Source organism: Prionailurus bengalensis, chromosome B4 (assembly GCF_016509475.1).
Source record: "Prionailurus bengalensis isolate Pbe53 chromosome B4, Fcat_Pben_1.1_paternal_pri, whole genome shotgun sequence".
In the NCBI taxonomy this organism is placed as follows: Eukaryota; Metazoa; Chordata; class Mammalia; order Carnivora; family Felidae; genus Prionailurus; species Prionailurus bengalensis.
In genome coordinates, this window is record NC_057358.1 from 42313702 (window position 1) to 42385790 (window position 72089).

The window sequence follows — 72089 nt, forward strand, 5'->3', positions numbered from 1 at the left end:
CTTAAAAAAAAATAGAGTGGAGTTAGATCCCTTCAATCCTAATGAGATGCTCAGCTAAGTGTAGGTTTCATTTTTTCTGAGGAATAGCCTACCTCTGCTCACCCTGTTCCTGAGATAGTCTTTCAGGGCTTTCAACTAGAACCTTGGTATGTTCTCTAGAGACATCTTTGGTGAGCTCTAAAATCAAGTCTTTGTCTCTTTAACATCCCTAGGCTACAAAAAGTCTGTTCTACTTTTCAGAAGTCTTTGGCTTAGTTTATAGTATCTTGACCTGGCAAGGTTCAGAATTTGCCAACTATTTTTTTAAATGTTTATTTATTTTTGAGAGAGAGAAAGACACAGATCATGAGTAGAGGAGGGGTGGAGAGAGAGGGAGACACAGAATCCGAAGCAGGCTCCAGGCTCTGCGCTGTCAGCACAGAGCCCGATGTGGGGTTCAAACTTACAAACTGTGAGATCATGACTTAAGCTGAAGTCAGAGGCTTAACCCACTGAGCCACCCAGGTGCCCCGAATTTGCCAAATGTTTTAAGGGGGAAACTGGCAATGGAGACAGACACTATTATACTCACTTTAGAGATGGAGATATTAAGGCACAGAGAGGTTAGGTTATCGGAAAAGTCACACATGTTACTTAATGGCTGAACCGGGATTCTAATTTAGAGAGTTTGGCTCAAGATATTATTATCCTTTTCCCTATCTTAACCCATTTTAAATAACAAATATTCATATATTGTTATGAATGAGTCTTTCAATGTGCTAACACCAACATACTTTTTTTCTTAAATTTATTACAGCTGGATTATCTTTACCTTCAACTTGCATTGTTTTGAATTAACAATATAATAGGGACATCCATCCCGGCCAATATTCCTCTGAAAGTGTGCAGAGATGAGTCAGAAACAATACTCAAAGTATGTTTTTTCCTTCAAAGCAGAGATGAAGGCAATTATCACTTTAGTTGGCCCTTTGTCGCTTTATTTTTAGGAACAAGATTGTAACTTTTTTTTGTTTTGTTTTATATTGTTTTGTTTGTTAGGGAGAAAAACCATAGTTATTCTTGAGCTTTTTCCGAACCTCACATCCCTAAATCTCTCAGAAACTATCGTGTACACAACTGATCTTCATTATTCATGAATTCTGTATTGGCAAATTCAATTCACTTATTGGCTAAAATGTACTTGCACACCCAAAATCAACACTCATGAGGCTTTCATGGGCATTTGTGGGCGTGCACGGAGTTGCTTGAGGCACATGTTCCCAGCTGAGGGCAAGCAAGCCAATGCTCTCCCTTCTTGATTCCACTCCCATAAAACCAAACGAATGTCCTTTCTGTGGTTTATTTAGTACAAGGGGTATTTTTGTGCGCAATTTGTGCTTTTTGCTGGTGAGGTCACTGTCTAAAACGATCCTCAAGAGCAGCGCTGAAGTGCTGTCTAGTGGTGCTCCTAAGGGCAAGAAGGCTGTGATGTGCCTACTGGAGAAAATACATGACTTTGATAAACTTCCTTCCGGCGTGAGCTGGAGTGCTGTTGGCTGTTAATGAATCTTATAATGTTAATGAACCAACTCTATATACTTAATTCAGTGTCTTTAAACAGAAAATACATAAAAAAGATATACTGATCACTTGACCAAAAATGTGACCAGAGGTTCACAGACACCTAACTCCAAATTGTCTCTAAATCAACAGTTCAGTATTCACTAATTCTGTGTTCTTAGTGACTTTACACAATATAAGTGCCACGAATAAACTACACGCTCACACAGATGTTCCGTCACCAAATTAATGATGTCACTTTCCCAACAGAAAAAAAAAAAAAATTGGATTCCAGGTAAATTTTTTTTTCTTGGAAATCTATGTCCCAGGATATAGAGTGAGTTGAAAGTTGACGTAATGTGAATTTCTCTATTATAATTAATTATCACAGTTATAATTAATTAATTGTATCAATGATAATATAGTAAATATTAATTAACACAATTAATTAATTATCTGCTATAATTGGTTAATATTAAATTAACATACAAACACGTCATGGCGTTTCCTAATAAGTACCCTGAATTCCAGAAGAAATGGGGAAGAAATGGTTTGGCAGAGGTCTAGAGTCACAAGAGGGCATCATTACTCTAGGAATAAGACTTGATACACCAAGTAATTTATAAGAAAATATTTCACCTGCATCAATTACTTTATGTTGTATCACGTAGCATTCGTAATTCTTAAAACATTAGTGGGCACATGGTAGCCACCCACTAAATATTCATTGACTCAGTGAATAATTCATGGATCCAAAAGTGTATGGAGTCAAACATATTGAACAAAGCGAAGAATTAATGTGCGTCTATGAAATTTAGATTTCCCATTTCCTGTCTCCTTAAGCGGATAGGAAATACAGCTCAACAAAACAACTGTGAGAGGAAAAAGGTGCTAATTCAGGACAAACTGGGGTCTTAGTGACCTCGTAAGAAAGGAGAGCTCCATGAGAGGACACCACGACCCTGGCGTACTTGATTTCCTTGATCCGAGCAGACAAGACTCTGTCCAAACTATCACAGCAAAATTTACTCTGGCAGGAAAGCTCGTGTAACCAAGAAAATCTAGAATATGGCGATGGTACCATCCTGCACGCATTAGTCAAATTCAAATTTTCACGTCCATTTACCAAGAGTGAGCGGAGGCACATTTTATAGCCGGGGAGGTTGATTTTTCTAAATGCCACCATGCCAGGTTCTGTAGGGGCCCACAAGAAGGAAGCTGTCAGGAAGCTGTTTTTCTATTAACTCTTAGAGTGAGACTAAAAAGCCACCATGAACAGAAGCATCGGCATCACTATCACAGACAGCTGCCAGATTTAACAATTAAAAATTCATGACACCCATTGTTTCACTGAAATCCAAATGTAACTGTGTATCCTGCGTTCTATTAACCCTACTGTCACAATAAGCTTTAAGGTGCTGCCTTAATTAGGGTAAGGAACCGAGAACAGAAGAGAGTGAAGTCATTTCATGCTACATATTAGTTAACCACTTGGGGATAGGAAAGCAGAGCACCAGAACATTCAGAATCTCAAACGGAAACAAACAACTAGTACCATTAATAATGAGCACCAGGGGTGTGTGGGTGGCATCTGAATTCCGCTCAGGACATGATCTCCCGGTTTGTGGGTTCGAGCCCTGTGTCAGGTTCTGTGCTGACAGCTCAGAGCCTGGAGCCTGTTTCAGACTCTGTGTCTCCCTCTCTCTCTGCCCCTCCCTGCTCATGCTCTGTCTCTCTTAAAAGTAAACATTTTTTTTTTAATTTTAAAAATAATGAGCCCCCAAATGAGATTATGTTCTTAGAGAATAAACGTGGTAAATTTGATTGAAATGAAAATTTCCCTGCCTAGTTTCCCCAAGCTTTGCACAACACGGCCCCACTAAAATACCTATATAATTTATGCATACATTTGGAATGTCAACATTTATTAAGAAACAATTATAAATCAGGCAGTGTCACAAATGCGGGCATACTGCAATGAACAAACAGACATTGTCCTGCCCCCGTGAATTACATATTCTAGCAAGGGAAATAAGCAATACTTCTGCAATTAAATTTTCAATTACAACTGTGAAAATTACCCACCCCCCACACCCAATACACAAAGGTACAGAGACAAAAGAGTATGTCCTAAGAACACACTGATCTATTTGAAAACTATTAGAGATGAGATGGAAATACAGAGGTAAGAAGGAAACCAAAAAAAATAATAATTATACATAAAATCCAACCAGGCTACAGTAGCTCTAAAATTAAGATCAACAAAATGGACTGTGAGAATCAGGGAATAATCTTTAAATTGAAAACTAAAGCTTTGGGCTAATTGTGTGGATAGCTATCCCCTAAAACGTCAAATGACTTTTGAAAAGGTGGACAAAATCTCCAGGGAGATGTTTTCTATTTTCCCCTCTTTTCTTACCAATCCATCCACACTCCTACTGGTTTATCCTTCAAAATCTATCTGGAATTTGAAGAGTTGAGGGTAACTCCAGCAGTCCAGATTTTGGGTGGAAGACTTCTTGTCATCTCTACCACCTTAGCCCAAGATGGCATCATCTCTCATAGGGATTATAGTTCTTATTATAGGTATAAAAGATTTCCCTGATTTGTTTTTCTCTCTCAACACTGTAGCTGGAGTGGTGTTGTGAAAAGGTAACTCACATTATAATGCTGCTCTTTGCAGAACCTCCAATGGCTTCTTGCCTAAGTCATCCTTAAAACTGTGGACAAGGTGGGGTGCCTGGGTGGCTCAGTCGGTTAAGCATCCGGCTTCGGCTCAGGTCATGATCTCACGGTTCGTGAGTTTGAGCCCCGTGTGGGGCTCTGTGCTGACAGCTCAGATCCTGGACCCTGCTTTGGATTCTGTGTCTCCCTCTCTCTCTGCCCCTCCCCTGTTCACGCTGTGTCTCTCTCTGTCTCAGAAATAAATAAACATTAAAAAAATTTTTTTCTGGGGCGCCAGGGTGGCGCAGTCAGTTAAGCGTCCGACTTCAGCCAGGTCACGATCTCGCGGTCCGTGAGTTCGAGCCCCGCGTCGGGCTCTGGGCTGATGGCTCAGAGCCTGGAGCTTGTTTCCGATTCTGTGTCTCCCTCTCTCTCTGCCCCTCCCCGTTCATGCTCTGTCTCTCTCTGTCCCAAAAATAAATAAATGTTGAAAAAAAAATTTTTAAAAAAAATTTTTTTTCTAAACTGTGGACAAGGCTTTCAGAGATCCTGCCCTCCATGACCTCTTTGAGCTCATTCGCTGCTGCTCAGCCCCTCCCTCGCCCATTCACTTCCTGCCTCTTAATCTTGCTGCTGGATTTGCTCCTGATTTGAGGCTTTCATTTGTTATTCCCTCTGCCTCTTCCCCCAGATACCTTCATGGTTTGCCTCCCCACTTCTTTCAAGTCCTATTTGCCTCCTTCTCAGCGAAGCTTTCCTTGGCCACTCTATTTAAGATCTCAACTCTCTTCTGGGAAGAATTTCCTGTCTCCTTTCCTGCTTTAATTTTTCCCCTATTATTTACCATCCTCTACTATACTACATATTTTACTTAAAATTCTAATGATGCTGCTCACTGTTTCTTCACTCACTAGAAAATATCAACCATAAAGGCAAGGACTTTTATCTGCTCTGTCAGTTCAGTATTCCCAGAGCCTAGAAGAATGCCTGTTATCCATAAATGCTTGTTGAAAGAATAAAAAACTCTCAGCTCTGTGTGTGTGCGTGCGTGTGTGTGTGTGTGTGTGTGTGCCGATATGGGTAAGAACCCATTTTGCAACACCTCTGCATGTCCTCGGCGGACTCATGAGTGGTCTGCTATCTCTTGCTCTCCGTAAAATATGGGGATAATTGCTGTCTTCCATTTTAATTAAAAAGTCCCTTTCCACGTTCTAAAGTATACCATTACCCCTCTGGGCGTGGTTTTGGACTGGTTTGTGACTAGAACTGGTTGCCCTGTCATAGGAGAAATGTTAGCATTTTCCTTCAAACCTTCCATAAGAAATTCACTCAGAATAGGAAAAAGGCAGGAGGGATGAAAGTCTTGATCACTTCATATAAACTGGAGGACATAGTTTGGAGAGAACACAGAAAAACACTGTAAAAATTAAAAACACAAAATTATCTCTTTTCTGAAATAAAGATGATACGTCAACAATAAAAACTATTGTGCAAGTTCTTAGAATTAATAAAATAAATCTTTCAATAGAAGAATAGAAATACAGAGGCAACTGGCTGAATCAGTTGGTATATAGTATGTGACTCTTGATCTCAAGGTCAAGAGTTCAAGCCCCACGTTGGGTGTGGAGCCTACTTAAATAAATAAATTTATTTATTTATTTATTTATTAAAAAGAAATTCAAATTTTTGATAAATACATTAAACATATACTCTTCACCAGTAAAGAGGAAAATGTAAATTAAGACAGCAATAAAATAACACTTTTTCTATCAGATTTGAAATATTTAAAATAAATAGTAACTTCCAGAGCTAGTGAGGTTAATAGAGATGGGGCACATTTGTATAGTGTTGGTAGGAACACAAACTGATGCCTTCTGTTTGAAAACTGCATATGGCACATCCATCATTTTAGCTAATTTATATTTTGAAAATTTATCCCCCCAAAATAAAATGTCAATAAATAATGAAATCTTTACAAGAATTCTTATTGTAGAATTGTGTCAAAGAATAATCTCAACATTCCTCCATTTTTGTTGTTATCAATAGCCTTGTGGCCAAACAGACCTGGTGCCTACCCCACAAAACAAATAATTAAAAAAATATATAATCATATTACAGTATTATGTATATATTAAATCACCATGTTGTACACCTTACAAAAGATCACATGTACAACCTAAATATAACTAATTTTTGATGTTTATTTAGATGGAGAGTGAGTGTGCACATGAGCGGGGGAGGGATAGAGAGAGAGGGAGACAGAGAATCCCAAGCAGGCTCCGTGCTATCAGCACAGAGCCTGATGTGGGGCTCGAACCCATGAACTGTTAGATCATGAGCTGAGCCAAAACCAAGAGTCAGACACTCAACCGACTGAGCCACCCAGGCGCTCACATGAGTATTATTTGTCAATCATACCTCAGTAAAGCTGGGGGAAAATGTTATGTTTCTAGGGAAAAACAAAACAAGACAAAAAAACGTAAAACTCTGGGTGGAAACCAAAGGTAACAGCTCAAAGGGTAACAAACATAATCATATTATCTGCCCATTCCTTCTAAATATTTATTTAGCGATTATATATAAATATAAATGCATAATTATACTGAAATTCAACATAAATCATCAGTCTCTGAAAAATAACACAAAGGAAACTCCTCTCTCTCCTTGGATCGTATCAACTTAACTTTTTGTTAGCCTTCTTCCCAGCTGGAATGTGAACTACATATAAGTACATTTTTATTTTATTTTATTTTATTTTATTTTATTTTATTTTATTTTATCTTATCTTATTTTATTTTATTTTATTTTATTTTATTTTATTTTATTCACTCTTAAACTTTCTTGTTTTCAAGCAGAATGACACAACAAAAAAATTCCAAATATGTTTGGCTGTTTATGCGACTAAGCCAGGGCAGACTAATGTTGAGCATACATCCAGAAAAACGCCAGGACTTACGCACCCATGCATTTTCAGTGAATAGATAAAAGCTAATATTTAGCTGAAATAATGCAGAGGAAACCCATACCGTGAAAAGTCTGACTGACGATAACCGACAGCAGAGGTCTCAATTTCCTCTTTGTATGAATATGGGAAAGAGAGGAAGAATTGGATCATTTCTAGAGGATGGTGACACTTACTAACTATATTGAACGATTTTGGCTTCAGATCAGAATCCTGTAGCACCCCTCCCCACCATGATGTGTCAAGTTCCTCTCCATTTATGAACCCTCTCCCAAAACAAAATAAAAAACTATGCTTTTTTATTTTTACCCTGAAGAGTTTATTTGTTTGAATGTTATTCTTGAACATTAATATAGAACCCGGTGCCATTCTATAGTGTTAGCGCCAGGTAAAGATGATTTCAAACTTTTAAGGAGGACATTGTAAGATATTTATATCACTAGGCTGCCAAAGAAATGAGACAGGAAGAAACTCCTTAAAAATATAATAGTAAGGGGGCACCTGGGTGGCTCAGTCAGTTAAGAATCCTACTTTGGCTCAGGTCATGATCTCCAGGTTTGTGGGTTCGAGCCCCACGCCCCATGTGGGCTCCAGGCTGACAGCTCAGAGCCTGGAGCATGCTTCAGATTCTGGTGTATCTCTCTCTGCCTCTCCCCTGCTCATGCTGTCTCTCTGTCTCTCAAAAATAAACGTTAAAAAATTGTTTTAAATAAAATAAATAAATATACATACACACACACACACACACACACACACACACACATATATAAAGTGGTAAGAACTATGGGGGAGCGGTGCCTGGGTGACTTATGACTCAGTCAGTTGAGCGACCACCTCCTGATTTTGGCTTAGGTTACAGGGTTGTGGAATCGAGCCCCGAGCTGGGCTCCACACTGAGCGTATAGCCTGCCTAAGATTCCCTCTCTCCCTGTGCCCTTCTCCCCCACTCTCGCCCCCTCTCTCTCTAAAAAATAAAAAAATAAAACAAAATAAAAAGAACCGGGTCGCCAGGGTGGCTTAGTTAAGCGTCCAGCTTCAGCTCAGGTCATGATCTCACAGTCTGTGAGTTCGAGCCCTGCACCAGGCTAGGTGCTGACAGCTCAGGGTCTGAAGCCTGCTTCCGATTCTCTCTCTCTCTCTCTCTCTCTCTCTCTCTCTTTCTGCCCCTCTTCCGCTCTCACTCAGTCTCTTTTTCTCTCTCAAAAATAAATGAACATTAAAACAAACAAACAAAAGAACTGGGAGAATTACAAGATGAAAAAAGGTCAATGTTGCCCCCCCACCGAGGTAGATATGAAAGAAGATTAATTTTCTAGATTATCAGAGGAAAAAAGATTTTAATAGAACTAATCTGGAATTATTTATTTATACTACTTATATACTAATTATACTAATTAATATATATTATATATTATATTATATAATAGAATAATTATATTATATAATATAAATAATACTAATAATATACTATTTATACTAATTAATTATTTATCTATACTATTATATCCCTATAGAAGGAGATGGATAGCATAGATATTTATGGTAATAATCTTGTTTCAGAAATATTGAAGGGAGAAAAGGACCCTTCATAAAGCCTTGTCAAGTGAAAAGAAAGTGTGAAAGCTAGGTCATGTTTCTGATGGTTATCTCAGCCATGATTTTGGTCCAGACGTTTTATTTCCTGTGACGGCCTTATGTAATTAGTAGCAGATTCAGCATCATCACAGATGTGAGCTCCTGAAACGATGACAATGAAACCATTACATTACAGAATTGTTTTAGCCGTTCCAGTTATTTCTTCTTCGTCCCTACTGGCCTATCAGGGGCTCTCCTCACAAGTAAAATGTGTGCATCTGGGAGAAATTGCAGCATTGTGCGTTTGGTAACGTTCACCTTTGAGATTATTTTTCTTAACGGATTGTGAATTTTCTAGATGTCTTATGTAAACTTGTCACTGGGTAATACAAGGGCAAAACAAACCAACACGCACACACAAATCACAACACGGTGGATTGGAAAATTGTTTCCCGTAAAACATTGAATTGTTGGGTGGAAGTTTGTTGAGACAGGACTGAAGCGTTCAGGTCTTAGCGTTAAAGACAGAAAGCAGACATGTTCGGTTTTGGAACCAAGATAATGATTCCTATTTCTCAACAATTCACCTTACTGTGCTAACACATGCTTTTATTTCTCCCTGGCCCTCTGTGCATCTTTTTACAATCTGTACCCATCAAGTCTTCAAAGCCCATTCCAATAGCCAAGGGAGCTATTGGATGTGCCGGAAACATAAGTTTATTACTAAGATTGTATTCTCCTACTAATGAAATGCCAAAGCTAAAAATAAATAGTGTATCCTCACTGTCCGAGAAAGAAAAAAAAAAAAAGAAGAAAGCATTTTTTTTTTTTTAATGTTCACAAAGTCATTGGCAATGTCAATGTCAGTGGCCTCTCCCTAAAATTTCATTTTGCACGTCCTGATTGCTTGGAACGTCTCGGGAAAGTGCTATAGTACATTGATTTTTTTCTCACGGTAGTCTTCTATGAAATGTCATTTTACGTTGTCTACCTTAATTCCTACGAAAGTACATTCTCAGGGCACCTAGGTGAATGGGCACCCGGGAAAGCAGGTGGTGTCCAAGTCCAAAGTTCTGAGACAGGGGAGCTGATGGTGTACTTCTCAGGTAAGGACAGGCAAAGAACAATGTCTCGGCTCAATCAGGCTGAAAAGGGACGCGGTCTCCCTTCCTCTACCTTTTGTTCTCCTCGCTTCCTCAACGGATTGGATACTGTCCACCCACCTTGGAGAAGGCAATCTGCTTTGCTGAGACCACTGATTCAACTTCTCATGTCACTGGGGAAAACTCTCAAAGACACGCCCAGAAATCACATTTAGCTAAATATCTGGATACTCCGTGATGCAATCAAGGTGATACATACAGTTAGCCATCACACTCACATTTGTGTGATGTGTGTTTACACTCACATTTAAGCAACACTCCTGTTTAGATTCCCCGTGCTTATGACAGCAATACCATCCTGGCAGGTGTCTCTTCTTTTCTCCTTGTCCCCTCCGGACTATTCGGAGAGCGACTTTGTTTTTTGAAATTCAAGTCAGATTATACCACTCTCTTGCTCAAAACCCTGTCATTGTTCCCCCTTTCAATGTGACAAAAGCCAGTCCTTACAATTGCCTTCAAGTCTCCACGTGATCTAGCCACCTGACTGCCTCCTCTCCCCCTCCCTCTTTCCCTCGCTCTACTCCTCTATGGCCCCTTCAGTATGATTCATATCCTACTTACTCCTGCTTAATGTAACCATTGTTAGTCCCTCTGCCTGTAATGCTGTTCCCAGTAGGTTTGCTAGGCTAATTCCACAACAGCGTTCTACCACCGATTTCAAAATCCATTGATGACTCCGGACTAAAACAGTTGTGAAAATTTGAGATTGATGCAAAGCCATGATTTTCTAATTCCGTCATTTCTTGCATATGTGTCAGCTGGCATCTTCTATAAAGAAGAGCCCCCCTGCCCTCCCCTCCCCATATTTTGAGTAACATTATGGGCTCTAGATTCCGTTTTTCATGCAGTGTTTTCTAATTCATTGTTGGCTTTTGTTGCGCTTAAGTTTCCCCCAAATGCAGCCAGTATGACTCTCTTTGAGTTGATTCTTGTCCTTTTAACTCTCTGTCAGTGTTTGAACACTGCTTTGCTTTCTGCACAAAAAAAGAGGGACTAGGCTTGCCACGTGCCTTCCCTGTGTCAGACCTACGATCAGCCTTTTCTCCAAGAATCTCTAGCTTCCTTTAGCGAGAAATGGTGCCTCAGAGCCACGATCTAAGGAGTAAGTGTTCTAGACATCCGGGTGTCGCTGGGTTTTTCTCTTTCTTTTTTTTTTTTTATAAAAATTTTTTTAACGTTTATTTATTATTGAGAGACAGAGAGACACAGAATGTGAGCAGGGGAAGGGCAGAAAGAAGGGGAGACACAGAACCCAAAGCAGGCTCCAGGCTCTGAGCTGTCAACACAGAACCTGCAGCGGGGCTCAAACTCACAAGCCGCGAGATCATGACCTGAGTTGAAGTTGGACGCTTACCCGACTGAGCCACCCAGGCGCCCCTGGATTTTTTATGTATTCTTAAAAGATCTTTATATTAATTCTTTGCTATGGTATATTTTGCAAATATTTCTCTTATTTCCTCATTTGTCTTTTGCCACTGCTTATAGTGTTTTAATACGTTATGTAGATATCTGGATTTTGACTTGTAATTAGTCATAGTTAAGTTCTCAGACTTGGGTTGTATAAAACTCCATCTGTGCATTCTTCTTGTGTCTGTGTGGCTTTAATTTTTTTTTTATATACGTAGATTTCTTCTCTATTTGGAACCTATGCTGGTATTTGACATATGGACCCAATTTCCTTATTCTCTGAATGCATAGTTAGTTGTTCCAATTTTATTTATTGAAAAGTCCCTTTTGAGATGGCACTTTTATATTTTTAAGTAGTGTGTTATTTCTGAATTTTTGTTTATTCCATTTGTGTGTCTACCTCCGTGTCCAAGCGGCAGTGTTGTAAATACAGAAGCTTTATGGGGCACCTGGGTGGCTCGGTTGCTTGAGCATCAGACTCTTGAATTCAGCTCAGGTCATGATCTCATGCTTTGTGAGATTCAGCCCCATGTGGGGCTCAGTGCTGACAGCTTGGAGCCAGCTTGGGATTCCCCCCCTCTCTCTCATTCTCTGCCCCTCCCCACCCCTCTCAAAATAAATAAATAAGTTTTTATAAATACATATACATATACATACATATATAGCCTTCATAATTTGCTTTAATATCTGAAAGGACTATTTCCCATTCATGCTTTTTCCCTCTCTACCCACTATTCTGTATGTTTTTTGAATACCATGCATATTCTAATATGCTTTTTGCAATATGAATTTCTAAGTTTTGGGTTTTTGGGTTTTTTTGTTTGTTTTTTTGCTTAAAGAAAAAAACTTTGTTATTTGTGTTGGGATTATGCTAAATTTCTATGTTAACTTAAGAAGGATTGACAAAAAAAAAAAAAAAAAAGAGGTTAGACAGGGAGAGAGCCAAAGCATAAGAGACTCTTAAAAACTGAGAACAGGGGCGCCTGGGTGGCGCAGTCAGTTGGGCGTCCGACTTCAGCCAGGTCACGATCTCGCGGTCCGTAAGTTCGAGCCCCGCGTCGGGCTCTGGGCTGATGGCTCAGAGCCTGGAGCCTGTTTCCGATTCTGTGTCTCCCTGTCTCTCTGCCCCTCCCCCGTTCATGCTCTGTCTCTCTCTGTCCCAAAAATAAATAAACGTTGAAAAAAAAAAAAAACTGAGAACAAACTGAGGGTTGATGGGGGGTGGGAGGGAGGGGAGGGTGGGTGATGGGTATTGAGGAGGGCACCTGTTGGGATGAGCACTGGGTGTTGTATGGAAACCAATTTGACAATAAACTTCATATTAAAAAAAAAAAGGATTGACATCCACAGACAAGGTATGGTTTTACATTTAATCACCTCCACTTTCAGAAGTGTGCTAAGTCCTCCTCACATTGTTTTTTGTGTATCTTGTTATGTTTATTCCCAGGATGTGTATCTTATCTGTTGCTGTCGTAAGTGGGGTTTTCTCTTCCAACTGGTTACGTCTGTATCCACATTGATTTTGTGTACTCATTTTCTATTCTACTCTCTTACTGAACTTGCTTTATTGTTTGCATCCTTGATTCTCTTAGATGTTTCAGATATATTACCATGTCATCTGCTAGTAGAGATAGTTTTGTATCTTCTTTTCCAGTTGCTATGTTTCTAGTTATTTTCCTTAAAAAAAAAATTGCATTGGCCCATACTTCCAGCATAGTACTGAATAGGAACGGAAATAAGTGAGACTTCTCACCTTGTTCTTGACCTTAGTGACAACTTCATAGCATTTCCCCACTAAGTTAGAAGCTGACTTAAGGGATAACCAGCTTATACCTTCCCAAGTGTTTTTGTTAGGAATGGATATTAAATTTTGTCAAGATCCTTGAATGCTGAAGGCAATTTATAGAGATAAATAATTTTTCTCTTTGATGAAAAATATAAAATAGAGTTTAAGGGACATTTAAAAATATAAAATGGAGTTTAAGATGCATAGAACACGACTACAACATGTCCCTAAGGAGAGGAGATAGAGACTAGGGGAGAAAAAATAGTTTCATAAATGTCTGAGAATTTTCCTAAAATAGTAAAAGTTACCTGACATATTTAGAAAGACCAGAATATCCTAGACATGATTTAAAAAAGAAATCCAACACTCAGTCATGTCATTGTGACATTGTTGAGTTCCAAAGCAAAGGGGAAGTAAAATGACAATTGCAATATGAATAAGATAAAACAAAATGAAATACCATTTCACAATCTCAAAGTGACAAAATTAAACGCCTGACAATGGTCATTGTCAGGATTTTACCAATGTGTTGGTAAAGATGTGGAGCAGTAGGAACTTATAAAACAGCTGTTGAAAGTTCAAATTTAGGGGCGCCTGGGTGGCTCAGTCGGCTAAGCAGCCGACTTCGGCTCAGGTCATGATCTTGCGGTCCGTGGGTTCGAGCCCCGCGTCGGGCTCTGTGCTGACAGCTCAGAGCCTGGAGCCTGTTTCAGATTCTGTGTCTCCCTCTCTCTGACCCTCCCCTGTTCATGCTTTGTCTCTCCCTGTCTCAAAAATAAATAAAACGTTAAAAAAAAATTAAAAAAAAAAAAGAAAGTTCAAATTTAGAACTTAGAAATAGAATTTAAAAGTGATATTTCCCAGCAAAGAAATACCCTATGACACAGAAATTCCACTTGCCGAGAAAAGGTACACATGTGAACAGATTTATACAAGAATAGAAAACAACGTCACTTGCAATAGGAAAAAAAAAAAGGGGGGGGCGCCTGGGTGGCGCAGTCGGTTAAGCGTCCGACTTCAGCCAGGTCACGATCTCGCGGTCCGTGAGTTCGAGCCCCGCGTAGGGCTCTGGGCTGATGGCTCGGAGCCTGGAGCCTGTTTCCGATTCTGTGTCTCCCTCTCTCTCTGCCCCTCCCCCGTTCATGCTCTGTCTCTCTCTGTCCCAAAAATAAATAAACGTTGAAAAAAAATTTTTTTTAAAAGAAAAAAAGGAAATAGTTCAAATATCTTTTTTGAGGAGAATTTTCTAGTTTATATTATATTCTTTTTTTTTTCATTTTTTTTCAACGTTTATTTATTTTTGGGACAGAGAGAGACACAGCACGAACGGGGGAGGGGCAGAGAGAGAGGGAGACACAGAATCGGAAACAGGCTCCAGGCTCCGAGCCATCAGCCCAGAGCCCGACGCGGGGCTCGAACTCACGGACCCCGAGATCGTGACCTGGCTGAAGTCAGACGCTTAACCGACTGCGCCACCCAGGGGCCCCAATATTCTTAAATAGCTAGATACAATATGCAGCCATGACAAAGAAGGAAATAAAACTGTATTACATACGACTATGTGTATAAATCCTTAAAACAGGCTTTTAAAATGTAGCAAATCACAGAATAATATATACAATATAATACATTTATATAAAGTTGGAAAACTGCCAAAATCCAACAATATATTATTTGGGGACGGAAAGCTATTTTAAAGCAAAGCAAAGAAATGATGAACACAAAAGTAAAATTTTTGTGTTTATCCATTTTTGAGAGACACAGGCAGAGTGTGAGTGGGGGAGGGGCAGAGCCAGAGGGAGACACAGAATCCGAAGCAGGCTCCAGGCTCGGAGCTGTCAGCACAGAGCCCGATGCGGGGCTCGAACCCATCAACTGGGAGACCATGTCCTGAGCAGAAGTTGGACACTTAACCGACTGAGCCACCCAGGTGCCCCTTGATGAACACAAAATTTAAAGTAGGGCTTTGCTCTAGAGAACTGCAGGGGGAAGAATGTGCTCAGGCAAGGACATCCAGGGAACTTCATAGGTGCACATACTTCTTAAGCAAGGTGGTCATGAAAAGGGGTTTATATAATGAAAATTCTTTAAACAGTACATGGACATTATCTATTATTTTAGGTGTACTACTTTGTAAAGGATTGTTGGATGACAAGGTCCTTGCAGTCCATTTCAACGTGTGAACATCTGGTTTGAAATGCATATTTGAGCACCAAAAGCCATAATACCTAGGAATAAACCCAACCAAAGGAGTGAAAAATCTATACACTGAAAACTATAGAAAACTTATGAAAGAAACTGAAGAAGACTCCTCCCCAAATGGAAAAACTCTCCATATTCACGAATTGGAAGAACACATACTGTTAAAATGTTGATACTATGCAAAGCCATCTACATGGTCAATGCAATCCCTATCAAAATAACACCAGCATTCTTCGTAGAGCTAGAACAAGCAATCCTAAATTTGTATGGAGCCAGAAAAGACCCCGAATAGCCAAAGCAATCTTGAAAAAGAAAACCAAAGCTGGAGGTATCACAATTCTGGACTTCAAGCTATATTACAAAGCTTTAATCATCAAGACAGTACGGTACTGGCACAAAAACAGACACCCGGATCTATGCAACAGAATAGGGAACCCAGAAATGGACCCACAAACGTATGGCCAACTAATCTTTAACAAAGCAGGAAAGAATATCCAATGGAAAAAAAGACAGCCTCTTCAGTAAATGGTGCTGCAGAAGAATGAATCTGGACCACTTTCTTAGACCATACACAAAAATAAACTCAAAATGGATGAAAGACCTAAATATAAGACAGGAAGCCATCAAAATACTAGAGGAGAAAATAGGCAACAACCTCTTTGACCTCGGCTGCAGCAACTTCTTACTTGACACATCTCCAGAGGCAAAGGAAACAAAGCAAACATGAGCTATTGGGACCTCATCATGATTAAAATCTTCTGCACAGTGAAGGAAACAATCAGCAAAACTAAGAGGCAACCAACAGAATGGGAGAAGATATTTTGCAAGTGACATATCAGATAAAGGGTTAGTATCCAAAATCTATAAAGAACTTATCAAACTCAACACTCAAAAAACAAATAATCCAGTGAAGAAATGGGCAGAAGACATGAATAGACATTTTTCCAAAGAAGATCTCCAAATGGCTGACACATGAAAAGATGCTCAACTTTGCTCATCATCGGGGAAATACAAATCAAAACCTCAATGAGATACCACCTCACACCTGTCAGAATGGCTAACATTAATAACTCAGGCAACAACAGATGTTGGCGAGGATGCGGAGAAAGAGGAACACTTTTGCACTGCTGGTGGGAATGCAAACTGGTGCGGCCACTCTGGAAAACAGTATGGAGGTTCCTCAAAAAATTAAAAATAGAACTACCCTATGACCCTGCAATTGCACTACTAGGTATTTATCCAAAGGATACAAGAATGCTGTTTCCAAGGGGCACCTATATCCCAATGTTTATAGTAGCATCATCAACAATAGCCAAAGTATGGAAGGAGCCCAAATGTCCATCGATGGATGAATGGATAAAGAAGATGTGGTATATACATCTACAATGGAATACTACTTAGTGATCAAAAAGAATGAAATCTTGCCATTTGCAACAACATGGATGGAACTAGAGGGCATTATGCTAAGCAAAATAAGTCAGAGAAAGACAAATATCATTTGACTTCACTCATGTGGAATTTATGATACAAGACAGATGAACATAAGGGATGGGAAGCAAAAATAATATAAAAACAGAGAGGGAGACAAACCATAAGAGACTTAAATATAGAGAACAAACTGAGGGTTGTTGGAGGGGTGGTAGGTGGGGGGATGGGCTAAAGGGACAAGGGGCATTGAGGAAGACAATTGCTGGGATGAGCACTGGGTATTATATGTAAGTGATGAAACACTAAATTCTATTCCTGAAATCATTATTACACTATATGTTAACTAACTTGGATATAAATTAAACATAAATAAATAATAATAAAATTTAAAAAATGAAATACATATTTGGTTAATGTTCACTCAAACACTTGGTTAGGCTCCAGCAAGAAGGTCAAATTTCTACCATTTATATGGAAATGTTTCTGAAGACATTTACTCCCTCTCTCAATTCCTTGCATTTCAGTGCTTGAGATACAACCTCAACAGAGAAAGATTTACTCTAGAAAATGTGGCCTTACATTGTCATAATGGTGCTGATCTTCCTTCCAGCTTTTAAAAAATAAGCTTATCCCTTTTTCCACAGTAAGTTCTAGTGAATGAATGCAAGCTGTAGAAACCTTCCAAAACAATTTCTACAACACAGTCTTTTCCATTGTCATCAGGTAATAAACTGTGAGTATAATTTGGCCTCTTCACATCAGAGCAGATTCCAATGGGATATTCATTCCCTTTTCTACAAATTTCATGGTCAGGAGAAAGTTCCATATAACCAAAGTGGTGAAGTATATCTTAATTTTACTTAGAAATCTATTGTGTTACAGGAAGAAACAAGATAGGTGATAAGCGAGAATGGAGTTGGGCTAAGAATGTCTTTAATTTAGTGTTCCTTAGTCTTACAGTTGTACTGTGTTCAACATTATGTACAAACACAATTCCTCTCAAGCTCCAGAACTTTGAATGACATAAGTCCTGCTCTTAAACAAACAAACAAACAAACAACAAAAATTTACTTGATGTGAAAATTTCTGAGCATCAGTTATTGCCAATGCTTCTATTATTCGGGGCATGGCCGCCATGCCTCAGCAGGGACAGTTACCACCATGGCAAACTCCAGCTTAAGTTCCAGAAATCAAGTATGTGGCACTTATCATGCGTAAACACAAATGATGACCTGGCAATTGAGAGTATTCTCCCTTCCTGGTGCACTTGGCCTTTTACCTTTTAAGACTCATGGGCAGGATTGATCTGTTATTGGATAATCAGCAGTGGTCTCTACAAAAGAATTCCTTTGCCAGAAAACAATAAATAACTGAAAAACTACATCTCCCAGAGAGAATCATTCTATAGCTCATCCAGATGCTTTTAATTACAGTTGTTGTATCTCACATTTCTGGATTTAAACCCCATTTCTTGGGGCACCTGGGTGGCTCGGTCGGTTGAGTGTCCAACTCCTGATTTCAGTTCAGGTCACGATCTCATGGTTTGGGAGTTGGAGCCCCACGTGGGGCTCCATGCTGACAGTGCAGAGCCTGCTTGGGGTTCTCTCTCCTTCTCTCTCTGCCCCTCCCTTGCTTGTGCTCTCTCTAAAAATAGATAAATAAAACCTTAAAAATAAATAAATAAATAAACCTCATTTCTTTTTTTAAAAAAATGTTTATTTATTTTGAGAGAGAGAGAGAGAGCGTGCGTGCATCACGCGAGCAGGGGAGGGACAGAGAGAAGAGAGAGAATGTGGAGCTCAAACATCACAAACCTTGAGATCATGACCTGAGCCAAAATCGAGAGTCAGATGCTTAACTGACTGAGCCACCCAGGTGCCCCCAAACCTCATTTCTTGATTCACATCTAACCCCTTCACATCTCGCTACTGGAAATATAGCTTAAGAAATTGTAAATGATATCGGATGTCAGTGGGGAAGAGAGGGAAGAGAAAATGTTTGAAAGTTCAGGGAGTATTCAAAAGCAACCCTCTCCCTTAAAGGATGTTCTTCTCTCTCTCTCAGTAGGTCAAGTTTTCTCCACTTACATGTTAGAGGAATCAGCAGTATAGCACTGTCTTTTTCCCTCAGTGCCTTCTTCAGGTTCCCTCCATGTTTGTGGGGTTTTTTTTAATGTTTATTATTTATTTTTGAGAGAGACAGGCAGAGAGAGCATGCGCAGGGGGCGGGGTGCGTGGACAGAGAGAGAGGAAGACACAGAATCCAAAGCAGGCTCCAGGCTCTGAGCTATCGGCACAGAGCCCAATGTGGGGCTCAAACCCACAAATTGTGAGATCATGACCTGAGCCAAAGTCAAACACTTAACTGACTGAGCCGCCCAGGTACCCCAGTTCTTTTTTTTTTTTTTAATTTTTATTTTTTAGACAGAGAGGGCATGCAAGCAGGGAAGAAGGGCAGAAGGAGCGAGAGAGAATCTTAAGCAGGCTGTGTGCTCAGCACGGAGCCCAACTCCAGGCTCGATCCCACGACCCTGTTATCATGACCTGAGCCAAAATTAGGAGGTGGTTACTCAACCGACTGAGTCACCCAGGCGCCCCTGGTTCCCTCAGTGTTTTACATAAGCTTTGATCCATATTTCAAGCAGGCATATGGAAGCATACAGAATGCTATTTAGACTGTCTAAAGTTCAAATTTCATATTGTTTTGTGTTTATGAACAGTTTAATGAGGGATAACTAGATATCACTGGCTTTCTACTACCAGAACTTAAAATGTCTTAAAATTTAATTTTTATTGAAATAAGAAGAAAAAGATCTCCAACAGAAAGGAAGCATATTCTTGAGCACCCATTATATTTTCACATATATGATTTTATTTAATTTTCACTCTAACCCTTGTTAACCTGCTACATGCTATTTAAAGATGGCAAAACTGAATCAGAGAAATGTCGTCTGGATACACTGAAAGTCAAAGTCAGCCAGTAGGGGTGTTGAGTTTGAACACTCTTCTATCTGCCCCAGAGCTGCTTTCACCGTGATTTGCTGCCCCAATAATGACAGTGTCACTTGATTAAAAAGCAATTGTCATTCTTTTGACAAAATGCATTGATTTCATGCCACACTTTGGAATCTTTATTTTCATATTACTGTTCATTTCATATCAATGATGTCACTTAAACACTAATTCCTTTTACCTTCTGGGAGGAAAATATTCAAATAACTTTTTCCTTGAATTCCTATCTGATCTCAGTAGGATCACTTAACACTCTGGAAGAAATAGCCAACCCAATAAACCAGCCCTGGAAACCAAGATGGAAAAGGTTTCCCAAACCACCATGGCTTTGCCTTTGGTGCTCAGATAGGTGGGTATGAAAGAAATCCACATACTGCAGAAAATCAGCATGCTGAATGTGATTGCTTTGGGCTTATTGGACCTGCCTGGTAGGCATAGAGTCAGAAAAGTAATAGTCAAGGTCGAAAGTTCTAGAACACAGCAGAAGGGAGTAGCAGACCTTTTATTACACTGAAGGATGATTTTGCCAAACCGATTGTGTGCCAATGTTAGCAAAAGAGGGAGAAGGTCCCGGCCAGACTGTGCAGATATATACATGAAGGAGGCACTATAAACTATCACCTTGGCGAATTGGGTCACCATCGGCCTTTGTAGAGTTTCCTGGTTTTATGGCATTGAAGGCCACAACCATAAGGAAGGTCTTTGCTAAAATAGCAGAAATGACTACAGAAAATATAACTCCAAAGAATGTTTACCTCAAGATGAAGGTGACCAGGTAAAAGTCAAAGAACAGAAGAAGCAAAGCATTAAGGAAGCAAGGAGGATATCACTGAGATTTCAATTATTTGCTCTGACGACAGATGTGTCTCCCTATTTGAGAAATAGTCCTAAAATCAGAGTAGTGAGGACAGAAAACCAATGCCCAGAAGGCCATAACAGATCCTAGAGGGTCTTCATGGGACGAAAAAGCCCTAATTTGCGGAAGGAACTGATTTCTCTGTTTATTTGGATATCCAAATAAATTTTTTTTTTTAATTTTTTTTTTCAATGTTTATTTATTTTTGGGACAGAGAGAGACAGAGCATGAACGGGGGAGGGGCAGAGAGAGAAGGAGACACAGAATCGGAAATAGGCTCCAGGCTCCGAGCCATCAGTCCAGAGCCTGACGCGGGGCTCGAACTCACAGACCGTGAGATCGTGACCTGGCTGAAGTCGGACGCTTAACCGACTGCGCCACCCAGGCGCCCCTAAATAAATTTTTTTTTTAATAGAACAAGAAGTTTATTACTCCCACTCGGTAGTTCCTGGGGGCTTTGATGTTAAGTCATACATAATTCGAGAAATACCAGGAATCTTCTTAATCTCAGTGACCATTTTTAACACCACCTCTACAGGGATTTCATTGCCAGGCGTTGCAGGTATACCAGTCATAAAATCACTAGTAATAAAGGTTTGAATAACCACAGATCTCTGACATGAAGGCTGCTTCTGAAGCGGGTCTCGATCAAAATGTAATGGTGTCAAAATCACTGGCATCTGGCTAATTTTCCCAGCATACCCAGACTCCCTGAGAATGTTATGCGCCTCAAAGTCAGCTTGGCGTAAAGTACTGAGCACCCCTGTTGTCAAGAAAGTGGGAGTAACATCTGTAGGAGGTTCTTTAACTGGTGGGCCAAATATATAGACAACTCTGTTAATGTTGTGACACAAGGGTCTTCAGGACCCTTGATGTTCATACATATCTGGAAGGGATACAGCTTGATTGATTATAGCCCATCAGCCATTCCCCAAATACGTGCATAAAGCAAATACGTCTCGAACAGAACTATATTTGAATTCTGAGGTAAATATACCTAATTACATTCCTTAGATCATAACACTGAAAAAGAAAGACCGTCTTTAATGGGAGAGAAACCATCTAGTATACATTTGAATCCAAAATATCGAGCCAGAAAGAACGAGTTGAATTGAACAATGAGAGAGCAAGAATTTAGAAAGTGAAATGATGTTGAGGGCAAAACAGACTATATAAAAAATGGATTTGGGTAAAATATGAAAGGAAGAGGGAATACATTCTACAGATATCCTGCACCCAGGAAATATGTAGCCCTGATGTTTATTGAGTATCTTTATGGTAAGTGCTTTCTTTAAACTTATAATTTGTGTGTAACAGCAGTTTTCAAGGGTGTTTTTTTATCATTAGTGCTTACAGTAAACAATAACAATGAAAGGAAGAAACTTTAGAGGTAAATGTTTTGAAGAAACTTCAAAACAAGCACAAGGAAGTGTGATGTTTCATCCATTAAGGTGTGACCTCACTCATGCAGGGGAATTTTATTATTTAAATTTTTTTTAATGTTTATTTATTTTTGAGAGAGAGTGAGACAGAGCGAGAGTGGGGGAGGAGCAGAGAGAGAGAGGGAGACACAGAATCCGAAGCAGGCTCCAGGCTCCGAGCTGTCAGCACAGAGCCTGATGCGGGGCTCGAACTCACAAAACATGACATGGTGACCTGAGCTGAAGTCAGATGCTTAACCGACTGAGCCACCCAAGTGCCCCCAAAATTGAATTTTAAAAATCTCTACATGATCTGTATATTGAAACTCCTTTCAGTGTGATGAGACTCAAATCTACGTGTATTATTAAGAATAAAATGCTACAATAATTGTTTTGAAAAAGCTATTAAATTTGTATATAAAGTCAAATATCAAGAATTTCATTTAAAATTATTTAACTAATAAAAATTATTTAAATAGTATTAAATAGCTATTAAAAACTTCTTTATTTGGGGGCGTCTGGGCAGCCCAGTTGGTTGAGCATCTGGCTCTTGGCTTCGGCTCAGGTCATGATCTGACAGTTTTGTGGGTTTGAGCCCCATGTCGGGCTCCCTGCTGGTGGCTCAGAGCCTGCTTGGGATTCCCTCCCTCCCTCCCTCTCTCTCTCTCTCTCTCTGCCCCTCCCCCACTCACACTTTCTCTGCCTCTCTCAGAATAAATAAATAAACTTTGATACAATGTTGTTGTTATTGTGTTTTTTTTACATTTATTTATTTTTGGGACAGAGAGAGACAGAGCATGAACGGGGGAGGGTCAGAGAGAGGGAGACACAGAATCGGAAACAGGCTCCAGGCTCTGAGCCATCAGCCCAGAGCCCGACGCGGGGCTCGAACTCACGGACCGCGAGATCGTGACCTGGCTGAAGTCGGACGCTTAACCAACTGCGCCACCCAGGCGCCCCGATACAATGTTTTTAAAAAGTTGGTTTTTAAAAAAATTTTTATGGGTCCAAATTTTGACTTTATTTCTTACATCCTAATGAAATGGAGCGTGTTCTTTAACCTCTCCATCAATGGACTCACCATTAAAACGTGATTGATAATAGGACCTCATTACTGATCTCTGTAATCACTGGATGAGATTTGTGTAAACAGCCTAACACAGGAAATGACAGAGAGTAAATAATGAATGACTAGTACGAGTAGATGGTCGCTGGGGAGGATTTGTTATACTACTGTTTCTCTTTCCTACTTGAATTACTATGATAATATCTGTCCCATCCACACTGCTGATGCTCTGTTAAATATTTGGGGAGACATTATGTAAGGGCACAAACTTGCCAACCAGTAGAGAAATAATTCCTGAAGACTTAATGCACAGCATAGAGATTATAGTCAACAACGTGGATTATAGTCAACAACTTCGAAGTTGCTAAGAGACTAGGTCTTATACTCATGGCAAAAAAAGAAATAACTATGTGATGTGTTATACGTTATATGTAAATTGTGTCTCCGTAAAAGTTTATGACTTGTTTAATTCATTTGGGAAATTACAAATGTGTAGAGCAGGTGCATTTGCCTCTGCTCTACTTCGTAAATTCAGAGAGTAGACTGTCAGAATTCAATGACTGCCCTTTAAGTCCAGGGTTTGTGGTCTTTTGATGGCAGACCGTGTAAAGGCAACTTTATTTTCTCAACTGCCTTTGGGAAAAAAAATCACTCGCTAGGAAGGAGGCAAGTATGAAATTGGGAAAAAAGGCACTAACCACTGAAATGAGAGATCTGGGTTTTAGACCTTGTTTTGCCACTCAATATCTATAGATCCCCAGCAAACAATATATCTGATTTGGGACACATATCTTATTTGTGAATGAATGTATCAAATTAGATCACTGCATCGAACTCTAACATTCTCCTCCTCCCCATTCTCTGTGCATTTGTCTTTCTCTTTACAAATAATCACAGAGCTCACAGAGCAAGGCTTCTCAAACATGAAAGGCCACTGCTGATTATAAACTGAGGGAAAAGATGATCTTTGAATTCATGATAGGAACAAGGGCAACGTTATCAACGTATCAAAGGTAAATCAATGGGGACGTTCTATTGCCAGGGGAAAGAGATTTAATGATTTTTCAGCTGCCAAAATACAGTGGGAGCTGACCAAAGCCCAAAGCAGAATCTTTGGAACCAAAGGCAGTAGCATTAAGTTGGGACGTGCCTGGATAAAAAGCAGATGAGTAACTTGTTCTTGTCCAACAAATAGATTTTGTTAGGACTTCAGTGAAAGATGCTTGCTTCCCTCTTGTGCTTTATACGCTATTTCTATGACTTAGCTCATTTCTGAGTCCTCAATAGACCTGGACCAGCCTTTTCCCAATCTGCTCCAAGCAGATCTGAATGAACCTGAGGGGGAAAGGTTAAAGCCAGTCTTAACTGAGGGCCGAGGACATGCACGCCAAGCAATTTACTAAGGAATGTGTATTCTATTCTAGTCATCATCACAGCCCCTACTTCAGATAGTTATCCTCGTCATCTCTGTTTTAAAGTTCTTTATTTTCAAATCATAAAGTAAATAGGAAAATTGATGATGAATACAAATATTTAAAAAAAAAAGAGTGCAGGGGTGCCTGGGTGGTTCAGGGGTTAAGCATCTGACCCGTGATTTGGGCTCAGGTCATGATCTCATGGTTCATGAGAGTGAGCGCTGCATGGGACTTGCACTATAGGCGAGGAACCTGCTTGGGATTCTCTCACTCCTTTTCTCTCTGCCCCTCCCCCTCTGTACAAACAGGGGAGGGGCAAGGAGAGGGAGACACAGAATCTGAGACACACTCCAGGCTCTGACCTGTCAGCACAGAGCCTGATGAGGGCTCGAACCCACGAACCATGAGATCATGACCTGAGTCGAAGTCAGACGCTTACCCGACTGAGCCACCCAGGTGCCCCAATAAATAAACATTGTTTTTTCTTTTTTTTAAAAAAAAGAAAGAGTACAGGGTGGGAGGGAGGGGAGGGTGGGTGATGGGTATTGAGGAGGGCACCTTTTGGGATGAGCACTGGGTGTTGTATGGAAACCATTTTGACAATAAATTTCATATATTGAAAAAACAAAAACAAAAACAAAAAAAACTTGTATCGGTCAAAGAGGGAGGTATAGAGCATCCTAGGCAGAAAGAAGCCATATGCAAAGGCTCTATGGTAGGAGGAAGCTGGGCATATTTAGAGAATCAAATGAGGTCTGGTGAAGAGGCAGGTGAGAGAAAGAGAGATTAGACTCAGAGGAATTAGATGTGGACAAAGAGTGAGACCAGACATACAAACAGCTACCAATAAGCAGAGTTGTGCAGAATGAACAAAATTTGTGAATCAACACATTTGGCCATTGCTAATTACTAAAAGCTTTTTAATGGGTTACTGCATTTTGCAAAGTGAAAGATCATCTTACTACTATTTTATGCACATCTATGGCAAAGGACTACATTCATATCAGTGTCACTATTTAAATTCAATCACTAAGTCTTTGAGCTAGGACTAATATATAGTTCCTGGAGAAATTTCTACACTTAACCTTCCTGTGAACAGATGAGGTGTTGAGGTAGGTAGAATGCCTTCCCTAAATATGTCCATCTTCAAAACCTGTGAGTATGGTCCTTGATAGGGCAAAAGAGAATTTGCAGATGTGATTATTTTGACATGAGATCATCCTGGGTTATGGAGGTGGGTCCAATGTAATCACAAAGGTCTTTATAAGAGGGAGGCATGAAAAAATCAGTCAGAGAAGGAGACGTGACCATGGAAATAGAGGTTGGAGTGATGCTGTCACGAACCAAAGAATATGGACAGACTTTGGAAGATAAATAAAAGGCAAGGATCATAGAGGTAGGCTGCCCAGTGCAGTAGCCCCTGGGCAACATGTGACTTTGTGCACTTGAAATGTGACTCATCCAGGGGCGCCTGGGTGGCGCAGTCGGTTAAGCGTCCGACTTCAGCTCAGGTCACGATCTCGCGGTCCGTGAGTTCGAGCCCCGCGTCAGGCTCTGGGCTGATGGCTCGGAGCCTGGAGCCTGCTTCGGATTCTGTGTCTCCCTCTCTCTCTCTGCTCCTCCCCCACTCAGGCTCTGGGCTGTTGGCTCAGAGCCTGGAGCCTGTTTCCGATTCTGTGTCTCCCTCTCTCTCTGCCCCTCCCCCACTCACGCTCTGTCTCTCTCTCTCTCTCTCTCTCTATCAAAGAATGAATAAACATTAAAAAAAACTTTTTTAAAAAGAATATTGATTTTGCCACCTCAAAATGTCCTAAGGGAGCAAAATTCCAAAATCTTATTTAACAAAATTCATGGAAAATCATATTTGATACAGAAAGAAACTTTTATTGTCGTTAAAGAGCATGGATAGGAAGGGATTAGAGAAAAGGAAAGTGTTCAAAAATATCTCGTTCTCTATTCTCCCACAGTGAAAGGGAAGTTTGTATCCTATGAAAAAATAGCAGCATAGTGACCACAGCAGTAATGTGCCAACTGCTCTGTTAAGTAATCAGTGCTCCTATACTGTAATGTCCCTGTGTTACATTTACCTAATACGGTTTTAATATTAAATTGCTATGAGGAGTCCCTGCCTGGCTCAGCCTGTGAAGCAAGCCGCTCTTGATCTCAGGGTTGTGAGTTTGAGCCCCGCATCGGGGGTAGGTGTTACTTTAAAAAATGAAATCTTTTCCAAAACATTGCCATGAAAATTCCCCTCAGGCACAATTTTTATTATTATGTTTATATCCCAGAAGGTTATCTGTGATGAAAGCCCAAGCCAAATATTGATTTTGTTTTAAACGTTTGCCATGTATCATTGAGCCAAAAATGTGTACCTGCAAGTATGTATAAAGGGAGTCAGTACCTCATGCGTTAGAGGAAGGAAAAACTAGAAGTTATTTGTGCCTGGTTTATAAATTATGGAAAAGTTTAAACAGTAGAGTTAGGAAGATAGATACCCAAATACAATGATGCATATAACACTAATTTTTAAAACACGAAAGTTTTTTAAAACATGAAAGCAGGTATGATCTTATTTGACAAAAAATGAATAAACAATCTATTATATAAACTCCACCTCTATAAGCTTGGAAAATGTCTCAAAGTATATATAAGAAATCATCAAGGAGCGCCTGGGTGGCTCAGTCGGTTAAGCGTCCGACTTCAGCTCATGGTCTCAAGGTTTGTGGGTTTGAGCCCCGCGTCGGGCTCTGTGCTGACAGCTCAGAGCGTGGAGCCTGTTTCAGATTCTGTGTCTCCCTCTCTCTCTGCCCCTCCCCCGTTCATGCTCTGTCTCTCTCTGTCCCAAAAATAAATAAACGTTGAAAAAAAAAATATTACTTTTATAATTTGGAAAAAGTGATAAAACAAAGGATCAAAACATATACATATTTTGGCTGGTAAGATGCTAATCATTAACTATTAATATTCATTAATTGCATGTTCATAAAATTATTAACACATAATTGTCAATTGACATTAGTTATTGCTGATTGATCATGATTAATAAATAATTGACTGTAGTCATTATGATTCATCATTTAATAAATCATTTAACTCAGCCATTGTATAATTTCTTTTTGTAGGTCAAAAGCCATTTGCTGATAAGACACATGTTAAACATGCATATATTTTATAATATGGACATGTATAATTTTTAAACATTCTTTAATAAATCTATATAACTGTAAAATGGAAGATGCAGAGGAAGTTGAGCAATACATTGAAACAACAAAAAGTCCCTTTGAGAACAAGGATGTTTTCTAACATGTGAAAAGCGTGTGAGTCATTGTTGTGGGAATTACCAAGTCATATATATGTTACTAACACCTCCTGACACCTGTGCATTTTAATCAATAGAGGCCAGCTGGATCTCGTTCCAAAGTATTTTTAAGGAATAGAGTGGAAAATTACTATAGGTAACTAACCATCCAGAGAAAGCTGCATTATATTTTAGTGTCTAATTGACATTGCTTCTTCTGACATTCAAATTCGTTTCTCTTATATAGGTCACATTATAAAACAAAAACTCCCAAAGAATTAGGAAGAATAGAATGAGATTACCCACTGAGTCTCGAAGGTGGCAGAAGCTGTGTTGTAACGGAAGGAACAAGGAACGGAGCTGAATTGCAAAGTAGTCATATCATGTAAGGCGTGGGGGGGTTCAGTTGGGGCAGAGGTAGGAGATTGCTTTAACAAAAGGGCTGTAAACCCACAATGCGACATATTCAGCCCAACACGAAGCCAGAATGTTCCAGCGTTGCAAGCAAATGAGGAAGAAACCCACCCGAACTATGAAAAGAAACTCACATGGAGTTATAAACGCCTCTACTATGTGCCCAGCTGTGTGCCGAGTGCAAAGATTTGGTTTTGTCCTCTTTCCCGCCGACAAGTGTGTGACAGTAAGGCTCAGAAGTAAAGCTGGGAGTGCAGAGGCGGGCCCCGCAAATGTCAGAGACAAACTGAGGCATGAGTGGGGAGGCCTGGAAGAAAGTAGCGAATGTTTTTTGTTTTTTTGTTTTGTTTTTTTTTTAAATAGGCATCACATCCAGCACGGAGCCCAGTGCGGGGCTTGAACTCACCTCCCTAAGATGGAGCCCTGAGCTGAGATCAAGAGTCGGATGCTTAACCGACTGAGCCCCCCCGGGGGGCCCCAAACAGAGAGATTTTATCCACCCAAAGAAAACAGTATTTTTAAGCCCCTGATGTTTCCCCTCGGTCAGCCCATTTCTGTTGGTAACTTACCACTATCATCATTTCCCCACTTTGTTGTTTCCTTAAGTGAGGAGACTCGTTGCCCGGTAAACTCCCTTGTCCTCCTTATGCAAGAAAGGAAACCCTGACTGAAACACAAAGCCGCAGAACAAATTAATATTATTAGGCCTTCGGGCTGAACTTCCTTAAAAAAAAAAACAAAACAGAAATGGATTCATTTTCCTTAGATCTTAGCAACAAAATAGTACTGGACTCAGAAACTGATGAGAGAAGGAGAGAGAGAGAGAGAGAGAATGAATTCATCCCAACCATCTACATCACAAGGCACAGGTAAAATTTGCAACTCTCCCTTTCTTTCATAGATCTTTTGGGGGGGGGGGGGGAAGCGGTGATAAATATGCTGAGGGGATAGGACTCTAGAAATGTCTCCACTGAAGTAAAAGAAAGGAGACAGAGACAGAATGCAAGGGGGAAAACAGGCAGTGGTTAGGAGACGCTATGTTGTACTGAGGGTTGCTGGGCTGGGTTTTGGGGAGAACTGAATCAGACTGCTGTTCCCACCCTTGCACTGTGTTGCATTGGGCAAGCCACCTCCCTTCTCTGGAACTCACTTTCCCTGTTTGTAAAATGTTTATCGGGCGGGAGGGGGAGAGGAACTATAAGAACATTGCTCACGTTTTATATGAATTGGTTTACAAAGGGCTTGGGAAATGAGACACCAGAAAGAGGAGGGCAGGAGAGAGATTAAAAACAAAACAAAACAGGGGCGCCTGGGTGGTGCAGTCGGTTAAGCGTCCGACTTCAGCCAGGTCACGATCTCGCAGTCCGTGAGTTCGAGCCCCGCGTCAGGCTCTGGGCTGATGGCTCAGAGCCTGGAGCCTGTTTCCGATTCTGTGTCTCCCTCTCTCTCTGCCCCTCCCCGGTTCATGCTCTGTCTCTCTCTGTCCCAAAAATAAATAAAAAACGTTGAAAAAAAAATTAAAAAAAAAACAAAACAGAGAGGGTGAGAGAAAGGGAAAGACAAAGATAGGAAAAGAAGACGGAAAGCCTGAGAGACTTAAGAAGGAAAAATAGCACATCTGTCTCAGTTCACGAGTCTTAAGATCAGCAATGGCTTATTCTAGTGGTTCTAAAAGCTGGTTCCCAGACCAGGAACTTGCTGGCTCCATAGCAGCTCTAATGACTTGTTAACTCTAGAAGTGAGGCCCCATCATCGGTGTTTAAACAAACTCTCCAGATGATTCTGAGGCATGCTGAAGTCCAAGAATTACTCCATATAGACAGCGCAAGTGGAAAGAGATAAGTAAGGTTGAATAAGAATGTCTTTTGTATCTTGCTTTGGGAAGATTGACCATGTTTGCATATTTCTTTCTACAGAGAAAGGACACTTCTCTTCCCAAAGGCTCTTATGGACTGTTGCTGGGGTCTCCATTCTACTGCTCAGTGTCTGTTTTATCACCAGATGTGTTGGTGAGTTCTAAAGGTCAAGTTTAATCTCCCTGGTGAATATTAAGAGTAAAATCTTTCTTCTTGCCTGTGGGTTCCCTTCTCCCCCAAAGGGCATTTCTGTTCCACTTTCTTCCCTGTTTATCTCCAGGTTATTCCTCAACTAGAACCCCAACTAGTACAGAACGGTTACCAAATTGCAGCGACCTCTGACATATTTTTCATGATAGGCATTTTTCATCTCCTTGGTGGTCTTGAGTCCTCGCCTTTGTACTTCTGTCATGAGTGTAAACTTCTCCACGGGAACCTAGCCAGAGACATGACAAACTGTGTTTTGGAGCAAGGGTAGGGAGGGTGGGCATAAGAGAAAGTGAAAGCATGTTTGTTTTCTCTGGGCCTTTGGACCTGAAGTAAAGTACATTCATCTTCATAAATCAGCAAAAACCATGAGTTGTGAATCCTTTTTTCTTTGGGTAAGTAAATCTCGGTACCTCTCCGTGTAGAAGCACAAATAGTAAAAAAAAAAGATATCATGATGATTGCTGGTACTTTTGTTACAAATACACACATGATAAACTTAATTCTTTATCAAGAATAACGAACATACACTCTGCCCCTTTCCTTACAGTGACGTATCATAGCTTTCAACTCTGTGATGAGAAAAAGTTCCAGCCATATGAGGATTTAATGGACTTCTCCTGCTACAAAGATGTATCGGGTATAATGGTCCTGAAATTTGAACATCAACATTTACATATTGACACTTTTTGGCTTCTAGATTGATTTGGGGACAAGGAGTTGGATGGTGTCCTGTTTCTCAAAAACAAAATATAAAATCTTGCCTGTACTACCAGAGAATGATGAGGAACTGATAAGACAGGTCTAGGACTTTGAAAACGTGATTAGCATTGGACAGGAAATCCTGGGGACATCATAGCAAACTTTTAGAAGAAATTTGAGGTATGTCTGAACAGAAAATCTAGAAGTGGAAGGTATTATCCCCAGGAGTGCACTTTCTTTTCATTCCTCCCTTGCTTCCCAATGAGGTGAAGAAGAAAAAATAGAGAGAGAATAGGGAATTTGGAGATATCTCAGAAATGTACTCTCTACACTCTTATATAGATAGTTTTGTTCTGAGTCTTAGCAAAATGCTACATGACGCTCCTCTGGAATTTAATTTCCTCACCATTAAATTGAGAAACACTGGACTATTTCTTTTTAATAAACTTCAAAGACTTACATTCTACAATTCTAAGAAGTTTAGCCCATCTCCACAACCAGTTTGGAGACTTTGTTGAGGGCACATTGCTTGGGCAACATGAGAGATGGTTGCTTAGATAAAACACATAACCTTCTCTCACCTTGGCATTCTAAGAATAGTTAATAAGGCTCTATATCAATAGCATAACAGAGATAGATTGTATGTATGACTGCATTTACTGGCAAGTTTAGAAAATAAGGATTATATCTCAGGGTGCCTGGGTGGCTCAGTCAGTTAAGCATCTGACTTAGGCTCAGGTCATGATCTTATGGTTCATGGATTCGAGCCCTACATCAGGCTCTGTGCTGACAGCTCAGAGCCTGGAGCCTGCTTCGGATCCTGTGTCTCCCTCTCTTCCTGTCCCTTCCCCACTCGTGTTCTGTCTCTTAAAAATAAATAAACGTTTGGGGCGCCTGGGTGGCTCAGTCGGTTAAGCGTCCGACTTCGGCTCAGGTCGTGATCTCGTGGTCTGTGAGTTCGAGCCCCGCATCGGGCTCTGTGCTGACAGCTCAGAGCCTGGAGCCTGTTTCAGATTCTGTGTCTCCCTCTCTCTGACCCTCCCCCATTCATGCTCTGTCTCTCTCTGTCTCAAAAATAAATAAACGTTAAAAAAAAATTTTTTTTTAAATAAGCGTTTAAAAAAATTTTTTTTAATTTAGAAAACAAGGGTTATGTCTCAAAAGACAAGACAATTGTTATTTGTGTTTACTGACATAGGAATTCTCTAAAGTCTTAGATAGTAGGTTGGGGAGTGGGCAAGGACAAGGGGCTCCAAGGTACCAGTCAGAAGACTGGTAATGATGAACTTCATGAGGCCAGATGAAGCTTTCTGTTTCCTTACTTAGTTGATACATGACACTCATGGAAACTTCTCTCCTCCTAGGTTCAGTCAAGAACTGTTGTCCGTTGAGCTGGATCCATTTTCAATCTAGCTGCTACTTATTTTCTACTAACACCATGTCCTGGGCATCAAGCGTAAAAAACTGCTCAAACATGGGAGCACATCTGGTTGTTATCAACACACAGGAGGAGCAGGTAGTTGGAGCACAGTCACCTCCAGTGTCAATGTAACATTCTTTCCAGGATCTATCCCTCTTTCCATACGTGTATGCACTCTTTGGTCCAAAATTACTGTTTGTTAAGTGAATGTATTAAAATGCATGCTGTTCCTACTATTTCTATAAGTCGATACCTACTCTAATTTATTGTCATCACTAGAAGAGCCTGAGGGGGAAAAAGGGGAATTTCCATGTTCAATGCCTTTCTTACTAAGACAGGGAAAAAAACGGGGGGGGGGGAGCTGACAGTTCATTTTAGAATCACTGTTGTGTTGATGAACACATCAGATGATTATGTCAGATATGCCCAAGATATGTCCGTTATCTTTAAGCTGTGATCAATAATCTTTCATGCTGGATATATAAGTAGCTTTTGCTACAAATAACAGTAGATCAGCTTTGAATGAGATATTAAGAAACTCCTTCTCTGTTAAAGATTCTCTTTTTGTTGGTTTAATTCTATGTTCCGTATATTTTTACCACAATAAAAAAAAAATTGGGGCGCCTGGGTGGCGCAGTCGGTTAAGCGTCCGACTTCAGCCAGGTCACGATCTCGCAGTCCGTGAGTTCGAGCCCCGCGTCAGGCTCTGGGCGGATGGCTCAGAGCCTGGAGCCTGTTTCCGATTCTGTGTCTCCCTCTCTCTCTGCCCCTCCCCCGTTCATGCTCTGTCTCTCTCTGTCCCAAAAATAAATAAACGTTGAAAAAAAAAAAATCAGGAGATACTCCTCCATGATCTTACGATTTCAGAGCCATTTATCTGTCACCTATAATCCACTTTACCTCTTTTAATAACAATTACCTTCAACATTTGTCCAAAATTGAAATGACTGATCTACTTTGTGTTTCTATCGTGTTGCTCCTCTAGGAATTTCTTTTCTATGCGAAACCGAAAAGGAGAGAGTTTTATATTGGACTGACAGACCAGGTGACTGAGGGTCAGTGGCAATGGGTAGATGGCACACCTTTCACCGAATCTCTGAGGTAATTTCCTTCTTACAGGACAATTTTAACACTATCTCAAGTCCCAAAGTTAGACCATTGTTGAGGGGAGTTCTCAGAACCTCCTTCCATTCCATGAGATATTTTCAGGTCAATCCTTGGTGATTTTATGTGCTAGAAGATAGTCGAAGGAAGCACGAGGATCTCGTGCTCTCTTTTCCTGAGACCATCTGAAGAATAAAGGGGAGATAACAGATGAACATGAGGAGGGACTCAGAATCGAAGACTAGTTCATCGGAAATGCAGCAGAGACAGAGTGAAATTCAGAGTCTTGTGCCCAAACTAGTAAATGATTTGAGGGTAGTGACTTGAGAAAGGAGATTTATGGAGTGAAAGCGGGGACTCCCTTGATAAGGTCTCTTTTCCCTTTGATAGTGACCTTACATCCTTAGAGCACAGCACATTGGAGTTTTCATGGGTTTGATCTCATTAATTATTTCATTTTACCTAAATTGCATCCTTCTGAGATACATCGATATTCATTTAGCATTTGAGGAAACCAAAGGCTCAGTTCTAAGAGGACAGCTGCCATGCACTGAGACTCTAGAAAGTTGCTTCTCTGCAGCACCGTAACACCACTAAAGTATGCACCTAGGTTAATACAAACTCGGTGCAGAATAAAGGGAACTAAACATAAGATGAGACACAAGCGTGAAGGAAACAAATTCATGAGCATCAGTGCTTCCCGTAACTTCTCATTATGGGTCTACAGCTGAGGAAGCTTGACAGACCAGAAAGTCAGGAATATCCAGCTGGGCTTCACCACTCGCAAACTCTAAGACTTAAGACAAGTGGTTTGGTTTTTCCGGGATTCCTTTTCTTCAATAAAATGGAGGTTTAATGCCTAACTATAATGCCTAATGGAGGTTATAATGCACAACAAAATTGTTGCGAGGGAGCACAACACAAATGCAACTGGTCTAGCATATGAGGTCACTTGGCTTCCTGTAGCTGGGATTTAATCTAATGCACTTGCTCTCTTCCAGCTTCTGGGACGAAGGGGAGCCCAACAATATAGTTACAGTGGAGGACTGTGCTACCATACGAGACTCTTCAAATCCGAGGAAAAATTGGAATGACGTGCCCTGTTTCTTCAATATGTTTCGGATTTGTGAAATGCCTGAAATAAGTGCTTTGAATAACAAAAAAATCTTCTAAGAACAGAGAGCACAACTGAAATGCATAAATACAGAGGCACAAGACCATGAACACAACACCAACACAAGAAAACTGTGCACTGCACTTTATAAGGACTACCTAGGGACTTCATAAGGACTTGTCGCTTTTGATATAAATAAACTAAGTAGTTTTGGGGCGCCTGGGTGGCTCAGTCAGTTAAGCGTCTGACTTCGGCTCAGGTCATGATCTCGAGGTTCGTGAGTTCGAGCCCCGCATCAGGTTCTGTGCTGACAGCTCAGAGCCTGGAGCCTGCTTCGGATTCTGTGTCTCCCTCTCTCTCTGCCCCTCCCCTGCTTGCACTCTGTCTCTGTCTCTCAAAAATAAATAAACATGAAAGAAAAAATTTTTTAAAAAGATTTTAAATAAAATAAGTAGTTTTGAACGATATAATTTATGATCCTGATTGACATGCATTTTTCTCTATATTAGTCTCAGGACTTCTCCCAATTTACCAAGCAATTCTCTAACAAATGCTGGGAAAAGTAAAGAAGACTCCTGCTTTGTTTGTGAATATTTATATGAACATATAGAGACATACAGCGAGTACAGAGCCCAGCAAAGAAGAGGATTTTCTTTTTCTTTTCTTTTCTTTTCTTTTACATTTTGTGTTTATTTTGTATGTCAAAGGTTAATTATATCAGAGGCTTAACTGTAATTCCAAATAACAAAGCCATATATCCATAAGCCAAAGAAGGGGGACTAAGAATCCCATTAACTAATCCATTACACTAGCTAGTTATCATTAACCCAAGAGCTGGCCCAACGCTGACAAAGCTTAGAGCCAAGTAGTTGTCACAGAGATCAACTCAATGAACCAATTTATTTTTAAGATATAGACAAACTGTTGACTTTAAAACCTCCCTCATTGGACTCACCTCTGTAGAAGCTATCCAATGCTATATTACTAAGTGGATATATATGAACTCTCCAAGAAATATACTAACGACTTTTATAAAATAGATCATAAATTTGCAATGAAGCAGAAACGCCTGTATATTTTCCTATAGGATAGCAAAACATTTCAGAATTCCAAAGGATTTATAATTTCATTAACGTCCTGAGAAAAATAGCTCTACTAGGAATAAAACTCAATATAGATATAGAAGATTTCTTTTTTTTTTAATTTAAATCCAAGTTAGTTACCATACAGTGTAATAATGATTTCAAGAATAGAATTTAATGATTCATCAGTTACATATAATATCCAATCCTCATCCCAACAAGTGTCCTCCTTAATGCCCATCACCCACTTAGCCCATCCACCCCCAATACCCCGCCAGCAACCCTCAGTTTGTTCTCTGTATTTAAGAGTCTCTTACGGTTTGACTCCTCTGTTTTTCTGTTATTTTTGCTTCCCTTCCCCTATGGTCATCTGTTTTGTTTCTTAAATGTCACATATGAGTGAAATCATATATTTGTCTTTGACTGACTTATTTCCCTTAGCATAATACTCTCTAGTTCCATCCACGCTGTTGCAAATGGCTCCACTGGATAACTGAATCTCACTTGGATTTGTGGCTATTGCTCAGCTAGGGCCAGGGTCCAATAGCTAAGTTGTTCTAAGAGAACATTCAGCTTGACAACTTTCTATCTCAAGCCTATCCACTACGTGCATAATATTTTAATCAATGCTGATATGGTTATTCAAGAATATTTAAATATCTTGGTACCTTGAATAACCACACTTCTTGCACACGGCACCACACAGAGACCCTCAAAATTCATACACTGAAATTAATGTGTAATCATTAGATGGGAAAATTCAACTGGGTAAGTGAATATAATATGAAGTAAAACCTTGGATTGCGAGTAACTTGTTCTGCAAGTGTTCCGCAAGACGAGCAAACATTTCTAATAAATATTAACTTGATAAAAGAGCAATGTCTTGCAACACAAATAGTATGTGACACCGAATGTCATATGATCACAACTGAGCCAATGGTTCTTCTCTCTCTCTCTCTCTCTCTGTGGGATTGTGGGTGATCATCTCCCATGTTCAGATGCTCAGTCTCAGACTGTGGTGTTTGGCAGAAAAATCAGTGATTTTTCAGAATGTTGGAAGATGCCCACAATAGGCACTAGTGTATTTTTTGTCACTTCAAAGCACCTATGGATAGTCCTCTCCTTTTCTATACAAGAGTAAGCTTAGGAATGCTTTGCTTCATTCTAGGTCAGGCTGTCTGCCAATATAGACCCTTTCCTCTGCTGCCTTACTGCCAGTTACATTAAATACAGCATGTGACAAGAGTTTATCAATACTGGGGGCGCCTGGGTGGCGCAGTCGGTTAAGCGTCCGACTTCAGCCAGGTCACGATCTCGCGGTCCGGGAGTTCGAGCCCCGCGTCGGGCTCTGGGCTGATGGCTCAGAGCCTGGAGCCTGTTTCCGATTCTGTGTCTCCCTCTCTCTCTGCCCCTCGCCCGTTCATGCTCTGTCTCTCTCTGTCCCAAAAATAAATAAACGTTGAAAAAAAAAATTTTTTTAATAAAATTAAAAAAAAAAAAAAGAATTTATCAATACTGTACCGAAGTCAACATCCGTGTGAGCATATACAATGGCCCCGATGCAGAAGATTTCATGGAGCCAATAGATAGCAGTGATTCCATTAATGATAGTGAAAGTCACCCTACACAATAACTCTCCTTCTCTTGTCTCCCTCACACCAGCCACGAAGGTTTTCAAAGGTAAGGGCAGGTTAATTTCTTTATTTTTCTTTATATTTTATATTTTCTTTGTTACTTTGTATTATGTTACAGTATTGTAATCATTTTTATATGAATATTTTGGGGTTGTGGGATGAATCATCTGAGTTTCCATGATTTCTTATGGGGAAATTCACTTTGATATACAAGTGCTTTGGATTACAAGCATGTTTCTGGAATGAATTATGCTCGCACACCAAGGTTTATCTATATTAGTTTTCCTTAAAGTGTTCTTTCCTCTTAGATATATGTGACAATATGTAGTTTTGTTGATTTTTATTATATAAAGGAAATATTTTGTCACTCAAAAGTTATCTCAGATTATGATATACCAATATAATGAAACACTATTTACTTATATGGGGCAAGGTATAAATCATTTTCCAAAATATATTTTTAAGTAAAAAATGCAAGATATTTTCCCCCCAAAACCAAATAATCAATTTAAAAATGGGAAGAATGGGCGCTTGGGTGGCTCAGTCGGATAAGCGTCTGACTTCGGCTCAGGTCATGATCTCATGGTTTGTGGGATTGAGCCCTGCATCAGGCTCTGTGCTGACAGCTCGGAGCCTGAAGCCTGCTTCAGATTCTGTGTCTCCCTCTATCTCTGCCCCTACTCTATTCATGTTGCTCTCTCTCTCTCAAAATAAATAAACATTGAAAATAAAATAAAAGTGGGCAGAAGACGTGAACAAACATTTCTCCAAAGGCATCCAGATGGCTAACAGACACATGAAAAGATGCTCAACATCACTGAGCATCAGGGAAATGCAAATCAAAACCACAATGAGATACCACCTCATACCTGTGAGAATGGCTAAAATAAAAAAACACAAGAAACAAGTGTTGGGGAGGATGTGGAGAAAAAGGAACGCTCCTGTATTCATTAGGGGAAATGGAAACTGGTACAGCCGCTGTGGAAGAAATATGGAGGTTCCTCAAAAAGTTAAAAATAGAACTACCCTATGATCCAGTAATTGCACTATGAGGTATTTACTCCAAGGGTGGAAAAATACTAATTCAAAGGAATAAATGCACCCATTGTATATAGCAGCATTATCTACAATAGCCAAATTACAGAAGCTTAAAGAAGCCATGTATACACAACAGAATATTATTCCATCATAAAAAAAACAATGAAATCTTGCCATTTGCAACATGGATGGAGCTACAGAGTATAATGCCAAGTGAAATAAGACAGAGAAAGACGAATACCACACGATCTCACTCATAGGTGGAATTTAAGAAACAAAACAAAGGAACAAAGGAAAAAAAGAGAGACAAACCAAGAAACAGACTCTTTAACTATAGAGAACGAACTGCTGGTTACCAGATGGGTGGTGGGTGGGGAAAAGGAGGAAATAGGTGATGGGGATCAAAGAATACACTTGTCATGATGAAAACAGACAAACAAACAAAAACCCCTTAGATTTGTGGGGAAAAAATTGTAAGATGTTTAAGGCAATGTAGATAATGTTGCTATTAGTATAAAAACAGTAGGTTATGTATGTATATATATTTATATAACACATATAAACATATATGGAAATACATATAAGAAACATAATCATATCTACTCTGAAGAGGCATTTAAGGGACTGAAGTTCGGGGTGGAAGATTTAACTGATACTTTTATTTACATTTTTACTGTTTGAGATGTGTGTGTGTGTGTGTGTGTGTGTGGCAAACACACACACACACACACACACACACATATACAGCAAACACAAAACCAATATTTAAATTTTTTAACTGTGTCAAATTTCTAAGACTACCACAATGCCCTAAAAAATTTGCATTTATTTTTATGAAATTACTATCAGGTGTCTTAAAGAAATTATGAGGAATACAAGTGTCATGAGAGTTAGGAATAGATTGAAAGGGCCCGAGGGTGGAAATAGGGAGACCAGTCAGAAGGCCATTGCAATAATCCGGGTAAGAACGATGGTCTGTGGTGGTCACCACGGAGGTAATGGAAAACGATCAGACTGCGAGAAAAGAGATTAAGGATATAGATGCCGACACAGATGTATAAAATCACATAGAGATCACATTTTATTGGCAACTGAATCTCTACCTATATACGGTAGAGAAAATGGATGATGTTAACTACACAAAGCCTTTTAGCATATACATAAAATTATTTCCACAAGTTTTGTAGATTTTGTGCTATGTGAATGGCGAACAATTAAAATCATTAGCACTCCTTCAGTTAAAAGTATCAGCTTTAAATGCAGACACACATACACACACACACACACACACACACACAATCAATCAAACACTAATCTTCCTAACACAGAAAATCACTAAGTAATTTACAAAATAAATGCTGTTTTCAAAAATAGCTTTAAGGCAGTCAGGTTAAAAAGCCGTTGCTTGGCCTGGATGGCCAAATCAGTTGAGTGGTTGAGCATCTGACTCTTGACTTTGGCTCAGGTCACGATCTCGCGTTTGTGAGATGGAGCCCCATATAGGGCTCTGTGCCGAGAGAACAGACCCCAGTTGGGATTCTCTCTCTCTCTCTCTCTCTCTCTCCCTCCCTTTCTGCCCCTCCCCTGCTCATGCTCACTCTTTCTCTCTCTCTCTCTCTCAAAATAAAATCAACTTCAAAAAAAAGCCACTGCTTGGAATTGTTTAGCTTCGATTCAGGAAACATCAGCAAATTGAGAATTTTAAGAAAGACCACCATATTTTGGATAGCACTGCTCCACAGTTAACACTAGTGATATCATAAAAGTGTCATGTCATGTTGTTAAGACAAGGACTTCCCTTCTAGTTTGAACTCTAGCTTTATAGCTCTAAAAAGACATGCTAACATAAATGGGCTGAAAATATGAATTTTTTTTTCCTGACTCAAATTAAAAATGTAGAAACACGAATACAATGCTAGAACTTTCATCCATTAGTCAAGAGGCCAAGTCACCCCAGTAACTTTCCTGTAATACCGAAGGCAACACAGTTTGCCGCTCATGAAAAGTAGTTCTGGGCCACAGTCCTGTTTCTCTTCATGAACTAGCAATGTTCCAGGTGAGCTCTTTGCCTTCCCGTGGGTTCAGTTTCCTCAGCTACAGAGTTGAAGGCAGTTTGGTTAAGGTGGCCTATGAGGGATTTATCCGCTTGAAAAGAAACTAAGTCAGCTTGGGACTCCCTGCTTTGGGAAGACATTTAAGGTAGAGTAAGAAGAAAATGTTTTTAAAGGTAGATAGACTTTCTTTTTTTTTCCATCTTGGCAATACTATGATTCAGAACTCCTACACTCCTGTTCAGAAAATATTTTGCTCATGGAATGTCAATCTAATGACTGATACTATTAAAAAGTCTGGGAACGAGACATTGAACAATAAGAATGTTGTTTAAAAACTTCAAAGGGTTTGTCATATTTAAAAAAAAGTGGCATGCCTCTATCAGTTGGAATACCCTGCCTTTGAATTTTAAGAGCTAAGAATTTGAGCAGAGGAGAACAATGACCAAGAGATCACCTCATTTGAGCCATTCTGTTTGACATATAATCAATGCACACCAATCGAAAAGGAAATACTTCGATACACTATCAAGCAAGCAAAGTTCATGAAAATGGATTCTCACAGAAAAGATGATTCTGGCCACCAAACCACACAAAAGCACATTGTCTTGAATGAATAAAAGAAAAGTAAGGCCATCGTAACTGAAAAATGTTCTATTTTCTCAGCATGTTTTCTCTGCTCCAATGGTGCAGGTACATTCTGCCCTGGTCTAATTGGTTCCCCTTTTCTGTTGCCATCATAAGGACTCCTTTGGAGGTTTCTAGTTGAACGTTGTTCCAGGTAACTTGCAAATTCTTCTTCTCTCAAAGTTACAAGGAAAGTCATTCCAGGCCCATTTGTCTTGGACATTAACAAGGATAACACAATTTTCACTCTGTTTATAGTTGTTGGGTTCACCCTCATGCCAGAATCTAAAATGAAAAAATATATATGTATATCTTTATATTTGTATTTGTGTGGGGGTGTGTGTGTGTAGATCAGGAGACATGTAGAGAAAACGCCCCCCGGTGAAAAATTTAGAGCTGCACTCTCTAATAGAAATATAGTCATTTATTAGTAGAGAAGTTGCTCAATACATAACGGTCCTCTCTGAGCAGGCATTTCTATATCGGTATGCCTCGGGGCAAATGAATTCTCCTTGCTATCTTCTTGTCTTTGCCTAGAAAGTTTTCACCCCAGTCAATATACTTACACAATATGTGGGTCAAATGGTGTCTTGTCCACCCAGGACCACTGGCCTTCATGGTCCTCATCTGTAAGTCCCAGGAAATATGAAAACCGTCTATCCAAAAATTGAACAATAAAGTTCTGCATAAAAAGGTAAACTTTTGTAAGTATATTTGCATTTGTCATTTAGTAGCTGTTATGTTAGGAAACGTGGGGAAAGGTCAGATGGATTACTGCTAGCTAAGCACAGAAGCACTGTCATCGGACAGATCTTTCAATCCTGCCTCTGCCATATATCGTGTAATGTCATAAGTGCTTATACCCCTCCAAACTCAAGATTTCTCATCTCCAAAAGTGGATGACTTCAAAGAATTACTGTGAAGAGTAAGTGAGATCATACTTGCAAATCACTTAGCACAATGCTTAGTAGGATCGGATTTTTCTTTAACTTTTGTTTTTAAAATCATCTCTTCCTCTTAAAAACTGAGAACAAACTGAGGGTTGATGGAGGGTGGGAGGGAGGGGAGGGTGGGTGATGGGTATTGAGGAGGGCACCTTTTGGGATGAGCACTGGGTGTTGTATGGAAACCAATTTGACAATAAATTTCATATATTGAAAAAATAAAAATAAAAAAATAAAATTGTCTCTTCAATGGCTTGCATATTAAATTAAGTTCCATTTCATTCAAAGAGTCAATGAACCTGTAGATTGCAAAACCATTGGAACAGAATTCTCCAGGAAACCCCCTTCACAAAGAAAAGAGTAGATTAGGAGTTACGGTACATCTCTGGAAGTATATTATATGACGAAATAAATTGGTTTTAAAAAAAAAAAACTGAATAAAACTTAAGAATTGTTTCTTATTTAGAATTACAACCAGACAGCTGAATTATTTTTCCTATGCTTTATCCTGAGAAGCTATCTCAGTCATGATTAACCATTCACGTATTCACTTACTCAGTCATGATTAACCATTCACGTATTCACTTACTCACCAAACATGTATCAGGTCCTATCCAGTGCGCCTAGCACTGCACAAGACTTTGGAGATGCAGAGGTGAGGAAAGCATGGCCCCAGCCCTCTACAAAGTCAGAGTCACTGGAAGAGATGGGGCAGTGAACAGGTGACCTCCCAGTTAACACTAGCGAAGCAAGAGCCATGATCACGCAATACACAAAGTACCACGGAAGTATCTCCAAACGGGAACAGGGAGGATGGAGTAGGGAAGATGGTCAGGGTCACTTTCTGGAGGAAATAATACATGAATCAAACCTGGAGAGAACAGAAGTTGGCCAGATGAAGAAAAATAAGGAAGAAAGAGGAAACAGATAAAGCAAAGGCACAGAGACAGAGCAAAGAAATTCCTGTCTATGCCAAGAGATTCAAACCAGCAGAGAGGCTGATGTGAGCCTCCCAACATACCTGCTCAGCTTCTGAGGTGATGGTGACCAGATGAGCCCCCATGTCCGTGCAGTTCCTCTCGCTCTTTGCCCATGTCTTGTTGTCATTCAGAGGTAAGTAGCAACTGTCCTGGAAGGATCTCCAACCAGTAGGACAGCAATTCCAGGTGCTTCCTCGTGAGGAAATTGACATGAAAATTACTTACAAGGAGCCTATCATCTGTAACAGATTGCATAACTTTTCTGCTAACCATGCAGTTCACATTTTGGGAAATAATACCATGATTACCAAAATCATCCTATTCCCCTTTTAAAAAAAAATCCTGAAAACTACATTCTAAATATTCTCTAAACAAAACTGTCTGAATCACATCGTGACTGTGAGAAAATTAGAAGATATTCTCTTAGAAGACATCATCATTTTTCCATGTCCCTACATGTATCTTCTAGAATAAAGCCTTTTGTAGGAAATTATATGTAAAGGGAGCAGAGAACCTACTAGAACTGTCAAGCATTTCCCCATTTTCCCAGATGAGATTTTACAAATTCTAGAATGATAAAAGAGATAAAGTCCCTTCAGCAAAGCTGTATATTCTAGAAGGAAACAGTCCTTAAGATATGTCTGAATCAAAAGAAAATGGAATTAAGTTAATGTTATGTTTTGGATGCCAAAAATGGACCCTAAATGTATTCTTATATTCTTCAGTTACTCAACTGACTACAGTCGTGAGAAATCTGTTTCTATTTATTGATGTTCATTCTTGCACCAGATGCTCATGTTTTTTAATCTCTCCTGGTTTACTACTGATTCCTTTAAATCCGATTATGAGGGGCGCCGGGGTGGCTCAGTCGGATGAGCGTCTGACTTCGGCTCAGGTCATGATCTCACCACTTGTGAGTTCAAGCCCCACATCGGGCTCTGTGCTGACAGCTCAGAGCCTGGAGCCTGCTTCAGATTCTGTGTCTCTGTCTCTGTCTGCTCCTCCCCCCTTCTCCCCTTTATTTATAAAATTTTTTTAATGTTTATTTATTTTTGAGACAGAGAGAGACAGAGCAAGAATGGGGGAGGGGCAGAGAGAGAGGGAGACACAGAATCTGAAGCAGGCTCCAGGCTCTGAGCTGTCAGCACAGAGCCCGACACGGGGCTCGAACCCACGGACCGCAAGATCGTGACCTGAGCCAAAGTCGGCCGCTCAACCGACTGAGCCACCCAGGCGCCCCTCCCCTTTATTTATAAAATAAACATTTAAAAAAATTTAAATCAGATTATGAACCTGAATAGAAATGGAAGACAGAAATTCTCCTATGCCCTTTGCTATCTGTACCTTTCAGTTTTGATTCCTCTTTGGTGCATGTTATCTTCTTGTAATACTCTGGTAACTTGAACATTCCCATGCGTCTCCTGCAGTGTAGAAAGCTGTAATGAGTCACTGTCAAGGAGGAAAACAAGTTAGTTTTCTTTTCCTGTAAAACTCCTGAAGTAGGGAAATGGGGCTGGTCACTCTGACCTTTCTCTTCCCGTAAGAGTTAAGGTAACTATCCCTTTTCTTACTACGCAGTCCTTTGTTCCAGCTCTGGGTGAACTGGTTGAAAGGAGTTGCAAAAAAAAGGTTTTTTTTAATTTTTTTTTTAATGTTTATCTATTTTTGAGACAGAGAGAGACAGAGCATGAACGGGGGAGGGGCAGAGAGAGAGGGAGACACAGAATCCGAAGCAGGCTCCGGGCTCTGAGCTGTCGGCACAGAGCCCGACTCGGGGCTCGAACTCACGGACCGTGAGATCGTGACCTGAGCCGAAGTCGGATGCTTAACCGACTGAGCCACCCAGGCGCCCCAAAAATTATTTTTTTATTAGCATATTATCCATTCTGTGCTTTATGGCAGTAGTCCTGCAAGCCTCTGTTTTTTCTCACAGTCTGTGTTAGGGCGGAGATTTTTAGTAAACACAGGGATGGTCCTGCTAAGATTTATGAGTCACATCCCACATACAACCCACTTTCAGTCTCTTAAAGGTAACTATGCCACTTTTAAAGTAATCGCCTTGTGCTTTGTCTCACAATCGTACCCCTTAATGACATATCCCTAAACCATACAGATTAGATTTGCCTGCTTTTGAGCTTTAAATCAAATCCTAAAATATGCCTTCTTTTCCTTCGGCCATTCGCTCAGTGTTAACTTCTGAAATTTGTCCATATTGCTACCCGCAACTATAATCGATTAATGTTGACTGCTATAAAGTGATCTGTTGTCTTAATGCACTAAAATGTATTTAGATATTCGTCTTCTGGTAAATATTTGCATCGCTTCCCCTGTTGGCTCCTGTGAACTGTACGTACCTCTTGGAGAGTTTTTGACCATGCATCCTAGAGCACATAAGCATGTCTTTCTGTAGGATGCTATACGCCTAGGAGCGGAATTGCTAGTAACAAGATATGCATATTGCCAACTATGATAGTGGCAAACTTTTCCAAAGTGGTTGTACTGTTCTACGCTCCCACTAGCAGCAATTCATTGGAGGTCCAGTCCCTCCACACCATCAATAGTCAATAGTGCCAGACCTTTCCATTGTTGCCATCCTGGTATATTTGCAAAGGTACCTCACTGTGAGTTGAATTTGCATTTCCTCCAAAACTTGACCTTTTTTATGCGTTCATTAGACATGTCAGGCTTTCTTTTCTATAACGGCTATTCGAAATTTTGCCTATTTTTCTGCTGTATTGTCAGTATTTTTTCCTATTGGGTTGAAAGGATTGTTTATATATACTGTCCACTAAATGTTTTTATCCATTTTTTTTTATATATTAAAAACACCGTCTCCAATGGCTGTTTTATTTCTTGGTGTTTTTGTTGTAGAGTAATTTTTACTTTAATATAGTCTAATTGGTCAACAGTTTCTTCACTGGCTAGCACACTTTGTGACTTGTTTAAGAAATTACTCCCGGCCTTGGGGTGCCTGGGTGGCTCAGTCGGTTGAGCGAGCGTCCGACTTCAGCTCGGCTCATGATCTCACAGTCTGTGAGTTCGAGCCCTGGGTCGGGCTCTGTGCTGACAGCTCAGAGCCTGCAGCCTGCTTCCGATTCTGTGTCTCCCTCTCTCTCTGCCCTCCCCCGTTCATGCTCTGTCTCTCTCTGTCTCAAAAATAAATAAACGTTAAGAAAAATTAAAAAAAAAAAAGAAATTATTCCCGGCCTTGAGGATATGAACATATTCTCCATGTATCTTCTAAAAAGGATTATCGATTTGCTTTTCACATTTTGGCCAATAATCCACCTTGCGTTGGTTTTGTACAGGTATAAAACAGGATACTGATTTAATTTTTTGAATAAGGATGATCAATGGTCCTCTAGCACATTAACTGAACAAATCTGTCCTTTCCCTATAACGGCAATATCCCCTTCTGTTTTATATAGAGATTCATATAGGCAGGATCTGTAACTAAGCTCTCTTTATCTTTCCTCTGGTCTATTCATCCATACTTGCACCTATGCTATATTAGTGTAATTATAATAACTTTACACACGATCTTGCTATTAGAAAGAACAAATCTTTCATTGTTCTTCGTTTCAAAGAGGCACCTGGGTGGCTCAGTCGGTTAAGCGCCAGACTTCAGCTCAGGTCATGATCTCATGGTTCATGAGTTCGAGCCCCACGTTGGGCTCCGTGCTGACAGCTCGGAGCCTGGAGCCTGCTTTGGATTCTGCGTCTCAAACTCTCTGCCCCTCCCTTGTTCATGCCCTCTCTCTCTCGTGAATAAATAAACATCAAAAAAAAAAAAAAAAAGCCAGACTACAGTCCATCAGAAAGTTGGGTTTTTGCTGGTTACTCTTTACTGATAACATGCAGCCCTTAGTAATCTCAGTAAAAATGGGGTATGATTTACTATAGTCACCACCCTTCATATGTATAGAAAGGGGACTCTTGGGGCGCCTGAGTGGCGCAGTCGGTTAAGCGTCCGACTTCAGCCAGGTCACGATCTCGCGGTCCGGAAGTTCGAGCCCCGCGTCGGGCTCTGGGCTGATGGCTCAGAGCCTGGAGCCTGTTTCCGATTCTGTGTCTCCCTCTCTCTCTGCCCCTCCCCCGTTCATGCTCTGTCTCTCTCTGTCCCAAAAATAAATAAACGTTGAAAAAAAAAATTTTTTTTTAGAAAGGGGACTCTAACTTCCATATTTTGTTCCCTTACACAAGACAGCACCATCAAGAATAGAAGGTTAAGTACAGAGCTCTGGATTTTAAGTTCAAGACCTTGAAAAACATTGTGAATCGAAATGTTGGAGGAAAATCAAGATAACAAAAGGCTTAGAGCAACTTTATGAAGTTTAGTTGAGAAAATAATTCACAAAGAGTTCCACTTTTGGTAATAACTTACCCAAACAATTTGCAATAAAACAAGCACTGAGGAGTGAGATGAAAAAAATAGCAATGGCCCAAGGGATCAGGTGGGAAGGCTGGTCTTCTTCTGCAGGGACAAAAAGAAAGATAAACAGATTGTCTTCTCAGCCACAAGAACTAAGAACTAAGGAAAATACTCTACTGAGGAGCAAGCTAACCATGAGGTCATCCAAAATATTTTAGATCTAGCAGAGAGCTTAAAGATTTCCTCCTGAATAAGTCAGTTTTAGAGCTTACTGATACACACATACATGCATAAAAATATAAACATTTTTTTTGAATAGGAAGGGCTTTTTATAAGCAAGACACAAAACCCCCAAATAATAAAAAATTGATAATGTCAATTATGTCCATAAAAGTTTAAACATCTATATAACACGAATAATGGTAAGACACAAGCACCATATGAAAGAAAATGTTGTCACAATATTATTGTCTACGCTGTGTAGAGAATTTCAAAAGTCAATTCAAAAACTAAGCAAAAACCGGATCCGGATATTTGCTGAAAACTTAATTTTCTGAAATTATAGATGGCCATTAAACAAAAAAAGGATGTTCAAAGAAATGTAAACTAAAATATAATGATATACTTTTTCACAAATGAGAGTTTTAGAGGAAAACAAAAAAAATGCAGTGTTGGTAGGGTTGGGGGGAAAATTAACTCTCTTGGTGAGGAAATAAATGCAACTGACGAAATATAAATTAGAAAGCCTTCAGACAGACCAAGTTAGCAGCCTTTATCAGTTTTTTGGTTTTTTTTTTTTAAATTTTTTTTCAACGTTTTTATTTATTTTTGGGACAGAGAGAGACAGAGCATGAACGGGGGAGAGGCAGAGAGAGAGGGAGACACAGAATCGGAAACAGGCTCCAGGCTCCGAGCCATCAGCCCAGAGCCTGACGCGGGGCTCGAACTCACGGACCGCGAGATCATGACCTGGCTGAAGTCGGACGCTTAACCGACTGCGCCACCCAGGCGCCCCTGCCTTTATCAGTTTTTAAGTGCATTACATTTGCCGCAACAATTTCAATCCTAGAGATCTGTCGTATGAAAATAACTGAACTTATTTATAGGAAAGGATATTCATTGCAGTACCAGAACCAGCAACCAACACTTGCTTGTGTATGAGTGCAGATTCTAAATTATGGTGAGTCTCTATGATGGAATTCTGCACAGTGATTAAAATAATCATATACATCAGTAAGTATCAACGGAAATAGTCTTGAAGATGTGTTGTTACATAAAAAATTTCAAGATCAGTATACTCTGTGCTCCCATTGAAGTTTGCCATGCTTGGGTTGATGAGGTGAAGCAAAACATTAATTTTTAAATTATGTATTTCTGCATTTGTTCTTTCTCAAAAATATTACTCAATATTCTTGTAAAGCAAATACATTGTGACACTTAAGTGCAGCATAAACGGGGATTAACGGCAGAGCCCCCAGGTAAACTGTGAGCCTTGGTCATCGTGTTTTGTAGATCTTCCTTCTTCCTCTTGCCTTTAGAAGAATCTTCCCGAATTGCTCTCTTTCTTCCCATCTTATTTTTCTTTTGTATACTTCACCTCCTCTTTTGGCCCAGTTTGCATTTCATAAAGAAGCTTCCCTTCCCAACATAATCGAATCTATCTATGACCTTCCTCTTCACCAAAGTCATTGTCATTTCCTTTAATGTCCTCCTCCTCCTCATCTTCAATCTTCATAACTATAACTTTGTTAATTTGTATTTTTAAATCCTAGTCCTAATTATGGGGCGCCTGGGTGCCTCAGTGGGTTAAATGTCCGATTCCTGATCTCAGCTCAGGTCACGATCTCATGGTTTATGAGTTTGAGTCCCTCGTTGGGCTCTGTGCTGTTAGAGCCTGCTTGGGATTCTCTCTCTCTCCCCCTTCTCTGCCCCTCCCTCACTTGCTCTCTATCTTTCTCTCAAAATAAATAAACTTAAAAAAAAATCTTAGTCATAATCACATTTGTCTCTTTCAAATTGAAAGGAGAGAATGTACTCACGTTTATTTTGAGGTTCTTGGCTCATTGTGTATTAACTCTCTTGTTGTCCAGTGGTTGGGAGAACCAGAAACCTCTTGTATTTTTCCACAAGGGTGTAGTCCTGTGAGTAAGGGAGTATACCCTCAGAAATACTTGAGAGTGAACATTAATCTTACTTATTCCAAATAAGATCAGAAAGCTCCCTGTATAAAAAATAAGTCAAAAGAAGTCTTTTCAAAGACGGGCTTCCTTTGATTCACTCTGGGACACAGAGCAAAGACAAAAGGAAATTGGGAAAGCAACACCCAAAAACAGTCAGTAGAAATTTCCAGAAGTATGTTGAGATCACTATCAGCGTGTCACGTGAAATTACTCAATTTGTTTTTATTCATTCACACAAAATATTTAGTAATGCCCCAAAAAGAATCATTATTATGTCTTATAAAAATTTAATAAACATTCCCTCATCTTTTTTCTTTTTCAAAGGCAGTTACATGTTTGAGGTAGATTCTCCCCTAAGACGCTCTCTGAGCTCAGTTAGTTGTGTACAGGATGGCAAAAGACAATGTGTGCAATGAGTTAAAGCTTCTCATGTACACAGTGCATGTGTGCTGTATGTAAAGACACAGGAACTTCTGTTTTGAAGTTGAGGAAGGAATGGTGGAGCTGTTGATTAATTCCCCAAATCTTCCTAGATGACAGAAAATAAGCTTGTTAAGGCAAAGGAAAAGGAAATGTAACATTCTGGGACAGAGACACTATCAGGGTCCCTGGCTTCATTTACAGTACTGTCATGGACTGAATGTTTAGGTCCCCTCCCACCCATGCTGCAGCATCACGATCTCAAATGTTCCAGCCTCTAGAACTGTCTAAAATAAATGTCTGTCGTTTAAGCCACCAACCTATGGTATTTTGTTACAGCAGCCTGAGATCACAAAAAGAAGTATCTAGCAACTTAGAGATCTTTCTTAAATTCTAGCTTCCAAAATATGGCCATCCACCTGCATTCTTCCTTAAGCTACAATATTACTTTAAGTATATGTACATGTACATATACATACACATACACATACACATACACATATACATATACATATATATTTAGTGATCTTGAATGAAAGACTACTTTGCTATGTTAAGTTGGGAGTGAAGGAAGTAAAATTATAAATTTGACAACACATTTTTCAACACTGTCATAACCAAAAGTATTCCCAGAGCAACAACATTACCTACCCACAAATTCTCACGAGCAACCCTAGAAACTAGATATTTGTCTAAAGTAATATGTGTTCTTTTTTTAAAAGTTTGTTTATTTATTTTGAGAGAGAGAGAGAGAGAGGACACATGTGTGTGATCAGGGTAGGGGCAGAGAGAGAGGGAGAGAGAGAATCCCAAGCATACTCTGTGCTGTCAGTGCAGAGCCCAACATGGGGCTCAAACCCATGAACCATGAGATCATGACCTGAGCTGAGATCAGGAGTTGGACGCTTAACCAACTGAGCCACCCAGGCGTCCCAATATGTGTTCTTCATCAAAATTATCTAGGAGTCTAGTGGGGCACCTGGGTAGCTCAGTGGGTTAAGTGTCTGATTTCGGCTCAGGTCGTGATCTCCCTGTTTGTGAGTTAGAGCCCCCTGTCGGTCTCTGTGCTGACAACTCAGAGCCTGGAACCTGCTTCAGATTCTGTGTCTCCCTCTCTCTCTGCCCCTGCCCCACTCACACTCTGTCTCTCTCTCTCAAAAATAAAAAAAACATTTGAAAAATGTTTTAAAGGACCTAGGAGTCTTAGAAGATATATAAATCCCACCTAGGGCAGGAAAAAATAAAGTGCACCTGGCATATTCTGTGCTTCCAGAAAACAAACATGATTTCAAACACATGAGAGATAGTCTGTTTTAGAAAGTTTCCTGAGCCAAATGAAAAGCTGTGTCCACCATATAGTTAAGATCATGAAAAGACAATATGAAAATGAGCAAATGCTGTATTAACCTTTGCTTTGGAGTTGGGTGAGAGGCAATAGAGCTCGATTAATCTCCAAGATTTTCCTGCATAAGACAAAGCACGGTTGTTATGGCAAAGAAAGAGGAAGTGTGAACTCCTGTGGGAAAGACACAATCTTTATCACAGAAAAACTCTATTAAAAGGTAAAGAATTTGGGACACCTGGGTGGCTCAGTCAGTTGGGTGTCCAACTCTTGGTATCAGCTCAGGTCATGATCCCAGGGTCATGGGATCAAGCCCCATGTTGGGACCCATGCTCAGCATGGAGCCTGCTTGGGATTCTCTCTCTCTCTCTCTCTCTCTCTCTCTCTCTCTCTCTTTCTCTCTCTCCTATTAGCCCTCTCCCCCACTTGTGCTCTCTCACACTCTCTAAAACAAAATTAAATTAAAATAATTTTTTAAAAAAGATAAAGCAGTTTACTTGCAAGGACTCTAAGGACAAGTTTAAACAATTTCTATATAAATATATTTTTATTATGATGGTTAATTAGAACTACCTGAATGTATAAAAGTTTATGAATTTAGGGGCGCCTGGGTGGCGCAGTCGGTTAAGCGTCCGACTTCAGCCAGGTCACGATCTCGCGGTCCGTGAGTTCGAGCCCCGCGTCGGGCTCTGGGCTGATGGCTCGGAGCCTGGAGCCTGTTTCCGATTCTGTGTCTCCCTCTCTCTCTGCCCCTCCCCCGTTCATGCTCTGTCTCTCTCTGTCCCAAAAATAAATAAACGTTGAAAAAAAAATTAAAAAAAAAAAAGTTTATGAATTCACAATGACCCAAAAGGAAATCTTTTACATTTGTAATACAAAATATGAATAAATATGATCGCCTTGTTTATTTTTAACTGTTTTTCTCCACAGCTTTGTTGATTTTTAATTGATTTTGGTAGACAAAGATTTTATTATGATGTGTACATTGATATATATGTTTGTTTCTTCCTTTAAGAATGTATACATTTCTAAGCACAGGTATCTCCTTGCTTTGTTTGTAAGACTAAATAATAGATACCAGAAATGGTAAGACAAGTAATCCTGGAAAAAAAAGTCAACTCTTTACCAACAACAGGATGGACCAGTGTGCACCTGTTGTTATATTTAATAGCCAGGTAAAAAGGGAAAGCAAGCGTTCATCAGTACAAAGTAGCTGAGTAGATAGAGGGTTCATAGTGTGCTGCAAAACTATGAATTAGTCAGATAAAACTAAGCGAAAGAACTCACAGCATTGACTCACTTATATCCTAGAAGGTAAAACTCCAACATGGGCTTACTGATTGAAAAGATAAGGACCACATGGTTTTGGAATAACATTAACAGATGAAGCCAGTGAGTTATATAACGCTAGCCAGAAAGATAGTAGAGGCACAGTATTTCTGGGGGAGACACCTGGTTGCAAAAAAAAAAAAAAACATATGAAAAGTAGAGACTAAAACTGATGTCACAAGTAAATGGCATGAACATCATTATCGGGTTCCCATCCAAAATGGTGGCACGGGTGGTTCCTGAAACTTCCTCTATGGAAACACCAAATCTATAGCTACCTGTGGAATACATCCCTCTGAAAGAAATCCAGAAAGATGAGTGACCCCTGCACATCAGGCAAGTGAGAAAAAACCAAAATGGGTAGGAAAGCTGAGACACACGCTCACCATAAACCCCCCCGCTGGCATAGCAACACACAATCAGGAGGGAACTCACAACTCTCAGTCTCTCTCTAAGGAGCAAAGAGTTTGGACCCAATATCTACCGCCCCAGCTTTTAAGACTGTTACGTGAGGGATAAGCCCCCAAAATACTTATCTCTGAAAGCGAATGGGGTTTGTATCGAGGGGACTCACAAGACTGTAGCAAAGAAACAGGTTTTTTTTTAATTTCTTATTTTTTTATATTGATGTATTTTTAAGAGACAGAGAGAGAGTGAGAGAGAGAGAGAGAGAGAGAGAGAGAAGAGGGGAGGGGCAGAGAGCGAGAGACAGAGGATCCAAAGCAGGCTTGGTGCTGACAGTAGAGAGCCCAATGCAGGGCTCAAACTCACAAACCAAGAGATCATGACCTAAGTTGAAGTCAGATGCCCAACGAAATGAGCCGCCCAGGGACCCTGCAAAGAAACAGTTCTTAAGGGACTCTTGAGGACTTGCATGGCTATCCCCCCAGGGCTCAGCACAGAGACAGTGAAGAGAAACAACTAGCTTCCAGTCTTTCCATGAAAGAAAACTACTTGCATACTTTCAAAGCTACTGCTTAGGGTCCAGCTTCCAACTGACTTGGATCTAGGCGCTGAGTGAGATCCTCCCTTTTGAGACACTGACAGGTCTTGGTACACTCTCAATGACTGGGACCCACTAAGAACAAAAAAGACAACTGGGACAATCACAAAGGCTTGAGGGACAATCAAGAGCCAGGGTTAGGCTAACCAATAAAGTTCATCTCCTACATGATACCACTCCTCCAAGACTGGTAGAAAAGACCACCAGAAACCAATGCAGAGCCAAGGAAAATGAAGAACAAGACAAAACTCCAAGGGCACCCGGGTGGCTGAGTCGGTTAAGCGTCCGACTTCGGCTCAGGTCACGATCTCAAGGCTTGTGAGTTGGAGCCCCATGCGGGGCTCTGGGCTGACAGCTCGGAGCCTGGAGCCTGCTTCCGATTCTGTGTCTCCCTCTCTCTCTGCCCCTCCCCTGCTCACGCTCTGTCTCTCTCTCTCTGTCTCAAAAATAAATAAACATTAAAAAAAATAGCTATAACTTAACTTGTTAATGGATGGTGACACAATAAAAATGTAAATGGGGGGCGCCTGGGTGGCGCAGTCGGTTAAGGGTCTGACTTCAGCCAGGTCACGATCTCGCGGTCCGTGGGTTCGAGCCCCGCGTCGGGCTCTGGGCTGATGGCTCAGAGCCTGGATGGAGCCTGTTTCCGATTCTGTGTCTCCCTCTCTCTCTACCCCTCCCCCGTTCATGCTCTGTCTCTCTCTGTCCCAAAAATAAATAAAAACGTTGAAAAAAAAATTTAAAAAAAAATGTAAATGGGACATCAAAAATATAAAAAGGGGGAGAGTAAAAGATGGAGTTGGCATGCAAGCAGAGTTAAATTGTTATCAGCATAAAATAGACTGTTACCTCCACAAGATGTTTTATGTAAACCTTATGGGAACCATAAAGTAAAACTCTAAAATAAATACGCTAAGATACACAGAGAGGAAACAAAGCGTACCACTACAGAAAATCATTGATTTGCGAAGGAGGACAGTAAGAAAGGAAGAAAAAAATAAAATAAAATGGAATGACCAAACAGCCAGAGAACAATTTATCAAACATAATTAGCAAGTTCTTGCCTATCAATAATGACTTTAATATTAATGGATCGAATTCTCCAATCAAAGGCATAGAATGACTGGATGGTTTAAAAAACAACAACAAAACCCAAGACCCAACTATATGCTGACTACAAGAGACTCCCCTCTGCTCAAAAGATATACAGAGATTCAAAGTGAAGGATGGCAAAGACACTCCATGCAAGCAAAAACAAAAATCTTTCCTAACAGAAGACAAAATAAACTTTAAGCCAAAAATGGTAACAAGAGACAAAGACAGTTATTATATGACGATAAAGGGTCAATACATCAAGAAGATAAAACAAACATATATGCACATAACATTAGAGCATCCATGTTTCAAAAAAATCTAAACAAACCTAAAGAGAGAAATAGGAAACAATACAAAATAGTAAGGGATCTCAATACCTCACTTCCAACAGCAAATAGATCATTGAGACAGAAAATCAATTAAGGAAACAATGGACCTGAAACAAACTTTAGACCAAATGAACCCAACAGACGTCTCCAGAATATCCCATCCAATAACAGTAGAATACACATTCTTCTCAAGTGCAAATGGAATATTTTCCAGGATAGATCACATGACAGTCACAAAACAAGCTAAGCAAATTTAAGACTGAAATCACACCAAGTATCTTTTCCAATCACAATGAAACTAGAAACCAGTAACAAGAGGAAAACTGGAAAAAAAACATAAATATGTGGAGATTAAACAGCATGGTCCTGAATGGGTCAACACAGAAATCAAAAGGGAAATCAAAAAACATTTTTAAATAAATGAAAATGAAAGCACAACACATCAAAACCTATGGGAGGGGCGCCTGGGTGGCGCAGTCGGTTAAGCGTCCGACTTCAGCCAGGTCACGATCTCGCGGTCTGTGAGTTCGAGCCCCACGTCAGGCTCTGGGCTGATGGCTCAGAGCCTGGAGCCTGTTTCCGATTCTGTGTCTCCCTCTCTCTCTGCCCCTCCCCCGTTCATGCTCTGTCTCTCTCTGTCCCAAAAATAAATAAACGTTGAAAAAAAAAAATTTTTTTTTTAAAAAAAACCTATGGGAGACTGCAAAAGCAGTTCTAAGAAGGAAGTTTATAGTGATTGAAGCCTCTACCTCAAGAAACAAGAAATAGCTCAAACACCTCACTTTATACCTCAAGGAGCTAGAAAAAGAACAAACTGAACCCAAATTAGCAGAAGAAAGGAATTAACAAAGACCAGATAAATACATGAAATAAAGACTGACCGAAAATACAAAAGATCATCGAAACTAAGAGCTGATTTTTTAAAAGATTAAAAAAGTTGACAGGGCTCCTGGGTGGCTCCGTCGGTTAAACATCTGACTTTAGCTCAGGTCATGATCTCACAGTTCGTGAGTTCAAGCCCCATATCCGGTTCTGTGCTGAGAGCTTGGAGCCTGGAGCCTGCTTCAGATTCTGTGTCTCCCTCTCTCTCTGCCCCTCTCCCACTCACAGTCTGTCTCTCAAAAATAAATAAACATTTAAAAAAATTTTTTTTAAAAGTTGACAAACTTTTAGAGTAACACAGACATGGAGAGAGAGTACTCAAATAAATGAAACAAGAAATTAAAGAGGAGATATTATAGCTGATACCACAGAAATACAAAGGATCATGAGAGACTACTATGAACAATTATACACCAACAAAGTGGATAACCTGGAAGAAATACATTCCTAGAAACATGAAGAAATCGAAAATCTAAACAGACCAAGGTCAGTAAAGAGATTGAAACAGTAATGAGAAACTTGTCAACAAAGAAAAGCCAAGGACCAAATGGCTTCACTGGTGAATTCTTCCAAATATTTAAAGAGTTAATGGCGGGGCGCCTGGGTGGCTCAGTCGGTTAAGTGGCCGACTTCGGCTCAGGTCACCATCTCGCGGTCCGTGAGTTTGAGCCCCGCGTCGGGCTCTGTGCTGACAGCTCAGAGCCTGGAGCCTGTTTCAGATTCTGTGTCTCCCTCTCTCTCTGCCCCTCCCCCGTTCATGCTCTGTCTCTCTCTGTCTCAAAAATAAATAAACGTTAAAAAAAAAATTTTTTTTTAAATAAAGAGTTAATGGCAATCTTGAAACTTTTCCAAAAAATTGAAAAGGAGGAAATACTACCAAACTTATATTATGATAGCAGTATTCTGATACTACAGCCAGATGAGGATACTATAAGAGAAGAAAATTACGGATCATTATCCCTAATGCATATAGATACAAAAAGGCTCAACAAAATATGGCAAACCAAATTCAGCAGAACATTAAAAAGATCATTCACCCTGATTAAATGGGAATTATCCCTGGGATGTAAGGGATAAAAGGAGTAAAACTGCTTTTGTTTGTATATATGATCCTACATACAAAATATCCTAAGAATTCCATCAAGAAACTTCTAGAACTAACCAACAAATTCAATAAAGTTGCAGCATACACAATTATCATACAGAAAATCATTTTATTTCTTTTTTTTTTTTTCAACGTTTATTTATTTTTGGGACAGAGAGAGACAGTGCATGAACGGGGGAGGGGCAGAGAGAGAGGGAGACACAGAATCAGAAACAGGCTCCAGGCTCTGAGCCATCAGCCCAGAGCCTTTTTTTTTTTTCAACGTTTATTTATTTTTGGGACAGAGAGAGACAGTGCATGAACGGGGGAGGGGCAGAGAGAGAGGGAGACACAGAATCGGAAACAGGCTCCAGGCTCTGAGCCATCAGCCCAGAGCCTGACACGGGGCTCAAACTCCCGGACCGCGAGATCGTGACCTGGCTGAAGTTGGACGCTTAACCGACTGCGCCACCCAGGCGCCCTGAAAATCATTTTATTTCTATACACTACCAATAAAACATCTGAAAAAGGAACAAAGAAAACAATTCCATTCACAATAGCATCAGAACCACTGAAACACTTAGGAATAAATCTAATCAAGGAAGTAAAATGCCCATACACTGAAAACTACAAGACGTTGATGAAAAAAATTAAGGACACAAACAAATGGAAAGATACTTTGTATTCACGGATCCAGATGATTGATATTGTTAAAATGTCTAGTCTACTGAAAGCCATCTATAGATTCAATGCAATCCCTGTCAAAATTCCAGTGACATTTTCTACAAAAATAGAAAAAACAATAATAAAATTCGTATGACACTACAAAAGGCCCTAAAGAGCCAAAGCAATCCTGCGAAAAAAAGAACAAAGCCAGAGCAACACGCTCCCTGATTTCAAATTATACTACAAAGTTATAGTAATGAAAATAGTGGTATTGGGATAAAAATAGACACACATATCAATGGAGCAGAATTGGAAGCCCAGAACTCTTGCATATATGGTCAACAAATGTTTCACAAGGGAGCCAAGAATAGTCAACAGAGACGGAATAGTCCTTTCAAAATGGTGTTGGGAAAATATAACCACATGTGGGAGAATGTGGTTCTTACCCTTAACTTACACCACTAATAAAAATGAAATCAAAATGGATTAGAGACTTAAAAAAAAAATTTAACATTTAGTTACTTTCAAGAAAGAGAGACAGAGAACAAGCAGGGGAGGGGCAGAGAGAGAGGGAGACACAGAATCCGAAGCAGGCTCCCGGCTCCGAGCTGTCAGCACAGAGCCCGACGTGGGGCTCGAACTCAAGAAGCGAGATCATGGGGCACCTGGGTGGTGCAGTCGGTTAAGTGTCCGACTTCAGCTCAGGTCACAATCTCGCGGTCCGCGAGTTCGAGCCCTGCGTTGGGCTCTGGGCTGATGGCTCAGAGCCTGGAGCCTGCTTCCGATTCTGTGCCTCCCTCTCTTTCTGACCCTCCCCCGTTCATGCTCTGTCTCTCTCTGTCTCAAACATAAATAAACGTTAAAAAAAAATTAATAAAAAAATAAATAAATAAAAAATAACTGAGATCGTGACCTGAGCCGAAGTCAGACACTTAACTGACTAAGCCACTCAGGTGCCCCAGTGGATTAAAGACTTTAAAAAGACCTGAAAATATAAAACTCCTAGAAAAAAAAACATAGGGATAAAACTTGACATTGGTGTCAGCAATGATTTTCTGGCTATCAGAGCAAGAGCCCAAGCAGCAAAATTAAAGATAAATAAGTGGGACTACATCAAACTTAAAAGCTTTCTGCTTTTTTCCTTAAGCTTATTTCTTTATTTTGAGAGGGGGAGAGAGAGAGAGAGAGAGAGAACACCATGGAATGGAGGAGGGTCAGAGAGAGAATGAATCCCAAGCAGGTTCCACACCACGGCACAGAGGCTGATGTGGGGCTTGAACTCAGGAACCACGAGCTCATGGCCTGAGCCAAGATCAAGTGTTGGCCACTTAACCAACTGAGCCATCCAGGTACCCCTGCTTTCTGCTTTTTAAAACAGATTTTTTTTCCAGACGTGCAAAAACATTTGTTAATAAAATGAAAAGGTAACCTACAGAATGGAAGAAAATATTTATAAATCACATATAAGGAATTAATATCTAAAGTGTATAAAGAATTACTACAACTCAATAGCAAAAACAAACAAACAAACAAACAAACCCTAACAACCAGACTTAAAAATGGGCAGAAGAAGTGAATAGACAGTTTCCAAAGAAGACAGATAAATGGCCAGCAGGCACGCGAAAAGGTGCTTGACATCACTAATCATCAGGGAAATGCAAATCAAAAGCACAATGAAATATCACCTCACACCTGGTAAAACAATTATATCAAGAAGACAAGAGATATCCGGTGTCGAGAAGGATTTGGAGAAAAGGGAACCCTAGTGCACTGTTGGTAAGAATGAAAATTGGTGATGCTGCTATGGAAAATAGAATGGAGGTTCCCCAAAACGTTAAAAATAGACCTACCACATGACCCAGCAAAACCGCTTCTGGTTTTATATCCAAAGACATTGAAATTAGGATATCGTTAGGGATATCTGCATTACTATATTCCTTGCAGCATTACTACAATAGCCCAGATATGGAAACCACCTAACTGTCCATCATTGGACGAATGGATAAGGAAGCTACGGTATACACATACAATGGAATATTATTTAAACATGAGAAAGAAGAAAATCTTGCCATTTGGAACCCCTTGGATGGACGTTGAGGGCATTAGGCTAAATGAAACAGGTCAGGCAGAGAAAGATAAATACTGTATGATATCACTTGTTTATGGAATAAAAAAAAAATGACAAACTGAGGAACAGAGAGAGTTGGGTGATGGTTACCAGGGGCTGGGGGTGGGGGGAGTGGGGAGATATTGGCCGAAGGGTACACACAAACTTCCGGAAACAGACAGCAATACAATAATAGGAGGAGACTTCAGCGCCCCACTTGCAACAACAGATTGATCATCCAGACAGAAAATGAATAAGGAGACGCTGGACTTAAGTGACACACATTTTACAAAACACTCCACCCAAGAACAACATAATACACATTCTTCTCACGTGTGCATGGAAAATTCTTCGGGAGAGAGCATATGTTAGACTACAAAACAAGTCTTAATAAATTTAAGTGATTGAAATCATATTAAGCATCTTTTCTGACCACATTGGCATAAATCTAGAAATCAATTGCAAGACAAAAACTGAAAAGTTCACAAATGTATGAGGTTAAACAACATGCTCCTGTATACATACATACTGCATGCTACATGCAGCATATAGGTTTTAAATTATTATTCATTGAGCCACTGCACGTCTTTTGATTGCGGAATGTAGTCCATTTCATTTAAAGAAATTATCATTATCATTTTATTGTGGTATACTTCACATACCATAAAATAATGTTTTAGCCAATGAGTCGAAAAAGAAATCAAAATAGGGGTGCCCAGGTGATTCAGTCAGTTAAGCTGACCGACTCTTGACTTTGGCTCAGGTCATGATCTCATGGTTCGTGAGTTTGAGCCCCGCGTCCGGGTCTGTGCTGGCAGTGCGGAGCCTGCTTGGGATTCTCTGTCTCCCTCTCTCTCTGCCCCGTCTCTCTCTCTCTCTCTCTCTCTCTCTCTCTCACACACACACACACACACACACACAAATAAATAAATAAACGTTAAAAATAAATTTTAAAAAAAAGGTGTTGGTCAGAGAACCCTTTCACATTAGCAAACTAACACGCAGCAACCAAGCCCAGAAATGAAAATGATTCTATGGAATGTAAATCTGAAAGGTTTGTTAGAGTGAGGGATCCAGGATAGCGCGCTATTCAAAACTTCACAGCGCTCTATTGCAAAGCTTGTTAGTTGAGAAGATTCTCAGCCGTGCATGCTTTTGCCTTATTCCATCTCCTCCACACCACAGGTTTCTGGGTTCTGCCATTTTCCTTTGAATGGCTTTTGTCAGGCAGGATCTCACAGATGAATTATTGCCCTAAAGTGAAAGAAACATTTCAGCCTCAAAACTTGTGTCAAAACTTAGCAAAGAAACAGTTCGTTGCCTTCAACGTTTTTGGACTCATCCTAAAGATGAACCTGAAAAAGATATATAGGAAATAAACGTACCAGGGAAATCCCTCAGGAAGAAACCAGGAAGGAGATGGAAATAAAAATGAATCACTTGATTAGTCGCAAATCTTTTTTTTTTTAAGTTTATTTACTTATTTTGAGAAAGAAAGAGAGAGAGCAGGGGAGGGGCAGAGCGAGAGGGAGAGAGAGAGAATCCCAAGCAGGCTCCATGCTGTGAGCATGGAGCCCGTCTCGGGGGTTCGATCTTAAAAAGCGTAAGATCATGATCGGAGTAGAAACAAAGAGTCCCACTCTTGGGGCACCTGGGTGGCTCAGTCGGTTAAGTCTCTGACTCTTGATTTCCGCTCCGGTCATGATCGTGTCACAGTTTTGGGGGTTGGAGCCCCATGTGGCAGGCTCTGAGTTGACAGCCTGCTTGGGATTCTCTCTCTCTCTCCCCCAGCCCCTCTCTTTAAAAAACCGATATTAAACACACACACACACACACACACACACACACACAGGAGTCTGATGCTTAACCAACTGAGCCACCCAGGCGCCCCTAGGTGCAAATATGTAGAAAGCCTCTACTCCTTTCACTAATTCCACAATGTGCCTGTTATGTACCAGGGACTTTCCCCAGGCCCTGGGAAAAAGGCAGTGGGCAAAATAGGTCCAAATTACCCGCCTTCCTAGTGTTGACCTTGCCTTACAGAACATCATTTTCAACAAATACTTATACATTTAATGAATATCGCCTACGAAGAATTCCTGGATCATAAAGAAGAAAAATGGGAGGACATAACCCAGTCTGGGGCTGGCATAGGGATGAGAAGAAAGGAAGGAATGACTTAGAAGATGAGTAGGAGTTGTCTGCCCCACCATTTTCCCACCACGTGCCGGGAGATTCAGAGAACAATATGAGGTTGCATAGTCAGTAAATGACTCACCAATTAGATGACACAGAGTCCCTTTCCAATGTGACAGAGACTCGGTATTTTACAAGATATTTCTCTCCTTCCTTGTTCTAAGATAATGTTATGAAAGGGAGAAGATAAAAATGACAAACTCACGCTCACAGACTCAAAGTATGAAGAAAGGAATCTACACTCTTCCAGAGAGAAAAACAAAATACAGATCTCCTCAAAAGAAAGAAATGAAGCTGAGGTGTGACTTCTTATCACTGTAACTGGTTTGCTAGAAATAAATGAAATTATACCTTCATCGGCCAGCAGGCCTATGTTTTCTCACCTCAGGGAAGGTTTGTGCTACGGGGCCAAAAAGAAAAAGTTCCTCGTAACGAACACTATCCCTTTTCCCCTTTGTTTTTCGGAAGATGGTGATACTTGGAGTGATTAATCTAAAGGGCACATAAAGGGGCACCTGGGTGGCTCAGTCGGTTAACGGGCCGACCTCAGCTCAGGTCACGATCTCACGTTCTGTGAGTTCGAGCCCCGTGTCGGGCTGTGTGCTGACAGCTCAGAGCCTGGAGCCTGCTTCGGATTCTGTGTCTCCCTCTCTCTCTGCCCCTCCCCTGCTTATGCTCTGTTTCTCTCTGTCTCAAAAATAAACAAAACATTAAAAAAAAAATTAAAGGGCACATAAAGAGGTAGAGTCTTGGGAAGATTTTCAAAGACTTTGACATGAACAAAAGTTGTCAAATTCCAGTAACCCTGAGAACTTAGACACTGCCTCCTGACAAAGATCTCCAAAGTGGAGAGACCTCAGAGAAGAATAACGGTTGAGTTCATCCAGAGAAACCGGACTATTGTCACAGAAAATCTGATGCCATCCACCACCCAGATCCCACACAGGCTGGAACATTGGGACAAGAATTGGTGACCCCACTGAAGATGCACTGAAGATCAAGAGTCCCTCTCTCTTTTACTGGACAACACATAAGCTTCTTGGATCTTCCTGTAATTGCAGTGAGGGGAACGAAGGCTCAACACGACAGAGACCGAATTTCCTACCCGCCAGGTTGGGCACCAGAGTCTCAGAAGCAGATTCATTTTTACTGAAAAATGTGCAGTGATTTGCACATTTAAGTTGGCAGACAAAGAGACATACCCACAGCAACAAAGAGAAAGACGCAGTATACAAGAAACAGTAGCTGTAACCAGGAGAGTCAGCCAGGGAAGTCCTTGGGTGGTTACTGAGAAGAGGAACGGGTCCACTATGGGGCAGCAGAAGAAGGGCACTGAGAAAACCAAATTAAAGCTGAGTGCCGTGTAAGAGACACATTTCTTAGAAGGGTTGAAAACTAAGGGCATAACAGAAATAGGTGATCCAAGAAAAAGCAATTGGCCATGCCGGGAGTGGGGGGAGCTACATGAGAAACTAGAGTTCAATTAGGAAGCTAATTAACACGCAGCTTGAGTTAAAATAACTTATGGTGGGGCAGCTGGGTGGCTCAGTTAGCTAAGGGTCTGACTCTTGATTTTGGCTCAGGTCATGATCTCACGGTTCCGGAGGTGGCACCCCACATCGGGCTCTGCGCTGACAGCACGGATCCTGCTTGGGATTCTCTCTCTCCTCTCTCTCTGTCCTTCCCCTGCTTTCGCGCACCCACTCATTCTCTCTCATTCTCAAAATAAATAAACATTAAAAAAAAAAAAAAATACCTAATGGGATCTAAGCAAATAGAATCCATTTGACCTTCGTGAAAGGAGCAATCCCCTCTAAACAAATCAGAATCAAGACATGGGACCTATAGAGAAGGAAACATAATCTTAGCCCATCTTTTGGCCCAAAAGAGTGGTGATCATGTAAAAGTTTGTTGACTAGGGTTGACCTCCACCACTAGTGGTGATCATGTAAAAGTTTGTTGACATGGGCACTTGATCATAGCTGTAGTATACATAGAAAGTGAATGTCAACACGTTAAAAAAAAAATTAAAAATAAAAGGGGGCGCCTGGGTGGCTCAGTCGGTTGAGCGTCCGACTTCAGCTCAGGTCACGATCTCGCGGTCCATGAGTTCGAGCCCCGCGTCGGGCTGTGTGCTGACAGCTCAGAGCCTGGAGCCTGCTTCGGATTCTGTGTCTCCCTCTCTCTCTGCCCCTCTCCTGCTCATACTCGGTCTCTCTCTCTCTCAAAAATAAATAAACACTACAATTTTTTTAAAAGGACTAACAAGAAATAAGGACATGTTTAGTATGAAAATCAAACAGGGGAATCATAAAAAAAGAAGGAGGAGGAGGAGGAGAAGAAGGAGAAGAAAAGAGTGCGCAAGAGGCAGAGAGAGGAACGAGGGACACCAACAATGATGATGAGGAAACCAACATGGGCAAACAGGATGGAAACAAGGGCAACAATCCAATGACTCAATGGGAACCCGCAGCTTCCTCTTCGGTGGAGTAAGTAAAGAGCACTAATCTGGGGGCACGTGGGTGGCTCAGTCGGTTAAGCGTCTGACTTCGGCTCAGGTCCTGATCTCGCGGTTTGTGAGTTCGAGCCCCGCGTCAGGCTCTGTGCCTGGAACCTGCTTCAGATTCTGTGTCTGCTCTCCCCCTGCTCATGCTCTGTCTCTCTCTGTCTCTCGGTAATAAATAAACATTTAAAAAAAAATTTTTTTAAAGCAGGAAATAAATAATTTAAAAAAAAAAAAAGAGCACTAATCTGGGGCAGCGTGCTTCTTGGAGGTCAGACAGGCCAGAGTAAACCAGAAGTGGTTATGAGTGAATACGCCTAGACCAACAGTAAAAACCACTTTTCTTCCCATGAGTGCTGTGGTCTACCACCGGAAGATGAAATCCACTGGAAACAGACATTAGACGCTTACACTTATATTTCTTTCAGAGTGTAGCACACACTTAATTTCCATTTTCAGGTTGTAACTATTCCCCCAAACCACTGTATATTTTTATATTCCATTCTAATCCTTCCTCGATTGGTCTTTTCCTACTTTGTGTTGTCTGTATAACCTGTATATTAGGTTAAGGTTTTTCATTTGCCAATGATAGAAAGAATCCTACTAAAAACTCCCAGAGAAAAATAAGTGTATAAGATGGCTGTTCATGCATTTCACAGAATCCAAGAAGGAGATGAGCAAGCAGGTTTCCCTAAGTGTGAACCAAGGTAGCTTGGGGGATCACAGACACAAGCGTATTCGGATCTTAAACCTAGGGCTCTGCGGTCAACAAGGTTTGATTCCTAAAACCAGGCCGTGTGTCCCACAGTTCATACTCCGAATCCTTGAGACAGACTTGGATTGTACAGCCTAGACCAAGTAGAGACAAAGGAAGAGAGAGTTGGGTAATCACAAACGTGATTACCAAGCTCTCGGTGGACAAATGCGAAAAGAAAAGAGACAGCAGAGAGCTAAGGAGGATAGCCCTGAACATCCCATTTCACTTCCGTGTTTCCCATTGCCCAAAGATCATCTTAGAAAATATGCATAGCTTACGGTTCGCTTATTTACTTGGCTGTAGTGTATACTAGTCAGATTTTTGAGATGCCAGAAAGTGGACTGGAAAAGGTTAATCTTTCTATGACAGAGTCAGGTATCAAAATCCCAAAAGGTCAGCTAGGTGGGCCGAAAGTAGCAAGAAGCAACCGAGCATGAAGGAATATTAAAATTTGCATTTGTGGGGCACCTGGGTGGCTCAGTCAGTTAAGTGTCAGACTCTTGATTTGGGCCCAGGTCGTGATCTCACGGTTCATGGGTTCAAGCCTCACGTCAGACTCCATGTTGAGAATGCAGAGCATGCTTGAGATTCTCTCTCTCTCCCTCTCTCCGTCCCTCCACCCCCAAAATAAATAAATAAACATTTATTTATTTATTTATTTATTTATTTATTTTAACGTTTATTTATTTTTGAGGCAGAGAGAGACAGAGCATGAACGGGGTAGGGTCAGAGAGAGGGAGACACAGAATCTGAAACAGGCTCCAGGCTCTGAGCCATCAGCACAGAGCCTGACGCGGGGCTTGAACTCATGAACTGCGAGATCATGACCTGAGCCGAAGTCGGATGCTTAACCGACTGAGCCACCCAGGTGCCCCAATAAATAAATGTTTAAAATAGTAATAATAATAATAATAATAAAATTTTTATTTGTGTCCAGAGATGTAATTGTCACAGTAAACAGTGCTTTGGGAAAACATCCTCAACACATCCAAGGCTCTGCTACCATACCTATTCGCAATCGGGTTGACTTCACTTCCACTTCACAAGTGCCATGGAGATAGAGATTATAAAATATATAAACTCATAGAGCAGAAAATTACATAAAAATAATAAAGCAGAAAATTATTTTTATTATTCAATAAACACATATGTCATATTTACATATTCTGAATCTATTCTGTCCTAGAAACGACAAGCCTAATTAGATAAGTGAAAAGGCTCAGCTTAAGCCCCTGCACATCCGTATTATTAGCCAGTTGGACAAAGACAGCATAAAATCTTTTTTTTTTTTCTTTTAAAGAGAGACAGAGAATGAGTGTTCAATCAGTAGAGGGAATGGCAGAGAGAATCTTAAGCAGGCTCGATGCCCAGTGTGGAAGCCGACATGGGACTCAACCCCACAACCCTGGGATTATGACCAGGGCTGAAATCAAGAGTTAGACACTCAACCAACTGAGCCACCCAGGTGCCCCCAACATAAAATCTTTTAGGGAGTAATTAAACATTGGATCATACATCTCTTTAATGTGTGGCAATTTTGTTTTATTGGATTTTACTGGAGAGTGGTCTAATTTTATCTTTATAATTCAATTAAAAAAAAACCTGTACATTACAACTATAAACACCAAATTATATGAAAACAAAGAAAAATCTTAATAAAACACATTGTTTCCTACATGTACCCATCCTGGCATTATGTTATAGATACCTCAAAATCTTTCGATTGGATCACTTTGCACAAAAGACAATTAAAATGTTTAAATAAGTAAGGATTCTTGGTTTAATCAAGCTACACCTTTCTCCTTATAAATTCTGTTTTGTATTTGATAACAAAGAACAAAATCAGTGATTTGCATCCCGAATATCCCCCCTTTTAAACCTCATAGGTACAAACTAAATTACAGAAACACCTCAATTTTAGAAGGCAAAAAAACCCCCAAAATTGCATTTAAAAACAAAATTGCTTCAGGGTGCCGGGTGGCTCAGTCAGTTAAGCATACGATTCTTGACTTGGGATCAGGTCACGATCTCACAGCTGGTGAGATCAAGCTCCCTGCTTGAAATTCTCTCTCTCTCCCTCTCTCTCTGCCCCTGCTTATGCCCTCTCTTACTCTCAAGATAACTAAAGAAACTCTTAAAAATAAAATGAATTTTAAAAATTGCTTCATTCATGCATGGAAAGCCAATAAAACGGGGATTATTTTAGAGAATACTGAAAGTTTCTCTGAAAAATTCAAAAGCACAAGTTAGGGAAAATATTTATTTCACTTACTTAGTAAAAAGTTTCAGGTTTTGGCTATAAGACAGGCACTGTATAGAGATTTATACTGTATAGTCACTGCCATCAAGGGTCACCTAATCCAACATAAAAACTATTCCACTTGGAATCACTGTATTTCATAATCTCTATCCAGGAGCAGAGTCATTGTTAAAAACTATTAGGGGCGCCTGGGTGGCTCAGTCGGTTGAGCGTCCAACTTCCGCTCAGGTCATGATCTCGCGGTCTGTGAGTTCGAGCCCCGCGTCGGGCTCTGTGCTGACAGCTCAGAGCCTGGAGCCTGCTTCAGATTCTGTATCTCGCTCTCTCACTGACCCTCCCCCATTCATGCTCTGTCTCAAAAATAAACATTAAAAAAAATTTTTTTAAAAACCTATCATACATTTTATTCTAAAATTTGTATAGGTAAACCTTCTCTCCTCCTGAGTGGAGTGCCATGTGCACTGATGATTTTAAATAAGTTTTAGTATTTTAAAGAGAGAAATAAAAAAAATTAAAAAAATAATAAATAAAATAAATAAAATAAAAATAAAGAGAAATAATACTCATCTACTTATTTATCCATTCCAGAAATACAGATTGAGTTCTTATTTTTGCAAGGCAGAGCATTGCCTTAATTTTATAGAATTAAGTCCTGATACCTGTACTTGAAAACTTCATAGGGAATTCGTACTTACAATGTCCACAAATGAGCTCTTGGTGTCCTGTCTGAAATAGTCTTATGCTGCAGGTCTCTTCATATCCGGAAAATTTAAAAAAAAAAATTTTTTTAACAGTAAATTGAAATCTTGTCATTCCTCAACTCAAAAGCCTTCAATGGCTTTCTATCTCACCAAGAATAACATTTAAAACTCCTCATCATGGCCTACAAAGTATCACATGATCTGGCCCCTCTACCTCAGGGACCTTCTCCCTGCAAACACATCCACTCACAGTGGCCTTTTATTTGAAGCAATCCTCAAGATGTAGAGTCTTTGTTTTCAACATGACTTAGCCTGGACCCTCCCCTCGGATATCTGCCTGGCTCAGTTTTTTTTCTTCCTTGAAGGTGCCACTCAAATGTCACTTTAACAGAGAGGCTTCCTAAGTAAGCACCTATGTAAATCAGTATCCCTCCATTACCCTCTATTTCTTCATCCCGTTTTTATGTTTCTCCAAAGCACTTATCATATGATACATGATGTATTTATTTGTTTAATTACTGTTTCATCCCATTCGAATAAAATATGTACGAGAACAGGAACTCTGATTTTTGGCTACTTTATACCTCCCTAGGAGAAAACGTTCACATAACATGCAACATAGGTTTTCTGAATGAGTATTAGATGAGGCACAGGCTAGACATAGTTTGTATCAACAACGCTTGTTTGTTTTCTGAATTACACATTAAATTCTGTATTGCCATACAAGCTTGAGCATCCAAGCGCTGCAGCCTACGTGAGTTTTTGCTGAACAGATCACAAAATACTATTGTGGCAGTTACTTAGAAGTACCACCAAAAATTAATTTATCCAAAGTATACCAGTGTGCTGTTTCGAAGGGGCACATGCACCCCAATGTTTATAACAGCACTATGGACAATTGCCAAAGTACAGAAAAAGCCCAAATGTCCATTGACAGGTGAGTGGATAAGGAAGATGTGGTATATATATATATATATATACACACATATATACAATGGAGTATTACTCAGTAATCAAAAAGAATGAAGTCTTGCCATTTGCAACTACATGGATGGAACTGGAGGGTATTATGCTAAGTGAAATTAGTCAGAGAAAGACAAATATCATATCACTTCACTCATATGTGGAATTTAAGATACAAAACAGATGAACATAAGGGAAAGGAAGCAAAAATAAAAACAGGGAGGTGGGCAAGACATAAGAGACTCCTAAATATAGAGAACAAAGTGAGGGTTGCTGGAGGGGTTGTGGGGGGAGGGATGGGCTAAATGGACAAGGGCATTAAGGAAGACACTTGTTGGGATGAACACTGGGTGTTATACGTAGGGGATGAATCACTGGATTCTATTATTGCACTACATGCTAAGGAACGTGGATGCAAGTTAAAAAATAAAATAAATAAATGAATACAAAGAAGTACCACCAAAAATTAGTTGGAAAAACCCTGCATATCCTACAGTTACCCCACTCTGAAGATTCACGATCTTAAAGTTGAATAAGACACCATTCTGAAATTAATTTGAATGGTGAACACTTTTTTCTTGGTACACCTGGTGATAACTGCATCCTTTAGAGCTGCCTTCAACAAACCACCAAAGTTTTGGTCATAAGGCCCAGGTTAGGCCATCAGTTTCCCAAGCAGTGAGAACTCACTGGTACCCTGGTGAGCTCAGCTCTGAACTCCACTGATGGTTGCAGTGATTCAAGAATCAACCGGAAAAAAAAAAAAAAAAAAAAAAAAAGAACCAACCTAGCCCGTGCTGAATTGGTCAGGAAATTCACAAAGAAGAGTCAAGCAATCATCTTAGTAATTAAGTTAAAATTGCAGGGGGAACATGACAACTAGATCATTTATATTGCAGATAGGCAGGCAAAAAGCTATCTTTAAAATGTGTTCACTTCCTCCCACCCACACGTGATCTGATTTCTTTGAAGTGAAATGTATCACTGTTCATTATATTCCAGATTGACCATGTGGGGAACTGAAGCCGTGTTCTACTTTTGGCCATCTTCTGTATTCTCAGAAAACAAAGGATATTAACAAGAGACTCTCCACAACTCTGAACGTCACTTGTAGTAAGAAAACGCATGACTCAGAGAAACCACACTGCCTTAAAAGAATCGCGTAATCATCTAATCATCTTGATGAGTTCTCATCATCTTGATTTATTTAAAACCCTCAGCCCCCGTCCACATAACAGATTGAAGTCTAAGCCTCTCCTTTCTTTTACTGTAATAATTATGAAAACAATTTTCTAGATGTGATAGTTCAGCATCCCCAGGGAGTGTTTCCAGGACTTTTATATGCTAACTCCATAGTTCACACCATTTCTCTTCTATTTCCTCCTATAAAAGAGGATAGCAGATGAGCACCTGTCTAAGATAGCAGTCATCATAAAATTATGGAGACTGGTGTTCGAGCTAAGGCCTGAAGATGGACAGGAATTTCCTGGACCTATTGGGCAAGACATCAACACTTTGGCATTATTTTTTTTTCTTAATAGTAAAATGTACTTACGACGATACCCATTTCATACAGAAGTGACTCAAATGAAATAATGCATGTGAAGATCTTAGCATTTTCGAAACACTCATTAAGGGTTCAGTGTCACACTCACTCGGGTATCTAATATCTATTATATTGACTCCGGAGGCAAGAAAGATCCCATTTTCACAGCTTTTCACAGAAATAAGACCCAAAAAACTTAACACCAAGCACCACCAGCGTCTTTGCCACAGTTTACTGTATCAACTGTATCAACTCTCTTCAACTTGACACAGTCTCTGTGAATTTCAGCACAGAGATGGGAGATAGGAACCGAAACGATTCATTCCCCAGGGAATAAAGGAGACTTCACTAGCTATGGGTCACCTGGAGACCACGCCTCCGATTTGGTTTTTACTGGCCCCAAGTTGAATGGCTGCATATGGCAACAAGAACAGAGGACTATATAGAATGCTAGGAACATCCCAATTTAATTAAATTACTTAATAAGCTTAATTTTACAGTATTAAGTAATTTTTGGGGGTGCTTGGGTGGCTCAGTCAGTTGGGCGTCTGACTCTTGATTTCAGCTCAGGTCGTGATCTCACCGTTGGTGGTTTCGAGCCCCACATCGGGTTCTGCACTGATAGTGTGGAGCCTGCTTGGGATTCTCTCTCTTCCTCTCCCTCTCTGCCCCTCCCCTGCTTGTGCTCTCTCTAAATAATTAATTAATTAACAAACTAATTTTTTGAGGAAAGAGACTATGGAAATAAAAATAAAGTATTTTTAAATGCTCCAGAAAAAAAAGTATTTGGTCCTACATTTGCCGATAGCCTCTTCGCACAGAGTCCCAGAAAATCAGTCACACGGATGAATAACAAATCGCTTTCCGAAAACAATTTAAGCACAACTATTGTTGGATAAGTTTAGTGTAAGCGACAAAGGTGTGAAGAAAGAATTAATATGGTTATGCTAATAAAATACATTTGCATCACAATTTTAAAGTGCAGGGTCAGACCTGAATTTGAGTTAAAAGTATGTATCCAGGACCCCATGGACAGTGGTGCAAAGGGACCCAGGGTCAGCGCTCCCGCCTGAGGGTTCATCTTGATGAATAACTTAAATGACCCCCTGGACTGGAATATCTGGCCTAATTTCAGGGCTGATGGAGGTAATGGAAGCAGATGAAATCACGCCCCGTTGGTTCCAATGCTGTGATTGGCTGCTTTTCGTTGGATTTGGTCCAGGCAATCCCAGAAAGAGAAAAAGAGAGAGAAGGGTACCGTCAGTGAATGACCGCTTTCCATCGGGATCTTGAAGCCAAGTACCACGCCGTGATCTCAGAAAGCAGGCATGCAGTCGCTCACTGGTCTGTGGAACTTGAAGAAGAGAAGAAGGAGAACGACAAGTTAA

At 40.2% G+C, this 72089-nt stretch overlaps 2 protein-coding genes and 1 pseudogene across 2 annotated transcripts; 2 read left to right on the plus strand and 1 right to left on the minus strand.

The window, feature by feature from the left end:
* The first annotated feature begins 28749 nt into the window (after nucleotides 1-28749).
* On the plus strand, nucleotides 28750-34892 carry CLEC4E (C-type lectin domain family 4 member E). The gene is made up of 6 exons (XM_043564856.1): nucleotides 28750-29076; nucleotides 30124-30216; nucleotides 30821-30910; nucleotides 32337-32488; nucleotides 33378-33493; nucleotides 34498-34892. The coding sequence occupies exons 1-6, from the start codon at nucleotides 29010-29012 to the stop codon at nucleotides 34667-34669; spliced, it is 690 nt and encodes a 229-aa protein (XP_043420791.1). The 5' UTR covers nucleotides 28750-29009; the 3' UTR covers nucleotides 34670-34892.
* A 6162-nt stretch (nucleotides 34893-41054) lies between these two features.
* CLEC4D (C-type lectin domain family 4 member D) lies at nucleotides 41055-49613 on the minus strand. Its single transcript, XM_043563134.1, has 6 exons — nucleotides 49378-49613; nucleotides 47351-47440; nucleotides 44311-44415; nucleotides 43008-43159; nucleotides 41609-41724; nucleotides 41055-41327 (listed from the first exon to the last, which is right to left on the minus strand). Exons 1-6 carry the CDS (start codon nucleotides 49400-49402, stop codon nucleotides 41177-41179), a joined length of 639 nt encoding a protein of 212 aa, XP_043419069.1. The 5' UTR covers nucleotides 49403-49613; the 3' UTR covers nucleotides 41055-41176.
* A 22173-nt stretch (nucleotides 49614-71786) lies between these two features.
* The window catches only part of LOC122473570, a 990-nt pseudogene continuing 687 nt past the window's right edge, over nucleotides 71787-72089 (plus strand).

Coding starts and splice junctions, on each gene's coding strand:
- CLEC4E (XM_043564856.1), top strand. CDS start 29,010: ATGAGAGAAGGAGAGAGAGAGAGAGAGAGAATGAATTCATCCCAACCA. Junction 30,217..30,820: donor TTTTATCACCAGATGTGTTG/GTGAGTTCTAAA, acceptor CTTTCCTTACAG/TGACGTATCATAGCTTTCAA. Junction 33,494..34,497: donor CCTTTCACCGAATCTCTGAG/GTAATTTCCTTC, acceptor GCTCTCTTCCAG/CTTCTGGGACGAAGGGGAGC.
- CLEC4D (XM_043563134.1), bottom strand. CDS start 49,402: ATGAGCCAAGAACCTCAAAATAAAC. Junction 43,160..44,310: donor AGAGGAATCAAAACTGAAAG/GTACAGATAGCA, acceptor TTTCCTCACGAG/GAAGCACCTGGAATTGCTGT. Junction 41,725..43,007: donor TCACCTCAGAAGCTGAGCAG/GTATGTTGGGAG, acceptor CTTTTTATGCAG/AACTTTATTGTTCAATTTTT.